This window comes from Ambystoma mexicanum, chromosome 4p (assembly GCF_040938575.1).
Source record: "Ambystoma mexicanum isolate Mex_15411 chromosome 4p, UKY_AmexF1_1, whole genome shotgun sequence".
Classification (NCBI taxonomy): Eukaryota; Metazoa; Chordata; class Amphibia; order Caudata; family Ambystomatidae; genus Ambystoma; species Ambystoma mexicanum.
Genome location: NC_090927.1, coordinates 1,147,220,583 through 1,147,292,671, shown reverse-complemented (window position 1 = coordinate 1,147,292,671; position 72,089 = coordinate 1,147,220,583).

The following is a 72,089-nucleotide window of genomic DNA, read 5'->3' as shown; positions in this document are numbered from 1 at the left end:
AATCCCGTGTAGTCGAATTTATGCACCCACCGAACCTGAAAATCTCCACTTGAAATCATATCTGGACCAATACCTGGCAAACAGTTTTATCCAAATCCCCAGCAGCCTCGCCCTATTCTTCGTACCCAAGAAGGAGGGGGACTTGAGAACATGCATCGACTACCATGCACTAAACCAGGTAACAGTTAAAAACCGTTATCCTCTACCCCTTATTCCAGAACTGCTGGACCACGTCAAGGATGCCCAGATTTACACCGAATTGAACCTCAGGGGGGGCATACCATCTCCTGCGTGTAAAGAAAGGAGACGAATGGAAGACCGCCTTTCGTACTAAGTATGGGCTGTACGAATATCAGGTGGTGCCCTTTGGGCTTTGCAACGCTCCCACCGCATTCCAGTACTTCATGAACGATGTACTACGGGAATTGATCGACTTATGTGCCCTAGTTTACATCGACAACATCTTGGTGTACTCCTCTTCTAAACATGTCCATGTCAGGCACATTCACTCCGTCCTTGCAAAACTCTGACAGCACCAGCTATACGCCAAACTTGAAAAATGCTCCTTCCATGTCACCGAAGTTGAGTTCCTTAGTTTTGTCCTCACTCCTAGAGACGTCTGGATGGATACTCACAAAATAGACAACATCCTTAGCTGGCCATCACCGTCTTCAGTCCAAGGTGTCCAAAGTATGCTCGGCTTTGCAAACTTTTATCGCAGATTCACCCCGGGTTTCTCCCAGATTGTGCACCTGATCACTTCTTTATTACGAAAAAACAACAAACTGTTCCAATGGACAGAAGAGGCAGAGAAGGCCTTTCAGGAACTCAAGAAAAGATTTACCCCAGCCCCAGTGCTACGACACCCCCCCCCAGATCTCCCAATATGTAGCGGAAACAGATGCCTCCAACATGGCAATGGGGGCTGTTCTTTCCCAAAGGGATCCCGAAACAGGGCAGTTACATCCTGTGGCCTTTTGGTTGCGAAACTTTACTACACCTGAACTTAACTATGCAATAACAGACAAGGAACTCCTAGCGATCAAGGCAGCCTTTAAGGCTTGGCGGCATTACCTCCTAGGCACCAGACATACCATCACAGTAATCACTGACCATCGCAACCTACAATACCTCAAGACGGCAAAGGCTCAATCATCCCGTCAACTCAGATGGGCTTTATTCTTCACAGAATATGATTACATAATCACGTACCGACCTGGAGTCCTGAACGGAAAAGCCGACGCCCTATCCCGCATGGGTATTGATGAGAACGCATATTCAACCCCAGACCGGTGGCCATTATTCCAGGTGACAAACTACTAGGACTTACAACAAAGTTATCTCTGGACGAACTCCAAAAGGAAATTCGGCTCCTAATGAACACCGAGGCTCTACAAGACTGGACCACTCAAGGTGAACATTACACAACAAAGCACCAACTCCTGTATTTCAGAGGGCGTTCATATCTACCGAATAAGGCACTACACGAAAAAGTCATTTCTGGTTATCACAACCCCCTGATAGAAGGACATCCAGGAATTGCCAAGACCCTAGCCAAGGTGAAAAGAAATTATTGGTGGCTGACCTGGCGAAAGGACATTATGCAGTTTATTCTGTCATGTGGCATTTGTGCACAGAATAAATCCCCGAAACAAAGACCTGCGGGCCTTCTTCAACCCCTGGAAATTCCATCTGCACCATGGCACACACTCTCCCTCGATTTCATCACAGATCTGCCTCCCTGTCAAGGGTTCAACACTATCCTAGTGGTTGTTGACCTATTCTCTAAAATGGCCCATTTCATTCCGCTTAAGGGTCTACCAAACGCATCCAGTCTGGCAAAGGTGTTTTTAGAGCAAATTGTACGATTACATGGTTTCCCCTCCGTCTTGATTTCTGACCGAGGGAGTCATTTTGTGTCTAACTTCTGGCGGAAGAGTTGTGCAATTGCCCAAATCAATATTCGTCTGTCCACTAGTCACCATCCCCAAACTGATGGCCAAAGGGAGCGGATGAATCAGACACTAGAGCAATACCTACGGTGCATGTTACATCAAGTGGAAGAAAGCTGGAAGGTTGCGCTGTGGATAGCCAAATATGGCTACAAGAACTCGCTACACACCAGTACCAGACAGAGTCCATTCTATAAAGTATATGGAAGGCACCCACATACTTCCGAATTAGATACCCCCATGGCCTTGGAAATGTCTGTGGTGAAGACTTTACATACGACCATCACTCAAGTCTTCAAAAAGGCAGCAAAACACTTGATCTAAGCCAAAGAAAGACAGAAAGGATTCTCTGATCAACACTGAAGAAAAGCATCAGACTACCAAGTCAGAGATGAAGTCTGGTTGGCGTCTCGGCACATGCCCATAAGAGGAACTCGAACATTTCGTCCCAGATATCTAGGGCCCTATACCATTAAGGCTATTATAAATCCTGTGGCAGTAAAACTAGCTTTACCACCAAATATGCAGATCCATCCCGTATTCCACGTGTCACTCTTAAAACCTGTTCAGCCTGGAACTCGGGTCAAAACACCACCAAATCTGGTACTGGCTAATGGAGAACCCGAATTTGAAGTCAAGGACATCCTAGATTTTAAACTCACCAGGTCCAAGTTATATTACTTAGTGGACTGGAAGGGATACGGCCCTCAGGACAGGACATGGGAGCCTAGAGAGCACGTCCATGTGCCATGCCTGGTAAGACGATTCATCTGAACCATCCAAACCAGGGCCGGATGGAGGAAATACCTTGAGGGGGGCCTTAGGGGGAGTGCTGTCACGATCCTTGCCCCTGACCCCCTAAGGTATACAGCCCTCTGGCAGCAGTGGGGCTAAAGCCCTTCACACCGGCCCCAAGGGCTTTAAAACTCCATCAGAAACATACGTGGAGTCAGTCCTGGCGCCTTTGGCGCCAGGCTCATTATCAGGAATAAAGCAATACCAGTTTTGGACCTTAATCCAACATGGAGGCCTATTACACATCTCAGTTCTTTGGAACCAAGCCATGCAGTCTAGTGTTTTGGGTGTGGCTGAGCCTGGAACTACTTGGCCTGGAACTACTTTACCTAGGCTATTTAAACCACACCCAAACAGAAGAACGCGCTTTGCGTTATTCTGCACTCGTGCAGCGTAATGCTCACTGTGTCCAGCTCCTGCTCATCTGCTTCTCCGGTGGCCCGATCCTGAAGCCCTAGATTCGGATTCCATTAATATCCCGGAAGAACAAGAACAACATTAGCGAGCAAGAACACTTACCTGTGAAATAACCAGCCTATAATCCATCCTGCGCTTCGCTTACCTCACCCATCTCCGGAGTTCGCCGCAATCTGCAAAGGTAAAGAAACAAGGACAGCATTAATGACAATTCTTACCTGGGCAAGCAGCGAGTCCTGGCAGCACCCTGCGCTTCTCTTACCTCGCCCATCTCCGGGTTTCACTGCAACCTGCAAGGGAAAAGGAACAAGGTCAGCATTATCAAAGCACTTACCTCGGCAAGCAGCGCTTCGATCGCTCATCACTCCGGAACATCACTGCAACCTGTACAAAGAAGAGAAGAGAACACAGGTTAGCAATTAGCACCAATAAACAGCGCAGAGTCGGAGTCACAGCCGGTCTGGACCCGACATAAGGGCACATGGACCAGTGAAGCAACTAGGTCCACGGAACGCCCGCACCAACCATGTGCCCCTGCACAGAGACGCAGGATGGAGAGTTCAACACACAAAAACCTATGGTGCGCAATAACCCCAAGGGAGGGGATTTGGACCAGAGGGAGGTGGGAGACCACCCATTACAGAACCAGTATCTTAACCCTCTATTCTCCTGTTATAGGTGCCACCGAACGTCTGGCACATAACCAAGCAGAGAGGGGACCGGGATACCGCTTAGACCTCCATCCAGTATCGTGTGGCGCCCCTGTGGATAGCAGGTGAGTGTACCAGGTGAATGCCCTAACTGACCTAGGCTTCGTTCACCGGGTCACAGACCCAACCCATATCAAAGGGAGAACCCTGGACTGGGTTGCTGACTGGAACAGCCAGATTTCCATCACCTCTAACTCCCCTTGCCCTTGGTCAGATCATATCTTATGCTTCGCCCTCCCCCTGCAAAACCAATAAACCCACAGCCACCCAACGCCTGCCATCTACCCTGGCCTGCGGAATATCTCCAAAGAATCTATCTCTTTGCTATTATCCCCCCTATACCTGGAACACCTTAACTCAACAGACCCAGAGATCCTAGCAGATATAAACTCAGGTGCCATTTATAACAAGATTCATAAACTCCTAGTTCTTGTACCAGTCAGTTTAAAATATTCCTGGTTACTCCCTCTACTAAAGAAACCCTTGCTGGACCCACAATCTGGACCCACTACCAGCCCATCATGACAGTTCCTTTCCTCCTAAAGATTCTAGACAGAGCAGCCTATAACCAAACACAGCTATACCTCGAAACAAATCACATCCCAGGGATGCGCCAATCAGATTTCGGGCCTGGTCGTGGCTCGGAATAAGCGCTACTAGATCTGAAATGCCAACTCGATGCATTTAGAGATGAGGGCAAACCAGTGCTCCTCCTCCTTATTGATCTATAAACCGCTTTTGACCTGGTGGATCACAAAAGACTCTGCCACCATCTCACAGCCTCAGCCAACTTCTCGCAGGAAGCTGCATCTTGGATTGCATCCTTCCTAGCAGACCGGTCCATGAGAGTCTTCTCAGACATTGGCAGCACTCCACCCATACCCATCACCTGTGGAGTCCCCCAAGGATCATGAATTTCCCTGTCATTTCATAACATTTTCACCAAACCCCTATTCGACCTTTTGGGCACCATCGGCATAGTCTACACCAACCATGTCGACAACACCCAAATTCTCCTTCCCCTGTCAGGCTCCCACTACGAAGCTTCCCTTACCATCAACAAAATCTACTCCACAATCCAGACATAGGTGGCCTCCAACCACCTGTTCCTAAATGATGACAACACAGAGATCCTAATAGTCGGTTCCCTCACCACACTCAAGAAACTCAGCGCCCAATTCTCCTCCTTCACCATTGATGGAATACAAATACCCATCTCCCCAACTGTAAAAACTCTAGGGGTCTACCTGAATGACACCCTTTCTCTTAGCAAACAAGTGAATGCAATTGCCTCCACATCGGCCTACACGGCTAAACTTATCCACGCAGTCAGGCACTTCCTCTCACCTATCAGCTGCCTGACCATCACCCGAGCAATCATTGGTGCAAGACTGGATTATTGTAATGTCCTCTTTGCACGAATATCCAAACAAAACCTGAACAAATTACAGATAATCCAGAACAATGCTCTCTGAGCAGTCCTGAACATTCCAAATAGAGACAACATCTCTGCTGCGAGGAAGAAATTTCAGTGGCTACCACTAAGGGAAAAGATCATCTACAAATCTTTGTCCATCACCCGAAAATGCCTATCCAACTCAGCCCCCCAATATCTGTCCCAGAACATCTTGCGAGCCAAGAACTCCAGACCAGCAAGATCCATGCATGCTCATCGCCTGGCCCTACCTAGCGTAAAAAGTGCAAGAGGAGAGGGATCCAGCTTCCCCACAGTGACAGCGAACCACTGGAATTCCCTTCTGTCTGACCTAAGGGCTGAAACCTCCTATTGGCCCTTCTGAAAATCGCTAAAAACGTGGCTATTTGCCTAAAGGATGAAAAGAGAGAGGAGGGCACCACTTGTAAATTTAGTCTTTAAGTGATTGCATAAAATGATGAAAAAATACAGATGTGTATTTTAAAATATTTTCGCCTGGAGTTGCCAGTCCATAAACGGTCCTGTAGCACTATGACCTATTCAAACACATAATCTTCAAGAAACAAAGTGACTCCACTTTGTTAGGAAAGGCGCTTCACAGTTAGCCCCAATTAGGTTGCTAATACTTAGTCTACCAGAATATATCAGAATGTTAATCAAAAGAAATTCAGAAAGTCGTAGGTTTCATAGCAGGAAATGTTTAATGCACATTCTTGAAGTGTCTACTAGTAAAGTTTGTCTTCGTAAATCACACAATGAGTGTTCATCTAAGATTGCCCATAATACTCTGGTGCCAATGCATTTCGGATAAAACCTTCATCAGGGCGTTATTATAGCAAAATATTATATCACATGACTGTTATTGTAACAACGTTCACAGAATGCATCACAATACACACATAGCAGTCATTATCAAAAATATTTACAAAAGCACATACTGATCCGTGAACCACATCCGTTTTGATAGATTGTGGAGAGAATGAAACAAAAAAGCATTCCAATTAGTTAACTGTAGTGATTGTGCATGTTCTGTCTATGTATCAGCCATAAAGGCAAGTCATACCTTAGTCATGCCAAAAAACGCTTGGATCGTAAAGTTGTGCGGTTGCACAACGGGTAGATCTACAAGAAAAGAATCATATGTAACTATGAGTCACCCTCGCGAACTTTCGAGGGTTGAGCATGTATGCCGCTGGATGTATCAGTGCTTACCGAGCAGCTTGCTGGACGTGTTTGCCGGGAGAGCTGCTTCTAACGCGCTCGCGGTGGAATTACTTGCGTTTTAAATGTTACCATGGAGACCGTGCGAGGCGTCCTGGTCCGTCTGGAGCACGTACGCCTCGTGCCCCACCCCTGGGCGCAAGCCCTGGGGCGGGGATGTCTCCATGGTGACTGACACTTGGAGGATGCCTACGCGTAAATTGAATCTCATGCCTGCGGGGACAATGCTAGTTCCAAATGAATCGCGTATGGAAATAGTTCTGTATGCATGTTCCGAAAGAATCGCGTATGGGAAACGTTCTGAATGGTGCACTGTGGTATCTATTCTGTATACCTAACAACGATCGCGTTATTATTTATACTGGGTCCGGTGGGAACCAATGGATGAGAGTTCCTGGGGTTTACACGGATGTGTATATGCTTAACTCAAATTGAGAAACGTGTAGCTATCATATTGTGTACATTAGGTCCCTAACAGACCCACGACTTATACTAAGTGTGCCACTTTAAAGCATGTTCATTAAAATACAAATTGCATCTGAAAAAGCAAAGTAGAAATTACAAAAATGCACGAATGTCATTTGTTAAACATAGGTCCGAACTGGGTCAACAAATTGATCAAAATCTGTGGAAATAAGAGCATGATGAATACAATGTGCTCCACCACTCTAACGGAGGCAACAAGGCTAAATCAAAAAGGTTAAAAATTGCAACACAATTTGAGTGAATACACAAAAGGCATGTGAAAGGGAGCCAGAGAGACAAGGAGCAGAGGGTCCACTTTATGTAATAAAAGGAGAAACAATTAAGCATCCCCACACAGGGGAGACAATTAGACTCAAGAACTTTGCTACATGTGACTCTCACAACATAATTTATGCCATAAAATGTCCATGTGGACTTTACTATGTGGGTCAGACACTCAGAGTAGCTAAGATTAGATGGAATGAACACAGATCATGCATAAGGAACCACAATCCTAACTCAGCGGTATCAAGACATTGGGATGAGAGGAAACACAACCTAGCCCAGATCTGTTTTGTAATTTTAGAAGTGGTTTTCAGAAGAGACACGCATGAGAATTTCCAAAGGAAGATGGGCCAAAGAGAAACCTTTTGGATTGACCGTCTAAGCTCCCTCACCCCAAAGGGGCTTAATGAAGAAATAAACTACATGTGCTTCCTGTAATATCATTCGGAGTAATTGAACTAATAGTTTTGGCTATATTTTGATTTTTTCATGAAGATGTGGACCCTCTGCTCCTTGTGACTTGGGGCTAACTGTGAAGCGCCTTTCCTAACAAAGTGGAGTCACTTTGTTTCTTGGAGATTATGTATTTGCCTAAAGGAACCCTAATGTATATACATCTTGTTGTTTCTTGTCATGCTTGTTTTGAGACCACATAACCAACTGACAGCTAACTTCAATGTAACTGGATTGCAACAGCACCCCATTGCCCGTGGGCTTGGGTGCTTTACAAATGTAAAAATAAATCAATAAATAACGCTTATCATGTTTGCTTTACCATTGATGCCAAGTTAAAATGCTACACATTCTGAAAAATATATACAGACTAGCACTCCTAGTACCAGTCTGTGTATACTTCTTAATGTGACATGGCATTTTTTATTTGTGATCAGGGGTAAAGCAAAAATAATAAGTGTTATTACGAGGCTAGACTAGCATACATTAGTGGTGGCAATCTCGATATACTTTCTTACTGTGACACGGCATTGTACACTGGCCGACAAGTGTAAAGCAAACATGAGTGTTATTATATGGTTATTTTGCCCTACCTTGTTGGTGTCAGTGTGCATTTACTTTCTTGCTTTTACTTTTTACTTGGCATCAAGGGTAAAGCAAATATGAGTGTAGACATGGCTAGACTTGCTTACATTGGTGGCATTTTTGTACTTAGCATCAAGAGTAAAATCAAACATAATTGTGATTGTGTGGTTGTGATGCTGGAAATGCATTGGATGGACAGGGCCTCCATGTCCTTGTCCTGTACTCCCTTATCAAGTGTGTTCTGTTTTGTTATCTGCACAGGAGTCCATGTGGGACTCCTGGCAGTGCAGCTCTTCCGCTTTTTGATTGTGGTGAACAGAGACCCTTGGGATACCCTTATGGCACCTATGGGTGGAGGTACAACCCTGTACCCCTAGTGTATGTTTTTGGGCACCTGTGCGTGGCCCACAGAGCAGGGTATGGGCTGGTGGCAGCTCCATGCTGAATTTGGCAGGTGCTCTGAGTATCCTCCATGGGATACCCAAGCCCTGCGATAGGTTTCAGTGGATTCCTGATAACAAACTAGATGGCCCTGTAGCCTCTTGGTTTCTAGTAACTGTTACCTTGCTTTACCAAAGTCCTGGGAAGCCCAGACTATGCTCCTTTCCCTGACTGGCTGTTGGGTGGAAGAACCATATATGGTATTGTGGGGAAGTCCAGGCCAGACTTGCTGGGGCCTGTGGGATGTTTTTACCCATGCATCCGCGCCCTACCACAAAAACTGTGCAGTACTGGCATGGAAAACATCATGATGGCCAGAACTCCACAGAGAGTGCAGAGGGAAAACATGAAGAATAGGCTGCCACCCATGTTTGCCTATGTTGTGAGCACAGGAGGGCACTGCCTAAAACCACCATTGGGCTACACACACAGTAGCCTGAAACTATTGGGAATGGCAATGCTGATTGCCAAAAAAGCAACTCAGAACTGTGGGGAATTCATTTTCCTAATCCCAAAAATGGTTGCATTACCAGACTCACCACTATCAGAAAGCCGGCGTTTTAAAACCACCAGACTTTTGTGTAAAACTGCACAAATGAAACAAAACCAGACCAAGGAAAGACTTGCTAAGAGGTGGAAGAATGTAAAACCATATTCTGAAATGGCTTGAAGGAAGTAATTAGTTAATGTATAGGTACAAATTGTCAGTTTGATTTGAATGTAGAAAACTGGGAACAAAAAGGGACATTTAGCTGAAACCTGGCTTAGTGAAACTGGATTCTGCCTGACAACTACCCCCGACAGGAGAAACCTGTTCAGCCACTCTTCCCAGGCCTAGCTGCATCCTGCTGCCCCTTGCCAAAAGGAGTTGTCACTTCTCTGATTAGATTAGGGGTGGAGCACCTGGGAACTGGAAGGAACAGAACAATGCAACTCCCTTGACTCAGGCAAATGTTATATTGGGGGCGTTGTAAAGTGGCTTCTTCTTAGGGGAAACTGGGAGGGGCAGTGCCTCTGCTAGCTGCTGAGCTTGGGGGAAGTGGATAAACCAGTTATTCCACCCTGTGATGTGGGAAGCCACACCCCTTTTTGACCAGGGCATAATTTTAAAAAGATAGATAACTCATAGTGCGGACTTGTCAGAATTATATAAGTAATATCATTATTTTTGTGATTTTTCTGTGAACATTTTGAGAGGCGTTAGGACCCTGTGGTGTATTCGGGGGGTTGCTAGCAGAAAATAGGGTCTCACTCCAAATGTCTGCATGTTAAAAATCTGACACTTCATCAATTAATGTCCATACTCCTTGCGCACATGTGTGTAATTTTGGGTAAATGTCCGATATTGCAAAACCAGTTAAAAAGCGCAAAATGTTGTCATTTTTGAATGCAAGCCCCCAGGAAGATCAGAGGCGGACAAGCATGGACCATAAGGAATATATAATGTGCACATGCAATTTCAACAAATTGTATATCTGGGAAGGATGTATTTGAATCAAATATAGATTTGTGGGCAAACTGACCAGGGGAGGATCCTCTGACCCATAAAGTTACTTCATCATGATGACAATCCAGAACCGGAGTCCAGTCCAAAACCTGACCAGATCCGTGGTGAGGCCTATTTCAAATTTATATTGTGAGTACCTAGCAGAACTGTGCAGAACCAACCTCTCAGTTAAAATAATCTAATCCAAACTATTTTAACCTAAGTAGAACAGCCTCCTAGAAATCGTGTCATCTGTCATTTTTAAAGCTGCACAACTGTCACCTGTCAATTCTGCAGCTGCAAGCTGTCACCTGTCATTTTGAGTTTTACTTTAAATCCGAAAATCTACCTTTATTTAATCGTCCGTATCTCTGGAACCGTTTGGGCTAGGAACGAAATTTAAGTTTCATCTGAAAGCTTATAATCTAAGCTTTCCAACGACATATACTTTTGCCGCAATCACGATTCACGCACTCGCGAATTTACCGCGATTTGCGATTTTGGCTCAATTTCTCCACTTGTCAAAATAGCAGCTCCATTCTTTCCTTTGTTAAAATCCGTTTGCAACTTGGTAATAACTCATAGAGCATTGCTAAAGTGAGCCTGAACTAATACCAACACGCATCTCCCACTCACCCTGAATCTCTAGAGGGAATTAAAATCATTGGCACATTTTCCCATCTATTGCCATCACATTTAAAAAGCATTTTTGGCCTGTGTTTCAAACTCCTACCTGTTTCCTCTAAGCTTGCTGGAGGGGAACTGAATTTCGTATTGTATTTGATTGCATTCCTGAGAACTGTGTGCTCCTCTTTCCATCTCCTTCCATTTCTTACATTGCATAGGGGAGGGGTGTGAATTGCCAGAGAAAAAGTGATTATCTTATCTTTTGCTAAAATCATATCAAGTATTTCTGTACTGCATTTTATTCCTCATTGCTTTTCCCATGAAATCATAAAAGTATTTTTGCTACTTTATCCATCCTATACTAACTCCTCATTGATTGTAAAGAAGTGTGCTAGTGCCAGATTACCCATTGTTGATCAACATCATATTCACAAGTGTAATATCCATTATCAATTTATTTATAGAAGTGTGATATATATATTGTTTAAATTTTCAAATAAACCTTTTTAATTTGCAAAACAAACCTACTTCTTGGCTCAGTGGGGTCAGGGGGATTCTCAGAGAGGGGTGTTATACAAGGGTTCATCATCCAGATTATAACTTGCCATAAAAATATATAAATAAGGGTTTCCATCAGCATCCCAGACTAGGCATTGACTTAGCTGTAGTGTTGATTGAATATCGCTTACAAGCCTTCACAGTGACTGTATGTTGTGGCTACACCCTTGGGGTGGGACCTGGGTGAATGGAGAGTGTGGCCAGTATGCATTCCATGTGATGGGTGTTTGATGTCTGTGTGTGTGACACAAAGAATGAGACACCACGGCCCGAAACTGACATGAATGGAGTGTGGTGTGCTGAAAGGCTGGGTGCTTGCCCCGATCCAAATTCCTTGTTGTGGGTGTCTGGGTGGAAGTAAATGGCCTGAATGCACTGTGAGCCTGATTGGCTGCCTACCTGCATGAATGTCCTTCTCACTGATTGGCTGATTGAGCTTGGCTCAGCAGTGTGACTGAGGGTCAGATCTATATATCTGGGGACCTCTCACTTACCAAAATTGTTCAGAAGTGTTCAGAAGCTGAAGTTGAAACTTGAAGCTGCTCATCCTGGAAGCCCAACTGGAAGGAGAAGAATTGTTGCTGCTTTCCTTCGACGAAATCCGAAAGCTGTCGAGGACTGATCCGAGCGAGGACCTGGCTAGGAGACCTCTCCCCGAGCTACGAGGGAACATCGTGCAGAAGCTGATCTTCATCGAGGCATCCTGGAAGCCAGTCCCAAAGGCTGTCGACCGGGGACAGGGTACGCTGAGAAATCTTAAAGTAAAGCACCCGGACATCGAGTCCATTGCCGTCGACTGGGGTTCGGAGCATTTTCGTAACCACTGGAAGCCAGTCGAGTCGTGCTGGCCAAAAGCGGGGACAGCTTGACGCCTGTGCTGCTCGACGTCCGGAGCTGCAACACTCCCCCTTTTGCCTAAGAACATTTAAATGAAGGGCACCTTGCCATTTTTAACCAGGAAACAAGAGTATTTTAACATGAATGGACTGGGCTTGTTAATACACTTTATTACCGGTTGCCCAGGTCGGGGGATCCTCACACAGAACTGTGTCTTAGTAGCAAGTGAACCATTCTGCCATTGTTTAACCTAACTTGTCTTCCTTCCTATGTCCTATGCTGATACACATTATTGTTTGATTTTATATATCCCTTTAGAACTGTCAGCAGTTGGTGCATTTTAAAGGAGTCAATAGTTAAGTGTGGTACCACCTAGACATTGGGCCTCATTACACGGATGGCGGTAAGGATTTTACCGGTACCGGTAAATCCTTACCGCCTTACTACGAGTACCCTTTGCGGGTTGGGGAATTTAACGCCTGCTTTTTGCGGTACCGTAATTAGCGCCTTCCCCATTTCCATTATGCCCTATGGGGCAAAAATGGGAATGGGGAAGGGCAATGGTGGAAGGGGGAATTACCGCCCCGCCAACCTTGGAATGGGGCGGTAATTCCCCTTTCCGCCAAGGTGGTGCCAGTATTTTACCGGCATGAACCATGGCGCTAATAGTGCCATGGTTCTCCGCCATCCGTGTAATGAGGTCCATTGTATATAATTGCCATAATAATTTGCCAAAGTACAAAGTGTGTTATTAATTGATGGATATATCTTGAACCTGATTTGTATATAAAGAACTGTGTTAGGACATAACATAGTTTGTGGACATTCCTTTGTGGGGAGCTTGGGGACTACAATGTACTTAAGAACCAGCCTGCATCACCTTCTGAGAGCTTAAGCCTTGGTTGCCCATCCATTCTACCAATAGTAAATCTTGGCTGGGGTGCTCTGTACTTCTACTCTGCCATATAGAGGGCAGGAGTACAGATAACCCCCCTCCAATCTTTACAGTGTTACACTAGCCTATCTTGGTATAGCCAGTTTTGTACTTTCCTTCTGTGACATGGCATTTCTTACCGGCTGGCAGTCCTTAAAAAGGGAATATTTGCATATATTTGTGCGGCCTGCATGTACACGTATGGGCATATCCAGCAAGAAAATGTTATATATACAGCAGCATATTTTGTGGGCAAAATCATCATGAAAATATATTGGAAAAGGGTCCGGTGCACTGTTGGTGACTTGTATCTATTGGGTTTTTTCATGTGTTGCCAAACAAAACATATTGCAAACTGTGTGGCTTTGTCACCAACTTTTCACAGGATGTGTTTTAAAATGCTCAATTTTAAACCATTCTTGTAAAATAACTCTCGGTGGAAAGGAGACCCCTGTTCACTTTAAATTGCCAGTTTTGGTTCGGGCTCCCTCGCTCCGCTCGGTCGCTCACATTCGGGCCATGCATTTCCACCTCTCCAGTTAAAAAATCCACCAGCTGCCAATAGCTAAAATCATAATAAGAAGGGTGGGCAATCTGGGGGATGGAATAAAGGTGAGGTGATGATTTAGGTTGGAACACTATTCTTTTTTTGTTATGACAGTAGCCGTTTTTATGTTAAGCTTTTGTCCTGCCACATTAAGGTAGGGTGACCAGACGTCCGGTTGTGCCATGAGTGTAACGGAATTCGGTGGTCTGTCTCCCTTTCTCAAGATTATCACTTCCCTCCACCCCCCTCTTCTTACCCTCATCTGATTCCTCTCTCCCCTCTCCTACTCCTCTCTTTTCCCCTTCCATTCTCCCTCGCCCTGTCCATCTCCTACTCCCCCCACCTCTTCCCTCTCCCCTTTCCACCCCCCACCTAAGTTAATTGCTCTTTGCACTGTTTAGTTGAATGATTCATGATGTAAATTTTGCTCTCATTGTTAAATGTTGTTGTTATTTTGTATTATGTTGTTCCACTGTACAGCGCCTTGGTATACAGCGCTATATAAATCAATCAATCATTGGAAACTGCAGTGGTCCCGGGTTTTTGGTAGGCAGGAATGCACAATCTCGCAGAGAAGAAATGCTGCATTTTTCAACTTAAGATACGGTAAGTTTGTGATATATTAATTATGTGTTTATTTGAACAGTAACACTTAAACGTCCTTCTCCTCCGAATAGTAATGAAGTGCAGAGCCTTGGTAGCCACTTTTAAGAGTTAGTCTTACTTTTATGTTAGTTGCCCTATTCCGTTTTTTTAACTTTTTAAATCTGGTCACCCTACATTAAGGCAAACCTTTAACCCAAGCAATGTGCCTTTGATGCTCCGAAGGGTATCTTTCTCACGTTCCCATGCATATAACTCAAGTGAATTTTGAAATCCACTCTCTCCACTCAGCACACACCTACCTAAAAGAAAGAACGCATGCAAACTATACCATTCGCATGCAAACTTTTCAATCTTATCAGGCATCACTACTGCCCGGAAACTTTGTTTTATTATCCCGGCCCTCTCCACCCTCCCCTCTGCTTCCTCGGGGACGTGTGAATGAGTTCTGCAGGGCTGGCGCTGGCACAGACAGCACGTTGCCGCCTTGCCATTACTTTCAGTTCACTCGGTCTTTCGTGGCGGCCGCACCTTTTCCCAAAAGCAGACCCCGCTGCCTTGTTTTATGGTCAGTGATTACAGGGGTGGGGCGGGGCGTGGCCCCTCGCCGCTGTCACTCCCAGCACAGCCTGCAACACTCGTACTTCCCGGTAGCAGTAAACCTTTCACAGAGCAGCCCGTCGTCTTGTTGACTGCCGCTTTTCAGAGCCATGAATAGTGTTTCTGGTGTTTTCTCAAAGTTTTTCTTCTTTACGTTTTTAAATATATCCAGTTCAAAGAAGTCGCGGTTGAAATAACATTATTTCGACTTTTCACCCAATAAAACGGAACGGTCTAAAACCCGGAACGGGCCGGAACTCTTTCACGAGTATTCCATAAAGTTGGCGTATGGGCATTTCAGAAATATGCTAGTCCATTCCATTTAATCTGGTGGGTGCCACCAAAGGTTTTAGTCTCGATCCCACTCCAGATAGAGTTGGTGTCCTGTTTCAGTCGTAATCGGAAGTGCATTGCTGGTTTACATTAATTACCCGGGGGCATTACCGAGGGGTAATGGGGCATTGGAAGGAATGTGTGGACCCAGACAATTAAAAAGCATATCAGATACGACTCGGTTTATATACACGAGGCACAGTACCTCAAAAAAATCAGGTGCTTCCTGTTTTTACTAGCTCTGGGAACCTATGACCGTCTCCCCAATCCGCATGCCAACGACTAGATTTTCTTTCTCAACCACGAACGGTTTTTCCATTTGGAATGTCATATTTTTAAATGTGTCTTCCAACTTTAGTTAACCATGCAACATGAACTCGTTTTTTTTTACCGTGTCTGTGTCCAGATACATGAACACAACATTTGTGAGAAAAACACGCTTTTCTGAAAGCTTTTTAATTTATCCTGTTTCCCACATCAATAACAAGTCTCGATTTTCATGATAGCGTACCTAGTTTTATGTCACCATTGTGTCTGCGCGCTTCCCTCGGGCATTTGCACGTAGAGCGAAATGGCACCCTGGCACAGAATTGATGCCATTTTTTAACAGACTTGTATTTTCTTTAATTTTGACACGCAGGGGAGCTCCTTCAATGACCTTCTCCTTGACCATGACCTCCCCATCCCCTTTCAGCGTTCCTGCTGTCAGATACAGCAACTGACCAGCTCTCGACGCAGCTGCTCCTACGCACATCAGCCACTGGGTTGTGCTGTAGAGTGGCACATGCTCGGCACGATGCCGCCTCACCTAAACGCACTTCCCACTCCAAGGCACCCTGTAAAGTGCAAAGGTCACCTCGTGCCAACTGCGCCCTAAGCAGCTGAACACATACAGCAGTACGCTGGAATTGTGGCTTTTTTGTGTGTTTTTTTAAATAACAAGGAGTGTAGCCACTCGAGCAGTATTTTTTGTGCAGGCTGAATCGAAATACATGCGGAAATTGCCATACGTCAGCGGTTTTCTCTCTTCAAAGGAAAACAAGTGTACAAGAAATAGTAGATTAAAATGAGTATTTTGTAGTTTCTTAAAAGGCAGCCAAATATGCACTACAGCAAATGGAGCCGGAATTCCAACACTTAAAGGATAATTAAGGTGCTCTGTTCATTCGAGTCTCAAAAGGTGATTAAAATGTATTTTCACTCACCCTTACTGGCAGTGGACGTTAATAGTTAGAACATGGATCCCATGACTTCCTCGCAGCCAACCAGAATGCAGTCTATAAATTAATCTCTGGCATATACCTCATTCCAAACATGGTATTCCGGACATTACCCAGACATTCGCCAGACAAGCAGCACAGAAATAATTGTCTTCAGCTGTCCAAAGGCAGAGCGAAGCATGTGTATTTCAATTCCACAAGCTAACAAACAATCAATGATATACAAAAAGGGTAATTTTCGAACAAATACTTATTGTAGGGGATCACTGACAACACTTATATGGTCCTGGATGCCCTGCATGCAATTTTCAATATTTGCAAGGCAGAGAGAAGAAGTAAAGCGTAAAACAAGGCGAAATTAACGCTACAGGTTACTTCTGTGTGCTCATTTTTTACTCATAGTGAAACACTTTTCTTTTTAGCTGCACAACTCCATCTTGTAATAGCCTTTTAGACCTCTGGAGGGGTTAGTCTTGCTTAGGATAATGACCCTTCACCAATTTATAGCATTCAGCTTCGCCTCAATCAATAAGTTGAGGGTGGGTCATTAACCCACGATAATGACCGCTCTTGCTCTAAAAGGCTTAAATAGCACTTTTTCTTGCCCCCTCAGTGGGGGACTTGGAGAGTATCTTAAAAAGCATGCGTTGCTTGGATACTTTTAATACATTTGCACTGATCTTTGTATGTACTATTTTTAAATTATATGCATTTCATGTTTTTCTACCATTTAATCAATTTGTGAAAAAAACGCCATGCTCTTGCCCACCTGCCCCATACCAACCAGTTCAGCTTGCAGTGTAACTGGAGGTACCCCTTGCTTGTAAAATATTTCCCCACATCAACACTCTGATGGTGGCGATTTATTTTCAAAATATAATTAAAATACAGTATTGGATTACCTAAAGCACTTATGATCTCATCGCCGTTTGCAAATTATATAATAAGCAACACATTGCCTAGGTGAATACAATCAGATACGGCCGCACCCACGGTAGTTTTCGGCGCTGCCCAGGTTTAAATTTAATAGGCAGTCCCATCTCAGCATAGTCATCAGGTTCGGCCCTGTGCTTCACTCATCTGCTTAACTTAAAGTTTAGGAGCTTTCATGATAAAATGTACGAAATAAGTAAGCAGGGTGAAAGGGCTCAGCGGCGCATTGGGCGTAATTTAGGCTCAGACAAGGGTGTTTGTCCTGTGGCCCACCAGTTTGTCCCATTCATTTGGCAGTGCCCCTTTCATTTAGATGTCATGTGACACCCCCGACCCCCTCCCCCAACATTTCAAGCAAAGTTACTTCAACGCCGAGGCGCCAGGACCACAGTTACATTGCAGTATTTTAAAGAGTAGACCATTTGCGCCACCTCGCAAATAGTTGCCTTCGATAGTAACGGCCCATGGCTTAAAAACAAATATCCAAGTCCCATATAACTAAAATGAGGGTCAATCCAGCAACCTATACTTACCACCTTCAAAATGTCTCTAATTTTGAAAGTGACAGTGTTGAATTGGAAAGGGCAAATACAACTCTTATCGCTTCCGTTTGATAGCCCGCCCCCTCTTTCCTCCCAAAGTAACGAGGGCATCGTGAGGTGATTGGGTCACAAAAGACATCCGCATCCTGTTTCGTAAGAGCTCCTGCAGAACGGAAGGAAGGCTCCATCTGTACATGTGTAGCTCGGCTGCTACCCACGGCAGCCCTGGACTGGGCCCTACCTTGTTCAGACTGTCTGTTCCTCTCATATTTGTAAGAATACCCCTGCCTTTTGAAGGCTGCCGCTCTTTTTGAAGATGCATTTTTTACACTGTTTCCACCTGCACCACCCTTGAAACATTGGGCCTCATTACGAGTCCGGCGGTAACCGCAGCGGTAAAACCGCCTGGTTACCGCCGGACTCATATTACCATTCCGCCTCCGTGATTCCCGGAATTACCGGGGCATTACAACCCCGGTTACCCGGGAATCACGGAGACGGAATGGTGTTAATCCCCATTGCCATTGAGTCCGGACTCAATGGGAATGGGGATCATGGAAACACCGGCAGCATCTCGTAATGCTGCCGGTGTTTCCTCGTCTGCCTGGAGGCGGGCGGTGTTAAACCTGCCAGGTCAGACCTGGCGGGAACATCACCTCCCGCCTGCAGGAGTTGTGATCGCCCGGCATGGAAACAACGGTGGCGGCGGGTTTACTGCCACCGTTGTTTAGATACCGGGCGATTTGTAATGAGGCTCATTGTGTCCTGGATCCATAAGAGTCTTTTGGAGATTACAAAAATAGCCCCTCTCCCATCATCCTGTCCCTCCTAAGCATTCCCTTCGTCATGTACCTCAGAGTGGACTCATGCCACTCTGTGAACTGTGAGGCACTCACACTCATGGTGTTGGCACCTCACTACATGAAGATACTTGTATCTGTGGCCTGGTGCACACTTGCAGTGTGTGCTGAACCCCTCTAGGCCGATTCAACCCATCATAATAATAAGTGAGCTGTCCACTGCACACAGCCTTTGCTGTGGGACTAAAGGCACCTGCATATGTCGTTTGTGCTCAGAGGCAGGCTGAAGCTAGGAAGGTGGGCAGGGGGCAATTGCACCCCAGGCTGGCTGGGCTGTTGCTCCCAGGGCCAGAGGTGCAATATCTAAAAACAAACCAAAAAAGATAAACTCCTTCTGAATCTAGCCTGCCTCAAAAGAACCGAGTACTTCACAGCCTGCTCAGCTTCTATGTAGATGGGATGTGACACTCCTCTTTATTTCTGCAGTGTTACAGATGTGGGACTCCACAGTGAGTACGTGAGAGGAAGAAGAGCCTATCCTGCAGGCGCATGGTCATACAGACCTGCAGCAATGTACGTATTGAAATACCAGAGTGACCCTGGCTGGTAATGTTGGCGCAGCTGCGCCCAGTACTCCATTATCTGTTACAATCCTCAGCAGTTTACCATGACTTTTACATGCCAAGGAAGTAAGGTTCCATATCTTATTAGAGTACATCCTCAGGTTCATTCTGTAAGAATGCTTCTTCTCTGCATTTTGGTGAATGTCTTGATCACTGGCGAGTCCATTAAAACAAAAGTTTAAAAGCACCCTTAATAACACCCCTGGATGTTATTATATGGAGCTTATAGAAATGGCTGTTTGCTTGTTAGTTGTACTTTTGGGCATAGTTGAAAAACACCCACAGAAAGATATAACATACAGAAAAACTATTAGTAGATCACAACTAGTTCCAACTAGTTTCGGCTTTCTACATTGAAAGCATTCTTCAGGCTTTAAACAATTGGCACTATATAATGTTTTGCATGATGGAAGGGGATTTGTGCAGGTATATAAAAAAAAAATATTTTTGTACAATAAATTGGGGTTTTAAAAGAATAACTTGCGTTAGAAAAAAGTATGGTACGACGAGTGGATTGGCAATTTATGTTTACTGTCCTAGAGAAAATGGGGTTTGGTTCCCAGTTTAGATCTTGGGTAAAATTGCTCTATTGCAGGCACCTGCTGATGTCAACACCAATGGGCAAAGATCAAAATCATTTGAATTAAGACGTGGTACTAGACAAGACTACTCCTCGTTCGTAATTGACAGCAAGGTAGCCAATCAGGTAAAGACTCTTGGCGTCTACCTTGACTCCACCCTCTCCTTCTCCAAACAGGTGAAGGCCATGGCCTCTGCCACAGCCTACACCTGTCAGCTCATCAGAACAGGCAAACCATTTCTTTCAGATGACAATTGCATCATCCTGGCCAGAGCCCTTATTCTATCCAGGCTTCATTATTGTAATGCCCTGTACATCGGCGCCAATAAAGGTACCATCCATGGGATTCAAATCCTACAAAACAATGCCTTACGAGCAGCACTTGGCGTGTCCAAAAGAGCTCACCTATCATTGATAAGGTGCCAAAACCACTGGCTCTCTACCCAAAACAAAATGTATCTAAAAGTGGCCTCCCTTACTCATAAAGCATTAAACAATGCATCCCCCAGCTATCTCACCAACGGATTCCAGAGAACAATCTCCAAAAGACCCTCGAGATCAATCAATACTTACAGCCTTACCATACCGAGATACAAGCTGTCCAAGGCCGGGGATAATAGCTTCACTGTCAGGGCACCACACATCTGGAACGCCCTTCCACTCCACATAAGAGTAGAACAGCCCCACCTTAAATTCAGATCTAATTATATAGACTGGCTAAAGTCTGTGGATACCTAGATCTACACAAATGTATACCCGCTGCACCTGCTTGTATGTACATATGCATCCTCATTTCCACCATGTTTTGCTCTTTTGTTACCTATCTACCTGACCCCTTGCTGACATGTATATAATCCTTTTTACTGTGTAACCTGCAATTTTCTTTGACCTAATATCAACTTGTATGAATAGAGTCCAATTGGTATTATACTCTGTATCCATGTGGCTATGGAACCAATCTGTATTATATTCTGTAACCATGTAACTATGTAACATGTAACCTAAGCCTTGCATATACTTTATTGTTGCGCCCTGATGCCCTTGGGTCTGGCACGCAATATAAATGAATAAACAAACAAACATCCTTTAAAATTCTTGGTTCCTATAGGTCAATGCTGGTGGTTTCGAGAAAAGTTGTATTATTTCCACACCCGTATGACATATTGGCTATTTTCTTATTATACTATTGATTGAATTGAAATTGGTCCAAATTTGGCTAAAATAAATATTCTTGATTGCGATTCAGTCTATTTTGTTTTCAGAAGAAGTCTCCTATTTTGCAATGATGCATTTGCAAATTTGTCTTTGCATTGTAATACTTTTAACTTGGATCTAAATGTTTCTTCTTCCACAAATTCCTGTGTGACTGTACATATAATTTTATATCTGGAGAACTGTGAGTATGCTAAACTTTGTATTATCGATTTTGGGTGATACGAATTTCCATGTGCTACTCTTTCACTTTTTTTGCATGTGAACCTCACTGGAATCTTTTATTGTGATTCTGGTTGAAACTAGTCAACCTTATACAAAACATTAAAACAGACACAGCTAAGAATCACAAATACAACAACACAAAAAAATATGCTAAAATGCAAAAAAAACCCGAAATATTCACATTTCATTAAATTTCCTAATATTTCAACGCATTATTACTTCCTCTCCATCAAGTTACACAACAATACAGAAAGTTCACTTACTACATAACAAACATTCACTATCTTTAACTGATCATTTCTACCTTCTTGGGGAAATAGCAAAATCCTTACCTGTGCAAATAGGCAAACAACAATAATTTCATTAACATCCAGTCAGAGTTCCTCCTGTGCAAAACATGCAATAAGTCAAAGTGCAAATTGGCTGAAATTCTTAGAAATAGAGTTAGGGAGGTTTCACAATTCCTGCTAAGACCAACAGTTTTAATGCTTCTATAGTTGGCAGCGTTTCCTCCCCGCTAGACAACCTGAGAAATAACACGCCATTATTGACAAAATCTGGTTTCCTCAAAAATCTTTTGACTAGATCCAGCCTCTGCACATGTAACGCCTCTCCTTCAACCATAATATGCTCTCGGGTCTGCGAGGTATTAGTACACTTAAAACATTGGACAATTTCCCAGACCCTCCAACGTTTCCCCACCAGACCCAACCTTCTTGATTTCTCCAGTTAGTAACAGAATTAATCGCAGTCTGAGGAATTCTTCTCGCTAGTATGGATTGGGAAATCTTCTCAAATAGGGTGGTAAATAGCCCAGTGGTTTAGGACAACTCAAGATAGACCTATACAATTTATATGTACGGATTTCGTCCATTGTTTTACACCAATCCATTTCCCTCAACTTATTCTTAACCAATGCTGGGCTGGAAACCAACAGATCACCATTTGTGGTACACTCACTCAAAATGAACTCCGCTGCTTTTCCAAAGGCAACCAGTGGTGCACACTTACCCCTCTCCAAGGCCATTCCCAGATCAATATACAAACTATTCAACGGGGGATTTAGTATAAGCCTGTAATGGTTTAGCATTTTCCGCCTAAAAATAAAGGCCAGAGAATTCAGACCCAGCTCTAAGAGAAGTGCAGCAATTGGTAGACAATTTGGCAAAGTCAAGGCTTTCCTCCAAATGATAGCCTCAATGTTATGCCAATCAATCCCCTGATAGACACACGCTATTTCAGTACCATACATAAGTGCTGGTACCACCTTCAAATTATAGAACTTCAAGACAGGAAAAAGTGCAAATTTGTAGTATTTTACACAAATCTTTCCCATCTGGGCAGCCAGTTGTTCATCTTTGGATCTTATTCTACCCAAAACAACTCCCTTATTAGAGCCAGAATCTACTGAAAAACCCAGATAGATAAGTCTCGGTTTTTGGATCACCTTTTCACTGCACATTGACCAAGAGAAGCCCAAACTTATTTTGCTGTTCTTACGGAATCTTAGTACTTTTGTTTTAGCACAATTGATTTCGAGTTCATTTAGCTTAGAGTATGTTTCTACTGGCCTGGCCAGTTTCTGTAACCTGATTTGTGTACTGTCCAACAGGATGACATCATCTGCGTAGGTCAGGTGGGATACCCTTAAGTCTCTGAGCTTAGGTGCCACAAAACTCGCTACACCCAACCATTCCCCAAAATCTGCGAAAAACAAGTTGAACAGACAGGGAGAATAGTACACATTCTTGTCTCAACTGCCTACGAGCACAGAATTCTTTCGATAAGGACCCCTGTCTGTTCAATCTGATCTGTAAAACCGCCCCCTTATGCAGATGTATCAGTGTTGACAGAAGAGGGTGCGGAATTCCCTAGGCATGCAATTTAGCCCAAAGGTGTGAATGGTTTACTGAACCAAACTCCATTGAAAAATCCATTGCCATAAGAAATACCTGCCTTGTAGACTCCTCCCAAGCACATTCTTGTATGCAGGATACCATGAAGCCATTTAAAGAGGTAGAAATGCCCTTTCTGAAACCTATTTAAAATGTCATTAGGTGGCCAGTTTAAAGGCCCAATCCTCCAATTCCTGCAAGACTAGACTGGCAAATATTTTACTTTCCGAGTCCAGCATCGATATTTGTCAATAGTTTGACGGATTGTTCCTGTCGCCTTTCTTGAATATAGGAATGATCACAGATTGCTTCCATGAGCTTGGGGTCCCTTTATTTGCCAGCACCGATTGAAATAAGAAAAACAAAATCACAGCCCATAACCCAGTGTTGAGCTTTAGGGAAACATTAGAGGGGCCATTCTGGCCTGCCGCCCTTGAATTGGAAGACTTTCTAATAGCTTCCTAATTTTCTGCTACCCCAATGTTCAAACTCCATAGAGTATTAATGGGAGGGTCCTGGTCAGTAAATGCTGGGTCCCTATACATGTATTCAAAATGGTCCCCCCAAACTACTTCTGAGGTTGGATTATCTAATCTATCATCCCAAAACTGTACCGAGTTGTTGATCATCCCCCAAACATTTGTAGAATCATTGCTAAGGACGATTTGCAAAATCTTCTTACCTTCTAAGTAAGACCAGTAGTAACGGTGGGGGATTTGTACCAATTTTTAAATCCTTGTTTCAGTGTTTTCCCCCACCCAATCAAGGATTCTTTACATGTGGACATTTTGCTAGCCCAACATATTTCGTCTGCAGGATTTCTTTCCGCTCCTGAACCAAACAATCAAATTGATGGGAAACTGCCACCTTGGTATGACTCCTCACTTTCCTTACTTCAGCAAATCTATTAAGCAAAAGATCCCACCTTCAAGATTTCAATTTTTTCAGATAAGGAAGTTGTGCTTAACAGGTGGCCAAAATAATCTATACATTTATGTACCCTAAAAGTCCTTTCATCAATCGATTACCTACACTTGATAGAATTAAATTTGTTAAACTAGGCTTGAGAACGAATTGAATTGTAAAATCAAACATTGCTATTAGGAGGTATTGGCCACTTAGCACAGTCGGGGGAATTCTATTAGTCAAAACAATGTAGTCAATACACGAAATACTGAATTCATTTTTCCATGTGGCTTTGGGTGGAATATCTCCTTTGACATTCCCATTAACCATCTTGAGGCCCCACTTATCAAAGAAAGCGGCCCCCCCTATTCCATCCATTCACCCACACAGGTTTAGATGCCTATTTGCTTCAAACTCACAATACACTGCGTTCAAGTCACCCCCCATCAACACGTGCACTCCACCTTGGTCAAAAAGAAAGTCTTCAAGAATCTCAGACAATTTGTTCAGGAAACAGGGTTGTTTAACAAACTTCAGGTTATTGTAAACATTAAACATTAACCAGTAGCAATGGTGCCTCACCCAAGATGTTCATCAATTTTACTATAATGGCCAGAGTACCATATGTATCATACGAGAACAACTTTGATTCAACCATCAGTGCATTCGTTACAGCCGTGATCAATCGCTCTGATGGTCTACCCCCCATTTTCTTCATGGCCAGTTGTGCACAACCATACTAATAGCACATCATAGCAGTGAACGGAGGATAGCACAGGGGCAACACGCTGGTCTTGGAAGCAAGACCACACGGAGCAACAGAGGTACAAATCCCAGATCCGTGCTTAGAACTGAACTCGGGTATGGTATTAGGCGCAGTATAACAAATTTATTCAATTAATAAATCAGCAGTCAACAGGAGAATATATTTTGCAAAGCTGGTAAAACTCCTGGAATTCCAACTGACGACTGAGAGCGGCTGCCCGACTACCTCTCGTGCTAGAGTCCCGTCCCTCTTCCGCTCATCGGGTTCCCACCACCAGGCAGAGAGGACAGAAGCCATGCCCAGGAATTTCCAGTCACCCTAGTTTGCACAGCTGGTTTCCCTATTTGTTCCAAGGTAGGGCTAGCAATTCCGGTTAGATCACAGCTAAAGGTTGAGCCAATCCTTGCATATACTCCCTCCCAAAATGAGCGGTGTCCTCTTCCTCTCTCACTACCTTGTGATCTTCCAAGGGATATAGATCGTAACCAAGGTGACAAACAGAGTCTACTTCCGCAATTACCAATTTCTCCACCAATTTAGATTTCATAGCCATTTGCACTGTACCCATTTGTCTAATATCTGGAAAAAATATTCTCTCAATATCTTTTGAACTGATCAGTCGGAGTTGTGGAATTTCATGATGTAACCTCAGAAAGTTAGAACGGGTGAGAGAAACTTCCTCTTGAATGGCAAACAGCTGCTCCAATAACAACACTTTCCCCTTGGCACAACCAGGTAGGATAGACCAATTTCCTTTATTGAACCTCCTTATGGTGGTCAGTTCCCCCTCAGGATTTTTCAAGGGATACATTGCTCTTGGGGAACCCCTACATCTTCAACCCTCAGCCTGAGAGTTGAACTCCTTCCACTCAAAGGTACCCCACAGTCTGTCTGAATGAAGCCAATTCCCCAGGGGTAGCGAGGGGAGCTCAAGGTGTTCGTTTGCATCAATATATATGGCCGGAGGGTCTTTGGGGGCCCTTTCCAGGTGCAGGGACAAAGTACTGTAAAACACCCTCTTCACTTTACCCTGATCACCACGTAAATCTGTTGCTGAAACACCATCATCGACCAAGCTCACCCCCGGCCTCAGACTAGAACCTCCTTGTAAAGCGGATGGTAACAGTAATTCCATTCTCTGCCCCTGCTGCACCATACAGAAAGAAATGAAAATGTGGAGTTTAGTGAAAAGCATGATGAAAACATTTATGCAGGCATTTTACACATCCTTTGATTTGCTTTCCATTGTCCTCTGAAAGTGTTTGCTTCCTCAAAAAATTCATAAGATTCGGGGTACTTCACAGTCACTCAAAGTCTCAAGGGTATTCTCTCTGAGCTTCTTCTTGCTGGTCTTTGTCGGTGCGTGATACATAACAACCCAAGGTTATGTTGGAGTTCCTGCAGATGTTGCTGTGTCTTCCCCATGAGCTGTAAGTAGTAGCAGATCTCCTCTTCGGCTTTTAGACAGAGCCAATCAGGGTTTGCCTTTCACAGTTTTCACAGGTGAGTTTTAGAGGGCTCAGTCACCTCCCAGGGACCTGATCTCCCCCTTCACCCGCTCTATACTCCTGTTCTGTTCCTGCTCCTCCTTGATGTCACATCCCATGCTTGTTCCTCTACCCAACAAAGGTTTGATCCTATCAGATTGGGGTTTCACCCCTACCACTTGCCTTTGACCAGTGTGCTTTACTAGCCTCATACCATTTTCCTCCTTCCTGCCTCCTCCAGATGGCTCGGCCAATGTCCTTCTAATGTTCCCAAGTGACCTCCTCTGAATTTTGCCAGCCAACCTCCTCCTGGGCTTTCCATGCAACCTCCTCCTGCTCTCTCCAAGCAACCACCTTCTGATGTTTCTAACCAACCTCCTCTTGATATTTCCAACCAGCTTTCACCTGCTTTCACCAACCTCCTTGTGATCTTTCCAAGCCTTGTATATTCTCTCCCCTGCTTGCCTCCAACCTCCTCCTCTCCCCATTGATCAACCAAACCCTTTCCTGATGCTCTAAATCAAACGCCTGCTACCTAATCCTAGTAAAAAAAACCACACAGACTGACAGAGATTATGAGTTAATAAAACCCTATGCCACTTCCCCTAGAATTGGGCTTCCTGTGAGGCTCTGCACCTGTGGATGTGAATAGGTGAGGGGCTGTGATTGGCTGTGCCTCATTGCTTCACATGCGTGTGCTTAGGGACTTTGCGGCTGCACCAAGGCCTTAAACGGCTGACCCACCATCTTGGCTTTTACTTCTCTCCTCATCACAGCCCGAGCTCCATATGGCATCCTTTTGGTGTAGGAAAACTTGGACGTGGGCTCTATTGCTTCCCAGGTACAGGGAGGTAAGCAAAATAAGGGTGTTTTTGAATTTGGTACAATTTACCTGCTTGCACTTTCGGACTTCACGCTGCTGGGAAATTAAACCGATGTCAATTTGTAAGGTAGAATCACTGCGCTTGTGCCATAGAAAAATTAAGTCTGCCTCTGATGTCCATGCAGGCTTGCCGGGCAAGTGCTGTGGGAATCTCTGGTGTGTCTCTATGTCCACAAGGGCTCTCTTTCTGAGTTCCATAAGAAAATCTGGTGTGCCTTAGAAATCTGCACAGGCTTGCCGTTCGAGCGAGATAATGTAATGGGCATCTGATGTCTGAGTGGACACGCAGAGCGAGTGGCATAGGACAATATAGTGTACCTCTATTGTCTGAGATTGTGTTCCCTACCAGCGCCACAGGAATTGAATTACTTCAGTACATATTTTAGTTTGCTTGCAGAGTTCGGTGGCCTTAAAGAGCCAGTTCTTACAAAGTCCTCTGTCCCAGGAATACATAAGATACTGCTCTTTGGAAATTGGGAGATCTTTGTATTGCTGTTGTCATATTGTTTCAGGTTTCCAGGATAACCAACTGTCTCCTTTCAAGTCACAGTGTCTTTAGAGGGCATCATGTGATGTCCCTCACATTACGGTGACCAGAGGATTCCCCAGACCAGCCCTCTACCCATCATCTACTAACTTGCGGAGGTATCATGCCCCCTTGATCATCCTACTAGATGTCTGCAGAACCAGGCAGGGGATTTTGTCACATACCTCGCCCTCTTCTTTCAGGCACCCCTGTGGTCCTGCCATGGAGTGTCTACTTAAACAATCCACATTAGCCTGTAGCTTGGCCTCTCTATAGACAACAGAAAAATAGTAGGACTGAAGAGTCAGGATCCATCTTATGCCTCTGGGCTTCTAGACAGCAAAGTAAGTGGAGTATGGTCTCTGACCATTGTGAATTGGCATCATGTCATGTAGTACCTGAGCGCCTCTGTGTCGCACCTACTGGACCAGTTCATTGTTGGTGTCATTCTTTCAAAGGAGAGAGAGCTTTACTGATAAAAAGGATTGGCTATTCTATGCCACGAGGGTGTGCTGTCCTTATCCCCATTCAGGAAGCATCCATTTACAGGATAAACAGGTAATTCAGATTGGGCATTATTAAAAGGTAGGATGATCAAGAGAGTTCTTTAACGCACTGAAGGACCCTTTTGGTACTTCTGGTCCATTGGCTGTGATTACATTTGGATTGTTTCTGCTTATCAGTCAGAGGGGCCATGACGGGCCACAATTGGGAATGAAGCAGAAGCGAGAAATTCCTTCTTTGACTTGGGAGTCATAAATTTCTTGATGTTTTCCACATTTGCCTCTTAAGGTTGAACCATGCCTTTTCTGACTTCAAAGCCTATCTACCTGACTGGGGCAGTGCAAAGAGACATTTGTTTGGATTGGCCTTAAATTCTGCCTTTAAGAGACTTTGAGCAAGCAGAAATAGGTGTCTCATGTACTCTATACTACAATGTGTTAGGAGAAAACCCCCAGGTAAGCATGAGGCTACTAGGAGTTTGCAGACTCTGAACTCATGGAAGGCCTAACTCCTTCCTCTCCCAAAAGGAACACAGGCCCAGATTGACAACAAGTTCAATCTGCGGTTTATTACAGCCAAAACCAACAGGGATTATTAGAAGGGCAAACAAAATTGTGGACATCTTGGTGAGCTCTTGCTCGCAGGCTAGTTTTGATGCAACATTGAGTCATGAGAGCGTCATAATCTGGGTCCTTCTCCAGCAAACCTATCAATCACCCAGATTGGGCGCTGAGTGATAATCCACCTATGGCAGGCTTTATAGCTGTTAGATTATTGTCTCTCGCATGTCAGATGGCTGACCTGTTTCATCCCCAAAAATGCTACTTCTACAATGTTGCAGTGTGAAGGTCTAATGATTGGCTCTCGCCCCTTGCTACCCACCCCTAGGGTCCTGTACTGTGATTGGTAAAAGCTGTTGCCCCCAGGCCTGGGACTCAAGTCGGTTTTCAGCTTGGAGTATACCTTCTCAAGGTAATAAGAACAACTATGTGTCTGCGTTGTAACGTGTGTGCACCACCAACTTGTTGCAACTTCTGTCTGGCTCGTGAGACTGTCCCTCTTTCCCAGTTGCTAGTTTTGGTTCAACACCTGCTCGGTCAGCCATGTGTCCAGAGTCTGTGGATTGGAGCTCTGCAGCTCGGAGTTACTCTGATTTATTTACATTTATTTTACCGGTGTAACTGCAGTTCAGGGAACAGAATGTCACTTGAATCTGGTGGCCTTCGCAGCAGGCCCTGAGCCACAGTTTGGTCCTCTTTGCGGCTTGACCCCGTGTATCTCAGCTCCAGCCGCGGGTCTGAGTTCTGTTGTGATTTTCCTAGACCATAACAGTCTTTTATATTGCCCTATTCTGAAGAATCCATAGGCTAGTTGCTTATGCCTCTGTCAGGTCCCTCAGGTGCTCCTGCAGTTCCATAGGGTTATTTGTGTGAGAGAATCTGCAAGCTTGTACACAGGAACTCTTGCTTCTTGTGGTTCTCTATGCGGCTGCGGTCAAGGTAATTGAAAAATAATAGACATGCAAAGAGTGTGTGTATGTCTCGTCCTCTAACTTATAGAACTGTGTGCATGTGTTCTTTGTGTATTTGGGAGCATGAGGTTGTCCTGATGTGCATATGGCACGTGTGCTTCATGTCTGACGCTGCTGTGTCGTGGTGCCTCTAACAGCGTTGTACATGGCTTCTTGGCACTTTAGTCGAGACTGTCAATGGAGGTATCTTTCGTAGCGTCTCATGGCTCCTCATCCACCTTGGGCAATGTTTTCACTGCTCCTGGGTTGTAGAGTTGTCTGACTGGATACCTCTTGAGGTACTTGTCCATGATAGGGGCAGTGGGAATCGATCTGAACCGGTACGATCGATCGTGGTTCCTTCTCTTCGTCTTCCAACTTGTGTGTTTGTTGGGAGAGGAAGCCGGGGTAGATTTTGACTCTTCAGTCCCCCTTTTGGTCAACCTGTTGACCACATCACAAAAGAACCACTCATCCTCTTTAAGCCGCCATATCTTCGTTACCCGTCCGAGGTGTCCATAATAGTTCGCGTGACTGTAAAAGGACCAATACATGTAATCGCATGCTCCCTCAGGGTTACACGAAACCCACTTCGCTTCGTACTTCCTTGGGTCACAGGGATTGTCCACCTTCATCCCTGCCAGAAAAAGGCTGCATGTCATTATTCTCTTCCTTAGTCTGTCTCTTTCTTGCACAATGTCATCTATTGCTCCTCCTATGTTGACTTGCATGAAATTGTGCATTCCTATTGCTTCTTCTACTGTCTTCTTGCATCTTGCAATGCAGATCTTGATCCCGCACAGGGATGCTGCCCCCACTGCCAGTGCTCCTACTATCACCTTCAGTCCGTCAGCCAGCCATGATGGCATCCATGATCACAGATACACTAGCCAGCTCTTGTCCTTTCCTGTTCCACGTGCCTCATCCTCCATTCTTGAATGTATTTGTGCCAATTGTGCCACTGCATCTGAGAGAGTTCCATTGTCTTCATCATAAGCAGGTGTGAATGAGAAACTTGAACTCCCTATGTTTGCGCAAACTCCTCCTTCTATTGCTGTGAGGAGATCCAGAACATACCTATTCTGGAGTGCCACCAACCTTATAGCTCTGAGCTCTTCCTTTATGATGTTGAATCCATTCACTGTCGAGTGTATGGTTACCATCAACTCCCAACTAGTAATTTGTAGCCATTTGGCATTTGCATATGTCTGTGCTTCCGTTATCAGTGATGTGAACAAGATCTGGGTCCTGCTTAACAGTCTGTGCTCTGCTGGTACTTCGTCCAAGGCAGTTTCTGATTTGCCTGAGAAGTAATTCCTCCCTCTCTTCACTCTGCTCAGTCCTCTTTGCACATTAGTCTTTTCTACATGGGCCGGTGGAGTTCCCTCTAACAACCTTTTCTTCCTTTTGTTGTTGTCCATTTTTGGAAAGTCGTCGAGCTTCACATCTTTCTTGGGTACCAACAATGAAGGCATTTTGATGTGTACTAGGGAGCATACCCCTCCCTTATTCAGTGGCAATTTCTCATATGCTTTAGACCTGCATGCCCAATAATGATCCATCAGTACAGCTGTTCCTGCTCCCATTGCCAGAATAGTTTCAACCGCCTAGCATCCCACGTTTTCACCAACCTCCTCATCACCACTGTGTTGGTAACACAGTGCCGGGGTCTTCAAGGGGATTATTGGCATGGGTCCAGCTTCGTTCTCTACCCACGTTACCAGCTTTGCACTCCTGTCCCATTCCTTCAAACACTTGTCATTTTCCTCTTGCATCTTGCTCACTGGTGCATTGGCTAAGGTCCGTGCCTTGCTTCCCACCACTCCATCTTCCAAGCCTTCTTTAGTGTATACACCTCCATAAATCAATATCCGTGGTCTCTCCCAGCAGCCGGGCTCTCCTCCTATCTCCTTTGTGCTTGTCCAGGGTCATGGTAATTCTTTCAGCACCACAGTCTTTGTTTCCCCCTTTTCCGGCCCATCAGTTATGTACTGCAACCCTTCATCGAGCTGCCAGTAATTGTTCATCATGTCTAATGTCTTGATGTAGCTATCTTCATATGGGAACGTTCCCTTTGACATCCATCTTAAGGTCACTGTCTTACCCGGGAACCGGCCTCGCGTCTGGCACATCGCGAGGTACATCACGCACTGTGCTTTTGCCGTGGGTATTTCAGTTGTAAAGAACGTACAAGACTCACTCATGCATAGGGGATTAAAGAGCAGACATAACAGCTCTCCCCGGTGGTGTCCCTGCCGACTGTGGACATGTGTTTATACCACATGTTGTTAGTTACTCGTACTGTGTCTGTGAGATAAATGTCAACTCCCTTCATGTCTGCATCAACACTGCACTTACCTCTCCTTACCTTATCAGCAGTGTCTCCCCTTCCATCTGACATGGCAGTTCCTCCTGCCTGGGTCGGTAGAATGTAAGTAGGAGACACAGCGTTAGCATGCATTTCAAAATATAGCTGCCAAACTATAATGACCAATACTCCAGTGGGAATCAATAAACACATGAGGGTTGAAGCAAAGTTTATTTTCTCCAACATGACCACTTAAGCTGCTTAGTGCATGCAGCTGATGCGACGATAAACTTGCCTGCCTGAAAATCGCAAGAAAGGCATTATTGTATTAATAGTTGTTAGTACTATCAAGCTTCGTGGATTAAATAGTAGCCAATGATGAATGCGAAAACCTCTTCCCAAACTTTTCATATCAGGGAGTCTCTAAGGGAGGGCAGAACCGGGAAGGCCCTCTGTTCGAGTTTCGGGTATGCTTGGGCTAGGTACTCTGTGAACACAAGGAAATATACTTCAGGGGATAGGGCTCTGAATTGTCTTGGTCTTCTTACAGAGTGCACAAATTGGTTCGAAAACGTTTCAGGGTAGTCAGTAAGAGGCAACATCAGGGGATTGCCTTACACCGTTCTAACATCATCCGTAACAACCTGTATGCGCGAGAGAAAGAGAGGACAATCACAGTGTTTCAGCTGTTAGGGCACACGGATAGTACAGTTGCAAATTCATACCCTTCGTGTGTGAGAGAAAAGAAAACAAGCAATGTGTTTCAGCTGTCAATTTGCACAAGTATATTGGTTGCTATGTTAGCTACTTGGGAACGTTGGACCATGGGGTGGCCAGGTTTCCCTAATTTAGGAGGATCTGCGCTTGCTTATGGTCCGTCGAGATCCGTGGCATTGGCCCTGTCGATCACTGCTGCTCTGCTGCTGGGCGAGGCCACTGCTTAACAGGGCTTGATGTCCTGGAGATGGTTCCAAATGTCTTTCCCTTCAAGTCGGACTGCTCTGTCCATGACAGGCTCCACTAGGTGAGGTCCAGTAAACCTAGGCGCGTTCCAGCGGCTTACAAAGTTTTTTAGGAGAAAACCACTTACACTAAATGCTTGGTTGCAATCTCTGATTCTGTGTCATTGGAATTCACTTGTTCTTTGTCTTCAGGCCTGCCCTGGGTCCGCTGTATCTGGCGAGAAATAACAGAAGCGCCAGAAACCAAGGAATTGATATATTCGCACATTTCTTGACCCAATACATCAGCACTACTTTCACAATCCTTCAATGCTCTAGTGGGAGAAGCCAGTGGGAGATGAATGCACCGTCCTGTCACCACCTCTTGGGGCTTTAAATGGTGGTCGGACCCTGGCTTGTTGCACAACTCAAATAATGCCAAAGGTAGGCAATAAAGCCAGTTCCTCTTGGTGCTCTGCTGAGTTTTGACAATGCACTCCTTTAGGAGGCCATTGAGGCATTCACACATCTCATTTGCTTGCGGGTGGTAATTACAGGCAAATTAGTGTTTTATTACTAGCAAGGTAGGGATGTGCTGAAACATTTAATTGGCGAAGTGAGGGCCATTGTCAGACCGCAGGACCTCACAGATGCCCCATCTTGAGAATACCTCTCGGACCAAGAACTTTGATGCTCTCAGAGCATCAGCATGTGAACAGGGCCCAGCTTCTATCCACCTGAAGAATGGGCAGACAAACACTATCATGTAGCGGTATACTTGGCACGTAATCTACATAGAGATGCAGGAATGGTCCTTCGGGTCTTGGTATGGCTCCTCTCACAACTCTCAGGGTGTGACCAGCTGTGAACTGCTGGCAAGTCAAGCAGCTGCTAATGAAATGTGCAACATGTTCGTTCAAATTTGGACAGAACCATGATTCTCCAATACGTGCGGCAATTACCTCTTCCCTGTGTGTGTTTGCTAATGCATTTGTGCTAGTGCTGTAAGCAAGAGTGCTAATGACATGACCACTTTCCCTATGTTGTTTTGTCCCCAGAGGGCATCCGTTGGAGACATGGAGCAACCTCGTTTCACCCATAACTCTCTCTCCTCCTGTGGTGCAGCTCCCTGCAATTCCTTAATTTGTCTCTCCGGTATGTTATTGTAACCCTTCCTCATCACCATGTCCCTCACTCCCCCCGGGGAGTTGGGTCTCTCCTTCCGTTCCCACAGTTCCCCCAAGTATGCTGCACACTTGGTCTCATAGTGCGCTGCCTCATTTCCTCTTGAGATTGCATTTTCTGCCTTTGTATTTGCCTGGCATTTCACCAATGATAACTTCTTTTGGTATGCAATCACGTCTATCAGTTTGCCTAGCAAGAGCGCGTGCTGTACTGGGGTCCCATCCGCCCTTCTTTACCCTCTCCTGAGTCATCACGCCAATCCTGGATGTACTGTTGATGTGATGTAATCACTGTCGGAATAAATCATCACACGTTTCTCTACGCTGTGCTCTAGCGCCAATATGAGATCCACTAGCTCTGCTGCCTGTGCGGAGGTAATGAGATGGTAATTGTGCACTTGCAACCACCTCACTCGTCCAGTCCTCCTTCAGTCTTACTTCAGCAGTTCCTGTCCTCCTAATGCCATCAGTTTGATCAATAGTTGATGACCCGTCAATGTACAGCACATCTCGTCCCTCAAGTGCATCTACCTCCACCTTGCGTGTCTTACTGAATTGCTAAATATTCCTTGTGCAGTCGTGGGCCCAGTCTCCTATTTGAAGGACGTCTGCTAAGAATGCTGCTGGGTTTACTGTCTTGCAATGCACTATCTTCAGTCTCCCATTTAACAGTATGACCTCGTACCCTGATGATCTCTGTGTGGTCAGTGTGCTCTTTGGCTTATGCAGTATCGCTGATGCTCTTTCCACTGCAAAGGCAGCAGCTGCCAAGGATTGTTCGCATGGATAATGTCCTCTCATCACTAGGTCAAGGTATGCGCTATAGTACGCAATTGGCTTGTGGCCCATGCTTGTTTTCTGAGTCAGCACTGCTTTCATCACTACACCATCAGGGTGGGAGAACAGGAAAAAATCCCTCTTGTTGTCGGGGGTCCCTAGCACTGGTGCAGTACAAATGGCCAGCTTCAACTCTTCGAATGCTTCAGTCATCTCTGTGGTCCAGTGTAGTGTCTTTGTTCCCCTTTGGGCTTCCTTAATTGCAGTCAGGAGTGGTCTGGTGTATGTTCTGTAGTCAAAAACCCATGCCCTGCAGTAGTTGCACAACCCCAGGAACCGTTGCATTTCCCTCACTGTTTTTGGCTGTGGTGTAGCAAATATTGTTGTGGCTCTCTTTGGGGCAAGGTGTCTGCCGTCTGTGGAGATCATCTGTCCATTGTGTATCACTTCTTTCTGGCAATATTGCAGCTTGGCCTTGTCCACCTTGTACAAATTGTCAACTAGTACTGCCAACATGTGTACTGATCTTCCCTACACATGTCATCTGTCTCACTGCAAATCAAAATATCATCAACATACTGTAGGACTGTGCTTTCTATCTCTATGTTGCTTAGGTCCATCCGTATTCCTCTGTTAAATATCAAAAGTGACTTGCAATACCCCTGTGGCAACCAAGTATGTTTCCACTTCTGGTTGTGGTACATAAAATGGGTGAGATCTTGTGAGTCTGGGTGCAGTGGTAGGGAGAAAAAGGTGTTCTTTAGATCGATGACTGTGAAGTAAGTGGCTTTGGCCGGAATGCCACACAAAATGGTAGCTGGAATTGCTGCTACCAGATACTCTGCCTCTACAATGTAGTTAAGGGGTCTTAAATCCTGCATGAAACACCACAACCCCCCATTTGCCTTGCTCCCAGGGTACACTGCCGTGTTACATGGAGACTCTGATGGCACCAGGATGCACCTCTTAATGAGGGCACTGATTGTTTCATAAATGCCCTCATCTGATTCCTTGGTTAGCGGATGCTGTTTTCTTCTGGGTAAAATTGCTTCTGGTTTCAATTTGATATTCACATCCCCTATGCATTTGATGCACCCTACATCATATAGACTGGTGGTCCATAACCTGTCTGGTATCCTGGCCATATCCTCCTCAAAGAATGAGGGTGGTGCCTCCAGTGCCAGCACCATCCACTGTGGTACCTCTCTGTAATGAATCTGTAGCCAGAATGTGACACTCATTTCCAACTTCATTTCCATCTCCAGCCTCTCTTCCCTAAAGAGTTCCTCATCTGTCACTGTGGTGAGTCTGCACCCTTCTGCAATGGCAATTATTGCTCTCCACAACCTCCAAGTGTCATCTGTTGCATGCACTGCAATCCAATCCTCCCTTGCCAATACTGCCTCGATCTCTATGGACACTATCGTTCCCTCTGGTTCATCCAATGGTGTCTCTGGTCTGAGTAGGGACTCACTTGGTATTCGCCACACCTTACCTGCGATGCATGGCATCCATGCAATGGCAATGTATGTCCCTTATTGAAACATCCCAGGGTCCATTGGCACTCCCCTCTGTACTGTGCACCCGCCTGAACAATCTGCCTTGCATTCATCATGCGTATGCCTGGTGTGGAGCATATTATGTATTTATCTGTGAATGAGATTGTAATGTTTAGTCTGCTCATGATGTCACATCCCAATATGGTCACATGTCGGGAATTACTCTGATTTATTCACATTTATTATACCAGTGTTACTGCGGTTCAGGGAATTGAATGTCACCTGAATCTGGTGGCCTTGGCGGCAGGCCCTGTCCCACACTTCAGTCCTCTGTGCGGCCTGAGCCCGTGTATCCCAGCTCCAGCCGAGGGTCTGAGTTCTGTTGTGATTTTCCTGGGCCATAACAGTCTTCTATATGGTGTTATTCTAAAGCATCCATAGGTTCGTTTTTCATGGCTCTGTCAGGTCCCTCAGGTGCTCCTGCAGTTCCGTAGGGTTATTTGCATGAGAGCATCTGCAACCTTGTACACAGGATCTCTTGCTTCTTGCGGTTCTCTATGCGGCTGCGGTCAAGCTAATGGAAAAATAATAAACATGCAAAGAGTGTGTGTGTATGTCTCGTCCTCTAACTTATAGAACTGTGCACGTGTTCTTCGTGTATTTGGGTGCTTGTGGGTGTCCCAATGTACGAATGGCACATGTGCTTCATGCCTGAGTCCGCTATATCGTGGTGCCTCTAATGGCGTTGTACATGGCTTCTTGGCGCTTTAGTCGAGACTGTCAATGGAGGTGTCTTTCGTAGCATCTTGCAGCTCCTTATCGACCTTGGGCAATGTTTTCACTGCTCCTGGGTTGCAGAGTTGGCTGAGTGGATACCACTCGATGTACTTGTCCATAATAGGGGCAGTGGGAATCAGTCTGAACAGGTACAATTGATCATGGTTCCTTCTGTTCTTCTTCCGACTTGTGTGTTTGGTGGGAGGGGAAGCAGGGGTAGATTTTCGACCTAACCTCTTCAAATATCATCGAGGTAGGCTCTCACGAAAGCTTGCTGAAGTATTTGGTCAATTACCAATTGAAAGTTACGTAGCCCAAAAAATAAGACTGCCCATAGGTGTAATGAAGGCCATTTTCTCTCGATCGTCTGGGCCAAGTGAATCTGCCAGTGCCCCTTTGTTAATTCAAGGGTGGAGATATATTTTGCCTATCCAATCTCTCCTTGATCATCATTTTGGCATGGGATAGCCATAAACCATGCCATTTCATTTACTTTCCAGAAATCCATGCAGAACTGCCAACTCCCATCAGGCGTAGACACAAGGATAGTCTGGGATGATAGGTGGCTTTATGAAGACTTAATGTCATTTCGGTCCAGCAGCTTCAGGTGGTCGTAATCTGACTGACTTCTCTGGAGGGGTATCAATACATTGTACAAAATTGTGGCTTAGTCGGGCCAATGTACAAATAGGTTAGTGAAATTCTGTAGGTCCATCTTTAGGTCTTGAGTGTGCCTCTAATTGGAACTTTTGTGGAACCCATTTGAGATTCTGTTTGTTTACTCATTTTGGATTTGTGGGGGGCTTTTCACCTTCTGGCCATTATAAGTATTGCTTTATTCCATTTGAGTTATGAAATTATGCAGCATTTTATGGTTGATATATTGATCAGTTACTTTCTGATGTCTTGCCTCAATTTACAAATATGTATTTGGGTGATATTTTGATTGAACAATTTCAACTACAGGCGTAACAGTGTCCTGTATGAGTGTTATTGGACTCTCTGTATAAGAAACCAGTTATCGGCAAAGTACAAAAAGTATATGTTTAAGAAGGGAATTGAAAAACAAATGGGAATTGTACTATGTTCTGTGAAGAATCAGAGATGATTCTCCCCAGAAACCTGGTCTGGGACCCTACTCATGTGGTCAGGGAAAGGCAGACTCTTCCTGATCCTGACCCTGGGCGTTGTCAGCGGGAGGTTCACATGGGGGGCAAACAGACCTGGAAGACTGGGATAACCCCCTCTTTAATTTCACGTGTAATCCCACACTATTGATGGCTGTAGAATGAAACTACAAGTCCCAGAATCCTAGAGGAACTGAGACGAGGAAGAGGGCTGAGGATGCATGCAGTTGTCAAAGTCAGGCAATTATGCCTAGTATCCATTGCAGTATTCAGGCAATTGAGGCTAATAGCTCATACCTGGAAATTATCACTGAACTTGGGAGGCATTAAAGCCCCCCCCCATGGAGAGAAAGGAGGAAGGAGTGGCAGGAGCTGGAATGTTGGCTGGAGTGCAGGCTGTGGCAGTGGAAGCAGAACGAAGACACAAGGCTCGCAAACCAAGCAGAAGTGGGAGAACAAGATGGACACCGGAATGAAGAGACAGCAGATTTTACCTGTCTGTTCTGAGAGTGTCCTGTGCTCCCAAACTCTGAAGTGCAGAGGCTGTGCAGCAGTAGACGTGCTGGAGAAACAGTGTTCCCCACGTGAGCCTGATTGCTGTGGTTGCTGAGCTGTTGGCGTATCAAACGCTGAGGCAAGAAGTCATTGCCAAGTCTAGGGTTTCAGGAGTAGAAGAAACTCCAAAGACGTACAGCCGAACCGGAGACACCTGTTCAGGAGAAGGGTGTGGGTCCACAGTGAGCCAGTAGCAGTAAAAGTTGTAGTAACATTCAGGAAAGCAGTGCGACCCACACAGAAAACGATTCAGAAGTTGGTGAGTGAAGCACAGCATTGTAAGAATTGCTCGAGTCTTGCCGGTAACAGTAACCAGCTCCTTTGTCACTCACATTGGATTTTTATAGAGTAGAAGTGGACTGCTGTTTTAACGATTCTTTACACAATGGAAATGTAACACACACGTATTGAGGGAAAGGCTTCTTGCTCGCATTGGAAGCTAACACTGTTACATCCCATTGTTCCTTTAATTAAAGACTATTAATGTTCAAGGAGTGGTCACATGTCCCTATTTAAAAAAAGGCAAGGCTGCGAAGACCATTGCAGCACACTTAACAGTGATCATTTCAAAGGTACAATCTTTGCTTCTATGGGAATCCAATTTCACAACCAGCCTGAAAGATTGAAAATTACATCAAAGGGTGGTTGCGTGTGCTTAATTGTCTGAACTGTATACTTTGTATACAAGTGATATACCTTTCATTCACAAGAGTAGAAAGACTGAAGAAGAGAACAAGCATTGCCTAATACCAAGAGGTACCCATATTCATTGTGAAGCTGAACCTTTCTCAGAGTCTAAAACAATCCAGCAATAATGTCACATTATTAACAGTTCACTGGCATAAATCAACAAGTATACAACTTTTACCTGAGGATAAGAAAGTGGCACCAAGGCTTCAGGGTAATTGTTGGGCTGAAAGCTGGCAGAAAGGTGAAGGTAAAGTTGGGGAAGACTAAGACTATGGAGGTCAGAGAGAAGCGAGTCTTGAAGGGAAACACAGGTTTCCATTGTTGACAGTAAGACAAAAGAGGCTGAGAAGCTGCCCCTTTGAAGAAAACAGTTTGACGGAAGAGTGCCTAGCCTACCTAAAGAGGTTGAAGTATTGTTAAATCTATCTTGTCAAAGTCTGTCTAAAAGTCATTGAAGTTGTGGCAGTAGTCCAAAGTATTGAAACGCCTGAGGTACATTTGGTTGTCAGTAGATGATATATTAGTGTTGTTGAAACCAAGGTGAGCTACTGTGGGACAAAGGTGACTGTTCTCATGGTAGAATAAGAAGAAATATAGTTGTTTGAAGTAGAAACTGTTGAAACCCTGATTCAAGGAATCCTACCTGTTAATCAAAAACTGTGTACCATTAACAGTGTGAATATTGCATTTTCATTTGAACTGTGGCGTATGTTCCTGTGGGGTTGACAAAGCATCGTGACCAGGACTACCATTGGGGCTAATTTGCTTGAAGTGAAAACGAGGAAACGAGGAAAACCTCACCCAAAAGAAGGAGATTTGTTGCTAGTGGAACATTTGTTGAAAGGAGGAGATTGATTACCATTGGGACATTTGTTGATGAACATGTGCTTTAACTCTACATCTTTAAAGACAGAGTTAAGACATTTCCGTTCCAAGGTTGAACATTTTGATGAAGTGACTTTAAATCCTGGGGAAGGGAAATCACCCATGACTTCAGAAGGTAATTTAGGAAATGTACATATTGTTTATGTTACGTTGAATTGCCATACCTTTTATTTATGTGTTCGTTGTTTAGTGTGAGGACTACTTATCCTGTGTTAGAGTGTGTTCCCTTAGCTTTTAGAATAGACAGGGCATTCCTCAAAAAAGTATGGAAAATTCGGCTTTTTTGATAAATTTTCTTTTAAACTAAAAAGGTATAGTTTGAAAGATATTCAAACAGCTGTGCCCCTCGCATTACTGACCACTCACAGTTCTTTGTGATTATTAATTGATTCCTAGAAGTTGCTGTGAGTGTTGGGGTGGCCACCTGCATTGCCTGTTAAAAACACCCAGTATTTCAGAGTTTTGATAGAAGGTTTGTTCATAACTACATTCTGTATGCTTTCGGGACTAATTGTCTTTTGCATATGGAGAACTTGGCTAATGATTTAATTGAGAGGAGCAAGCTAACTAGGCCTTCTAACCACTTTAGCAGGCCTTTTTTCTGGTGCAGTTTTGCTTCATACAAATAGTTATGGGAAGATCATTTATTTAAACGGATGCTTCTCACAAGACAATTGGAGCTGTTTTTTAAAAGGTTTAAAGTGACAATAAGGCAGAGCCTCAAATGTTTTTCTTGTATGGATTCTTACCTCTTCTGAGGCAAACTATTTTGTTCTAGACAGAATTAGTTATTGACGTTAAAAGTGACCTTTTCAGAATAGTGACATTAGTTATTGGGGACACATTTTTAATTTAAGTTTCAAGCCCGTAATAGGAATTTACAGATATTACTTCTGCTGCTTAATTTCTGTTTGTGAGGCTGCTGTTCGCTCCAGAGGATTTCCATTCCCACAACGAGAAGTGGTTACTGCCACGCTAATGTGCCCTTTGACTCGCACAACTTTGCTCCATTACCTGGAGAGGAGAGCTGAAGCGGCACTTACTTCTGCTGCCTAATTGCTGTTTCGAAGGCAGCTGTTCACTCCAGAGGACTATCATTCCCACAAGAAGAAGCAGTGACTGCCAGGCCAACATGCCCTCTAAAGTGCCTCACTTTGCTACATTTCCTGGAGTGGAGAGCTTAAGCAGTGCTTACCTGTGCTGCCTAATTGCTATTTCTGAGGCTGCTGTTCGCTCCAGAAGAGTTCTATTCCCGCAAGGAGAAGCAGTGACTGCTGGGCTAATGTGCCCTTTGAACCGCCCCACTTTCCTACATTACTTGGAGCGTAGGGTTTCAGCGACAATTGGCGACATAGCGTCCGAAGAAGTGGTCTCTTGCTCTGCAACCATGACTAATGAACCTGGAAATCAGCTTACTACCTTGGCAATCGATATTGGCAACAAGAGTAAGATTAAAATATCTAAAGCTACTGATCATTGCCTTTGGCTACCTGCGTCTTTGTTCCTGGTTGTTTTTCACTATTCTGGCATCTTATGTCGCTGTCATCAGTCAGATCCGTTTAGTTAGGACCTCTCGGATACCTGTGACTGTCCGCGTCCCGATCTCCAGTCTTCAGGGTCCTCGGTACAGGACCAGCATCTCTCTCTCTCTCTGTTCCACCTGGGAATGAGTCTGTCTTCCCTTTTTACCACCAGACTTGCCTTTGGACAGCTGCACCGCATGTGTTGGTTCCGCAGTGGGCTTTCACCACCTTGCTTCATCTTCCTCATCACATTGATGTTTTGCATCAGGCTTGGGTTATTCTCCCTCTTCCTAGTCCCAGTCTTATTAAGGATGTCCTCTGCTAAACAATAACCAATAATGGTGCAGGGAATCCGAGGGACTTTAGTGGGGGGGTTGAGAAGGTGGTGACACCAAAGGGGTGAATGAATACTGCGCTCTCCCAGGGCCATTGTCACCAATCCCATGAAGGGTTTCCTCTCCCATGAAATCCACCGGCTAAGTACCACCCCCAGAGCGATTATCGGGTAGCGGCCTCACCTCTCTGGCCTCATGGAAAGGGGCCTCACCCATCGAAAGATGTGACAATAGCCTGGGATTCGTCACATATCTCAACCAATATTGTGGAGCAGTTTCCTTCAACATTGGCCTCTCTGGACTGTAAAATGACAAGTTACAAAGTAGCACTATTGGATTCCTCCACTTAACTAAACCAAACGAACATTAACCACATCACATCATTAACCACAAGGACGTTATGTTGCTTTCAGATCCCAGTGCTCTTAATACTTTTGTACCTACACGGCTCACTGCTGCCTTCTAAAAACAACACTAACAACACAATGGTCACTTCTGTTCCCCCTCACGTCATCAACATTTTTCTAACTTTCCCATTGTTAGATGGCTGTTGCTCGAGGAGACTTATGGTGTTGGTCACTACTTGTGATTCTATACTGTTGCGATGCTCTGGATCAATTTGCTAGATGGACGTTCACCGTAACAAATTGAGCCTACTCAACAAGTCTGTTGGCCTCACCCTTGTTGCCCTTACATAAGTCTACTGGGCCAAGAGACCAAATTTCGGAAGGAAGTCAATTTAAAAACTGGTACTGACCATTTTAGCCTCCCTCTGCTCTGTTGAGATTAAACGTATGACGCTGGCGAAACAAAAGGAAATGGTGCAATAATCTAGTGCACAAACAAGGCACTGTTGGTTGTCTTCCCACCACTTTAATTGACCTCACCAATACTGAAATAGGTTGCACAGTTAGTACATCAGCGATGGCTCCCAATAACAAAACGAAGGGCAAAAACTCCATGAGAAAACGGAAAGACTTACGATCAAGGAAAGGGCAAACACCAAGGCGCTAGTCTGTGGAAAATCTACTAAGGCAGGTGCCACAAACGCTATGGTCTAGCCATAAGTATTTTACACAGTTTCTCCCAGTGCTTACTCCGGCCTCTATACCTGCACTTGAAGGGGGCTACTAGTATCAATAATGAAGACTTCTGACTCCTCCATTTGGAATCAATTGTGCCATTATACACTGGGGAAGAAGCCTTTGGCCTAAGTCAGTTAACTCTAACCTGGCCATACCAGCTATTCCTGCGAATTCCACCAGTCTCAATCGTCATTTTACCTATCACAAAAGGATTAATGCAGTTAATACTAAGGGCAGAAACATTATGCCTTTTTCCAATAGTTTGGGCCACTGTACATCTAATCTTAGCGACATTCACAATACCACGAAACACAGGTTATCGTAAATGTCATGATCCTATGAGATTGGGCCAGGCTATAGCCAAAGATGGCTTTAATCACAAATTAGCTCTTCTCTATCACAAACGGGTAATCAGAATGCAAACTATTTTTGATCGGAATGGTGAATGTAATCTTAATCACGCTTCAATTCTTTTCCTCTTCACCAAATGTTACATCTGCATATAATCACCACCAAGGATATTGAGATAGTGGAACTTCTGAAAGAAACTATGCATATCTCCTCCACAGTCTACTTTCACAGTGAGTTTACCCTGGACTTCGTTTATAGTTTCGAAGCAGCATTTGCTAAATTTTAATACATCTGCACACTGGAACAAGTGCCTAAACCTGCAAGCAATATTCTGACTGTCCATGCTCCCTTTAACACTGGTCTCTCTTCAGTAAATCTTCACAGTTACAAACACAGCAATGGCATTATTCAATCTAATTCAAGACCAATTCTGGATAACGTGGCTCCACTTCAGATCATAACTAGTAGAGCTGGGAGCAGGCATGTTCAGTTTGATAAGGACAATAATGCTACAAATACGCATGAAGAACAAAGTTGGACATGGTTGTTATCTTTCTGTCTGACGATTACCGGTTACGTCTTTAACCAGGTTAACGTGATCTCATGGAATATGCGGGGTCACAGCCATCTCCTTGGTGAGGAAGGTTTATTGGCAGGCATCTGTAACATTAGCATTGTGTATCTCCAGGAAACTCAGCTTATCGAAGAATTACAATTGGATGGCAGATGTACCATCCAACAACCTGCTAAAAAGGGCATCAATGGTCGACCAATGGGTGGTCTGCTGGTTAGCGTCAAAAGTTGTTATAAGTTAACTGATCTAAATGTACCAGGCATTTCGTTATTAGCTGGTATCGTCACCTGCTCCACCCCTGATGATCCCTGCCGGTCTCTACTAATTATGAACGTTTATGATCCTCCTGGTTGCGCTCCTAATCATCAGCTTATGAGGCAGGTTTGCTAATTGCTTGAGATGCAACTACTTGGATGGGATGACTGTATTGTGGTAGATGATTTTAATTCTAAAATCACTGCAAATCTGGTGTCTAATGATGGTCTACCTTCTCTCTTCCTTAAACAAACTAATTATAACAAAAGGAGATTTGAGTGGACGAAAGTTATGGGTCTATATGGGCTTGGTGTGTTGAATGGACGTTACAAGGGCAACTTGCCTGGCAATTATGCCAGACACTCAAATAAAAGCGGAAGGGCCATAGACTACAATTTCACGAACCATTCACTATTCAGTCCTGGAACAAATGTATCTGTTATCATCTTCGAACAAAGCAATCACTTTCTGCTATTTGCATTACTTGGAGCGAAAGGGCCTGCATTACATCATTATGGAATTGGTGCTGTTTGCATTAACCACGGTCGCAACAGAACCAGCTGGAACACCAGTAATTTAACAAGAATTAATGCTAACCTAAAGAATATAATGGCTAAGTCTGTTGGACTGGACTGGTGTATTTCTTTAATTTCACTTATTAGCAGTGACTATGGGAATACCAATGATGGCTACCATTTTACTTACGAAAGCTTCAGATGATAATGTGGTTATGAATTGTGACCTGCAACAAAACATTGGGTGCTTTGTAAGGAGTAGGGCAACATTGAATCCAGCATCAGGCAATGATCTTGCCTTGAATAGTTGCAAACAGGATTACTACAACAAGTTATTTTGCTGGAAATGAACATAGGCACAGATATGACTGAAACAACTGAGATGCAAAACGCCATCTTAGAAATGACAGTCGCTGGATTTGCCAGCATTTAAATGACAGTCGTGATTGCTGCAGAGCCATCAAACAATCTAAAGCTCACTACCGACAATGGCTAAGAGCACATTGCAGGATGAGAATTGCTCAACAATGGAATACATTCATTCCCGTGACTAGGGAAAATGATAGCTGTGGGTTCTGCAAACTTGTTAACACCAAGCCTTCTGAAGAACCCTTATTGGGACGAGCTATTAAAGCAGACTGGGAGGCATATATTGGGAGTATTATCGTGTGGTCAAGTGCTGCACCACTAAACATACCTGACATCACTGACAGTTGGTTGTATACTGGAGGGGAAGTGACTGTAATTGGCATTATCAATTTACTTGAACATTCGAGGGCTCCTGTACCAGATGGCTGGTGCAACGCCTTAATCAAACTTAATCCTTTCTGGTGGGGCAGACTACTGCATCTCCTCCTTTTGATCATCAGTATTAGTGTCAAACTCCCTTCCTCTTGGCTGAATAGCATTATTTTTCCGGGTCACAAGAAGGGCTCGCAAGCAAATCCCCAAAAACGATTGCATTTTGGCACTCATTGATCCTCCTGTCAAATCTTTTCACAAATAATGCTTGGAGAACTCAGCGATTGGTCCCACAATGAGAACATTATAATAATGAACCAAACAGGTTTTCGCAAGGATTCTGGCACCTTCACCAATTTATTGGCACTCATTTCTACCATGGAATATTTATGGTGGGTATTGAAACAAAGTTTATATATGGCTTTTATTGATTTAAGCACCGCCTTTGATACTGTACAGTGTGAGATCCTTTGCTCAAAACTATATAATTGGGGTTTTCCCCCAAACGTATTAAGGATGACCATGCTACTGCATAGCCATACTAGTGCCAAATTCAGAACATTGACTACTGGCGTGGCTACCGATACCTTATCCACATTTGTTGGTTTAAACCAGGGGTGCATTCTTGCCCCTACTTTATTCAATGTATATTTGGCAGATTTACCCCATGCTTTTACTGAAAATCGAATCCTTGGGTATGAATCGGTTACAGTGGCTTGGCTTTCCAAACGATCTCGTACTGCTTGACTACACGGTTTAAGGCCTTCAAACTCAACTTGATGGTCAGCGGTATTTGCTAAAAACAATTGGCTGATCATTAATACCAGCAACACTAAAGTTATGATATTCAATCCCTGCACTAATGGTAATCAGAACAGCTTCAGGTAGGAACTGGAGCTCAATTTCCCAATATCGTAACTTCCTATTATTACCTAGGGATTAGCTGACTTGGGTTCCTCAGCTGGAAGCAATTTAGAGGAAATCTCGACAGCAACTCAGAGCAGTTCTTCAGTTTGCCAGTGAACACATTGGGTTTTCCATTGACTCCAGTCTACAGGTATATATAAAGCTAAAATTAGATCATTGCTAATATGTGGTTCTGAACTCAGAAAAATCTGGAAAAATCTATCTAAATAAAAAAAGATCAAGGGGACGTGCTTGAAAGCAATTACCAAATGTACTAGACACACATTGATAGAATACTTTCTTGCAGAATGTGGGCTCCCTAGCATAGGTGGTGCTGTCTCTGTGAGGAGCAATCTACTCTACTGGAAGTTGATAAGTATCCCCAAAAATACACTGCTTGAATATCATACCGTCAGCTGCTTATATTTCTGCTAGTGGACTGGGAAAAACCTGCCTTAAGTTATCAATGAGCGATGGTCACAAGTTTAGTACTCATATGCCCATCCCTTAGATAGCTCCTATCCTTGCTTTAAGCAAGACATCAAACAAGTCTGCTATGCTATTGATCTGGGGCAGACCAGAGTGGGACTGGCTATTAAGTCACATAGTGGTGAATATATACTTCAGCTCTATAAATGGGATGTCACCCTTCGTTATTTACTTGATTATCCTAACAATCGGATTGTTACTGTCTACTTGCGGCGGAAGTTTAATCAGGTCAGTTAGCTTGAAGTTCTAGGGACTAGGTTGGGTCTGGACAAACAACACAGACTATATGGGCTTTGTGGATCCATGACATTAGAAATCACAAAACCCCATCGGCTCTATTGTGAAAGTGTAACCAATATAAGAATGAGGACAATTAGGTCCATAGGAATATGGGACTTCAATCCTGAAAATATTGAAAGCATTTGGGAACTGCTCTTTGGGGGCAATGACGAGTTGTCTATTGTTTGCAAAAAATGTGGATTACCCTCAGAGGTCTAAGGTATTATAACATTTTAATTCTATTATATTATTGTTTTTGTGTTGTACATTGTTTGATATTGTGTTATATTTTTAGTTTGTATTTCTTGTATTGAAAGCCTTATTGGCTGATGAATACTAAATTAAAAAAAAGATATTAAAGCAGGAGCAATTTTGGAATAGTCAATTAACATGTTCGTAAGATCTTTTTATCAAGTATGATTATAATTTGTGCAAGTGCTTTGGGAAAGTGCTGTTGTGGCTGTGTGGCTCCAGGAATCTAACTACATCTGCACTACGACAATGGTACGATTTGACGATCATAAGCATTTCTGTGCTTAAGCACTTAACAGTCTGATCAACAGACTTCAACTGTATACTGAAAAGATCTGTTTTTATTTTTCTTAGGTGTTTTTTTGGTGAAATAACCTACTCAGGATCAAGTCCCACCACCCTACTCAGAAGCCCATATAGCCAGAGCACACACACATTTGCGTGCACGCTTTTGTGTAAGTGCTTTGGGAAAGTGCTGTTGTGGCTGTTGGGCCTGGTGGCGGGTGGCCAATCTAATATCCGTGAAAATGTCACCACACTTAGTTATCGTTGTGTATTCACTTCTTTATAACGGAAGCTGTGCTGAACGTTGCAGTTCCACTTACGGGACATTCTTACACTGGTAAGATATTTGCAAGCAAACTTGTAACGTGATTACATTTGTTTCACTGACTCCTCTAGTTTTAATCTATGAGTCGATGTAACGAGGTAACTTTATACAACCTAAAAACCAACATGCCATCTAAAATGGAAATACTAAAACTGGCTGAGTGCCTAAAGCGAACGCCAATAAAAGCGCCAGAAACTACAAATTCCATAAAACTTGGCGCTTTAACTACATGTGCACGTGCTCATTCGGCCTCTTCTGACATTCGGCGGTTTTATGGAGCAGATCCAGCAAAGCCGTTAAAAAAAAAGTGCCATTCCGACCTCGAACTAGGTCTGTCTAGGAAAAGAAAGGAACATTCCAGACCACGTGATGCCTCAACAAAGTAAAGATTTGTTTGCTCATTAGCAAGAACTTGTAGCTCAGAGCATCAGTGATACAACTATGGACCGACTGACGAACAAAATAAACCAGGAACAACAAATGGACGAGTCAGCACCATCTACTAAAGACACGCTCCCAATCAAAGATGATCTTGTCATAATTAACTCTCCCCAAAAGGGAGGTGCATGCAAATTGACTGTGCCGGCTGTTTGTGCGACTGCCAATGGCACTGTTAATGAAGATACGATAAATAAGTTTGAGCAATGTCAAATGTCAACTTCTCCACAACCGCGTGTACTTGCGTTGCCCATGAGTCCATGCCGTAATGTAAAACAGCTTTCAGCGTTGTCACAATCCCCTATAATGTTTGAAACATCTAATAATAATTCTTCTCCTCTATCCATTTCTTTTACTAACCCCTCACCGTCTAAACAGCTCATGATGCAAAGTCCCCAAAATCCCTCGCATCGTGAATCCTATTCTAATTCAGTGCTTCAACCAACGAGGGTAGCGATGAATTTTGCGCTTTCATCACTGTTGAAACTCTATAAGGTTATGGGTAACAAAATGAACACCCAAACAGGCATCCTAGATAAAATAATGCAATTGCAGCAGGACAATTTGTCCGAAACCAGAAAACATTTGTTACTGTCTACTAATAATAACTCAGGTCCAAATGACTCTGAGAACATGAGACCCGGGAAAGAAATCATGATCCGTTCTGAAAATTATGTTATCATTGTTAAGGTGAATGGCGAGGTGACCAACCTCACAAATGTAGCAAAAATTAACAAAACAAATCTATATAACAAAGAATGCCAGATTGCACAAGCATCAAATAAAAACAAAGCCATACCCAGTGAACTGATGCAACCTTTTGAAATTAATGAGAGGTGCTTGAGAAAACTAAATCTGAATTTTAAAAAAACAATAAACCAAAAACTAATTATGACATTTTTTCTAAACCTATCAGCGAAACCGGACCCAAGATTAATGCACTGGAACAAAAAAAAGAGCAAAAATCTAAAGTCAAAAGTAATGCATAACCAAGTGTCATCTAAACAATTTATAAAGAATTTAACTAAACCAAAATCCCGACTTTCTGATGCCAGCCAAGCAATTGCAAAGAAATACACATCTATAGCAAAGTTGAATAAAGCCAAGAAGCCAAAACAACTCGATAACATAAACCCTCAAAAAGCAAAGGAGCCTTTGGATGATTTCATAGAGGAATTTGAATGTCAAAACATAAAATCATTGGCCAATGGGGATGGAATGGGTAAAGGACCAGTGATAAAAAATGATGTGAATATGATAGATCAAGAATTTAAGATCTTAGAACAAAGAAGGGAAGAAATAGCTAAATCAGTGTCCCTATATTTTAAAAGTGAACACTCTTTGCAAAAGAACAAGATGAGGCAATCATGACCATTAGAATCTCATAAGAATCATTCTGACAAAAGACTAGTTGAATTTTCCAAGGAAGGAGGACCGACCTTGCAGAATCTCAATCGTAACTCTCCTCCTGTATCCAGTCGGGAACTTAAAATGGTCACTAAAGATCCTAAATCAAATTTACAATTTCATAATTTGGGGTTACAATGCAGGGATAAACCATTCCCGGCATATGATCTTAATAGGACAGACATACTAATCATTTTTAGCGACATCCCTAGTCTAAATGATCTGACAACTGCGGACACTAACTAGACTTGGACTTATTAGCCGCCAGGCTATGGATACGATCGAGAATAGTGCTAAATACAATATGGTTGGCAAGACATTCGTTATATGACTTGGGCTTTATGCTCACGTATGAACCATCTATGATGAGAGAAGGGGAGGGAGAGAATGAAAACAGGCAAATAACTGCAACTACTTCAATGCAAAGACCCTTAGATATAAAATTGGTATGCATGCAGAGACCATCATATGACAGACAGGAATTCAAATACAGTGCAAACCTACACAAGACAATCCAAAATTGACCTGAGGTGAAGAGCTAGCAATACCGGGTACACAAATCACAATGTCTACAGCTTGTGAGCTGGAACACCCGAGGTCATCGACATCTATTGAATTTGTTAGCACATGAATTAGATCAATTTGATATAATAGCGCTGCAAGGAACCTGAATGACCCAAACACCAATATACCAGCCAAAATTAAAGATAGGGGTAGACCGATGGCAGGTTTTCTAGTAGCTACCAAAATTTCAACAGGTTGCAAACTAGAGCTATGGGTTGAACCCAACGATTGTATACAATTGGTCAGAATATCATTCAAAACAAAAGTGATCGCTCTAGTAAATATTTACCGGAACTAAGCGAGTATCTCAGCAGACACATTTTTCAAAGACCTCATAGCGACACTTGACATCATCACATTAGACCCGTCAACAACAGCTACCATTTTAGTTGGCGATCTAAGCATACATTGCATGGATGACAAAAGTGACAAATTAATAACAGAGCAATGGATATCACTAATGTCAGAAAGACAACTTGTAATGCTAAATGGGGCATTCAAAGACGATATCCCATTAAATCCCACAAGGAATTATTGACTATATATATACTGACAGGGACATGGTTGCAATTACGCCCCTGGCCTGACTGTTTTGGGTGGCCAAAACTGCTTGCGACTATCGACCAAGCGCTTAACAAACTTTGATGATTGCCTAACATCTAGACCAGAGCTGCCGATGGTCATCGTTAACATGGAGGGCTATTATGTGGCCTCTCTCCGATTATTTAAAGAAACTGTTCTGCCCACATGCAAAACAAGCATATCCATATATATGATCAAGCAGATGGGCCGGAAAAAATCAAATATCGCGGAGCGATCAGATTAGCTAAAAAATCTTCCTGTAAAAGATAGATTGGCTACGCTAAAACATCTTAAAACCTGTCACAATACGGGCAAAAAGCATGTAAGGTTTATTTATATCAGCAGGATGATGAGACAATGTTACAATATATTGCCTCTAAGAACTTGGGGGAGATATGGCAACTGCTAAATCGTGCCACCTATAATACTAAGGCCCCTCTGCAGATTAATGCAGTTGCAGAAGAAGATTGGGTGGAGTATTTCTCCAAACTGTACGCTGCTTCTGATCAAGAAGCAGTAGAAATAAACTTCCCATTGACCAGAAAATGACACTAGATTTCAATTGGGAAGGCATTTATATCTCTAAATTAAGCTCTTCAAGAGCCCCTGGGCCTGATAGCCTGACTAACTGCCATCTGAAAACAAACCCAGAGCTATGGGCAGAGATTTGGTACAAAATCTTTTCTGAAGTAATACAAACTGCGACTATTCCACCTTCCTGGCAAAAATCAACTATAATCCCCATCTTTAAAAAGGGCAATAGACAGGAAGCTTCCAACTACCGCCCTATTGGATTATTAGATGCTCCCGGCAAATTGTTTGCTCCAATCATTCTCAGAGACATTAATTTGTGGTTGGATAGATATAATCTAAGAGACCCGCAACAGACGGGCTTTGTGGCTGGCCTTGGAACAGCAATTAATCTACCTGTAATAACTGCCATCAAAAGACAAATAAACCATACGAAGCAACCGATATACATGGCCTATATAGATTTTAAATCTGCTTTCGATTCCATATTGAGAACTAAATTAATAGACAAGCTAATAGATGCTGGATACACTCTCCTTACCTTGATCTCCCAACTACATACGAGAACCACTATACAAATTACGTTGTCATTAGAAGGAGAATGATCTGTCCCTATAACTACTTGTCATGGTCTCAAGCAAGGGTGCATACTGGCCTCGACACTCTTTAATTTTTTGATAGCTGACATGAGATACATCTTTAGCTCGATAGTGTCGGATCCACCAAGACTAGGCAGTTCATCGGTTGTATGGTTATTCTATGCGGACAATCTCATTTTGCTCTCTAAGACACCTATCGACCTTCAAAACATGCTTACGGCCCTGGGTGACTATGCTAATCAAAATCACCTAGAGATCAATATGAATAAGATAAAGTGCCTACAGTGCAAAACATTAAAATCAAAAAGTAAGAAAGCTCGGAAATGGGTTCTGAATGGGAAAACACTTGAAAATGTCAAACATTACAAATATCTAAGGGTAAATTTTAATAATCACTCCTCCGATCCGCCCTACTTGGATGACCTGAAAGCCAAAATTAGAACGGCCACGTCACAGGTGCAACTAATCAAAGCAAAATATGGCAGATTTTCATGTTCAGCAATAATCACCTATCATATGCAAAAGGTGGTGCCTACCATTTTATACGGATCAGAAACCAAACCACACAGACCAGAATCCTCGTGGAACAAGCAAGAGGGGGCCTATTGGAAAGCAGTCTGTAATGCGTGTACGAAGATCTGAGCTAAAATAACATTGCGCCGGGACGGCAGCTCTCTTGGGGATTCACCTCCCATCATTGTAATAAAGCCTGTTTTTCCTAAGCTTTGCGAGATCAGCAGAGTAGACATGCAGCTTGGTAGCGAAGGAAAAGCAAGGTCACCTAAATTTTGTTCCAAAATGAACTTACTATGGAGAATAGTTATGGTATTGTCTGCTGAAGGACAAACTGACTGAAAAGGGAGTCGGAGCCCAATGCAGGTGCATAGATGAGGGGTCCTGGGAATGAATGAAAGGAGAGGAAAGCTGGGTTTTTCCACTTGTGGCTGTTTATTTCCACCCTTTGCCACCTTTACTTATGATCTGCTCTTTGGCCGAGGACAGCCATAACTGAAAGGGTGTTGTAAGCCGAAAGGGCAGTCAGAACTTGGATTCCCGGGTGATGTAGTCTCACTGGTTGGGAGGACTCCCCGCTCCAGACCCCATTATTGCATGTGATCTTTTTACCTACCTTCTCTGGGACTAAGCAGTGTCATAGTGACCAAGGTGAAGGTGTCTTCTGCAGCAGCAATGACAGTGACGATGTTTCTTTTCTATGTTCTAGTATAACTAACTATGAGTCTCATTATGAGCTTGGAGGTAGCCATGCCCTTAATAAGGGCATGGCTGCCTCCAAACTCGGGTCCGGGTTCCCTGAATGGGGAAATACAGGGCCATTCTGACCTTGGAGGGCCCGGTATTTCCCCATTCAGGGAAACCGAGCCCGGACCATCCCCATTCCCATTTGAGCCCCCATAGGGCTCAATGGGAATGGGGAGCATGCTAACAACAGGCCTGTTAATGACAGGCCTGTTATTAGCATGCTGGGCACCGTTCATAACGGTGCCAGCGCATCCACGAGTTGTGCTCGTGGGTGCCGCCCTTCCCGCCTGGTTGGACCTGGCAGGCAGAGCGAGACCTGTGAGCACAACTCATAGTATGGCGGTACGTGAGCAACGGTGCCAGTAGCCATACTTATAATGAGGTCCTGTGTGTATTTATTGACAAAGCATATTATGTGCGCCAAGATAAAGAGCATTGTAGAGTGAGCAATTTACCAACACAGCTTTGAGCATTGAGAATAATTGTGAGAGGGTGAAAATTATTTAGAAACGTAACATTGATGGTAGAATATGGGGAGCTGGAGGAAGATTTTTCGGAGTATAGACACAGGAACTCTGATAAGGTCTAGCTCCCTTACAATATATTGAATGTAAATTGCACGCAGTAGACCCCAAATGTTAGCGCCTAGCTGCTCTGGGGGCCCTTGCATGCAATTCTTACTATTTACAAGGCAGAGGGGAAAAGGAAAGAGTATAAAGCAAGGCACACTCACTTTTGCTCTTTCATTTTCCTATCTGTCTTGTGAAAAAGTAAAGTCTGCATGAACAGTAGGCTTTGCAGACAGGGTTTACGAATGAATTTGTATGGAAACCAGCTGGTCTTTAGCAGGTGCTAATCCACGGCAGATTCCATAGGAATCAATTTATTTCACGCCTGCATTAAAAAGGCACGAACCAAAACGTACCGACGAGATGGAGGAGGAATGGGCGAGAGGAGATCTTATCTCTGCCTGTGCCCTTCTTTCGGCTTGTCGCTGCTTGAAAACGGGTGGGAGCATAGCATTAAATGGAGGTGCAAAAACAATATGCCTTGCTTTTACACCTTGGAGTAAGACAGCACCCATTTTAAAATCAGGGTGTTGGAGTGATACGGTTAGGAACCACTTGGAACACCTCTGGACGTGAGGCACCCATGACAGAAGGGAAAAGCCAAACCTGTTGCATGCACTCGACGTTGCCATATGAGCCTAGCACACCACCATAAACACCATAGAGCAGGGGTCTCCAACCTTTACGTTGGCAAGAGCTACTTGGGTTATGATGTCCATGAGTATATATCAGAATGTAGGAAACTAATAAGGACATTCAATGTGAAGGCTGACACTGCTTGCTATCCACTAGTGCTCGGTAATTTGGTGTGCAGCTTGAAACAGCACAACACTCAGATGCTGACAGATGGGATCAAAGTTTTGATTTCAGGAAGTTCATCTGAGAAGGACATATTTGCAGAGCCAGACAATCGTAGTGGAGTTACCCTACTTGCCATAGTGTTTGCGACGAACTGCACACCTGATATGGCAGACATAAATTCAGGACAGTTTTTAAAATCGTTTAACAACAGGCTGTCACTAGGGTTGCTGCATCCTACACAATTGCACCATTTGCAAAAGTGCATTTGTTTTTCATCAAATAATTAGCAACTTGGAAGGATGACTCTGTAACAGAATGTGCACTGCAGCATTTAGTTTGCAAGCTTTTTAGGATCGTAGACAGCTTCCCTTGGGAACATTATTTTCATAGTGTGTGTATTATTGCAAAATGCCTATCAGGTTATGCTTTTTTCCCACCGTAAATTAGGCACCGTAGATTAAAGATGCACATTTTCTTTTTATGCTGGAAGAAAAAAAATGGTTTCCCACTCTGGATGGAAATGGGCATCTTTTGCCTTTTTGTTGGAGGGTGCATCCAAATCCGTCTTCAGGATTTCAACAAGGGTAGTTTGGGTCTTTTTGAAGAGTATTTCAGTCAATGTCTCAACATATACCACATTTTGTTTTGTCAAAATAAAATCCTCTGCTAGTTGCATATGCCCAATTCATGCAATTTGCTCACATGTTAAGTCAGAGAATTCAGCCAAGGTGGCAGGGGAAGAGGCCCCAGGATTTCAGACACCAAAATAAACTCACAGTGCGCATTTTGGTGTCTGATGCAAAGAGCAACTGGGAAACCCCAGGAGAGCTACTAATAGCTCACGATCTACTGGTTGGAGACCCTGGCCATAGAGATTACGCTGACAGTGTGTACGAAGTGCAGGAATGGGAGCAGTTAGCGAAGCACATTAATGATAAATGTGGTAGTGGAATGTCATCGTGAAAGAACATATTACGAAATGGACGCAAAAGAAAACGGAATTGGGAGTCTAATGGGTGCATGTAAAAAGTGACAACTAACAAGACAAGAATATATCACCAAGGAATGCTCACAAGCTTGAGGATGAGCAAGAGGCCATTGTTCACTTGGACAAGGAGATGGATCGGTGGAAGAAAGTGGCAGTCCAGCTCCTAAATCACTGGCCCTGCGAGCCTCAGGCCAGTCCTATGGGCTCTGACACTTTCCCGGTGCATGAACGTATGTGCTCGTATTCAGTGCATCACAGTGCATGAACACACGTTCATATTCACCGCAAAAACCTCCTCCAGACCACACGAGGGCAGGGGGATTTAGGACCTCCTTCAGAATGGAAAGGTAGTGTCTGCTCTTCCAAAGCACCAAAAACATTCCTCTTTACCTAACCATACTTAGTCAAACTTGAACTGTAGAAGTATCTAGCCTCCTAAAATGCCCACCACATCGGCCTTACCCTGTTTTGTTAATATCTGCTTTTTCTATTGTTATTTCCAGTTATGCTAAGTTTGTGTATCATGTAATAGGTTTGCAAGAGCACTTTGCTGCCCACGGGCTTAGGCGCTTAACAAATGCAAATAAATAAAATAAATAAATAAATGATGCCTTTCACAGATTCCTGAAACAGTTGCATGACTGTGATAAAATAGTAAACAGGGCTCCCATGCAACAGCAAGAAGCTACTGAGTTACTGATTATTGCGCTGAACCCAGAAAATAAATATCACAGGCGCAAGTCAGAGGGGGCTGAAGTAGGGGGCTGAAGTCCATCTGCAACTTGCGCCAAGTTGTTCATAACACCTGATAGATGAGAGTGTATTGTAGGGAAAAATAGAAAATGTTGATTGATTAATTTAGGTGGATTCTATCTAAGTGTCCAAGGAAAATGGGAATTACCCCGTGAATTCCGTGTCTAGCTGGAAAACGTGGGCTTTGGAGGACAGGCACGTGGACGCTCAGGAAAGAAAGCTTCAAATATATGTTACATTAACAGAGGACGTGATGGAACATAGGAGTGCAACCAATGATCGAGAGAAGGCAGTAGGTGAAAATGAGGGAGGATCAACAAGTCATTTATCAAGAGCGAATACATTCTGGCGAAGCAGCATGGACATTATACCTATGATTGAGCTGTGAGAGGATGGAGGGTGATGGTGGGTGCGGGAGGAGAATGGCAGACAGAGTTAAGGAAGATTTCTGAATCGGGAAATGGGCAAGGGCAGATGGCGCACGATAGTAATGGCAGTTTGAACGCAGGGGAATATTCAAACGGAGGAAATAACTTCTCCAATCAAAGATGTGGATGGCAAAAGCCGACATAACAGAAGGAATGGAGGATCACATTTGTGGAAAGTTTGTTGATGGCAAAGTAGGTTCTTTCAGGAAACCTGAAACAATTACAAGTTTGCCGGTCTGGTAATAAAGTGCCGGTAATAACGTTTACCAGCCCTTTTATTGGACCGGCAAACTACAAGTTTCCCAGTCGGGATCGAGGATTTACCTCTAGCTAAATGATGGAGGTAAATCGGACCCCTACCATTAAAAAACTGGCGTTATTACCACCACAGTAATACCATTGCCTGTAGTAGCAGCAAAATCTCCCCATGGAGTGCTATGGGACTTCATGGAATGGGGATTTACCATTTAAACCGGTACTTGTAATCTGCCGGTAATACCAGCAGACAAGTGCCGTTAACAGTATCCCGGCAGTATTATCGCCGGGATACCAGCAAACTCATAAGAACCATAAAAGACATTCCTTTCAAGAGAACCTGATGGTGCAGTTCAAGAACGGGTATAGAATGTGAAGAAAGTGCTGAGGACTTGAAGAGGAAAAGGAAAGCAGCAACATATTTGGTGTCTATCATCATAGTAGCATACATTGCTACTTTAGTGGTTATAGTGAAGGAGGGTGACACATTCTACATGCCAGCCGATTAGGACAGATTCAAACCAACTAACCACATCCTCAAAAACACCTTCGAATTGGGCACTCTTAAAAAGGCAAAGAATATATGTGTCTGTGCTGCAGTGCTCTTTACTGTAGACATTCATCCAAACATTGAACCGATAAGGAACATACACCAGCAGGGTGTTCAGGCACCTCGATGTAAAGCTGTTTCCGTTACACATCAGTGCAGGCCTGGTCAGAAAATCGACTAGTGTGTCTGATTATAGGCTGGGTGTTGTAGTTTCGAATGGTTGCCATTTACTAATCGACATGGTAAATGCTGCGTTGTGGTAGATTTCTATTGGAACACTAGGACTCCCTTAAAATAGTGTCTGCATTAAAGATTTAGCACAAATCAGCTGCACAGACACAGTACAGTAAGGCATGCCCCTTAATACAACCTCTGATTGGTGAGTTTATTTCTGCAATAGGCAAACTTGATGTTGATCAGTGAACACAGTAGTGCAACTAAGCTTTACACAAGACCTAACATCAGTGAACTCCTGTGTGGGCTGATTTCTATGGTTTGAGGCTTGGTCTGTCAAGCACACTACACTGAATTATATTGTGTTCTACACCTAGGTTTATCCAGGCAAAAGCATATTGCATTGTTCTTTATTGTGTTCTGCATTTAGTTGTACCAGACAAGCATGTGTTGCATTGTTCTATACTGTGTTCTGCATCTAAGTGCTCCAAAGTGGAAACCGCATTGATCTATACTACTATATTCTACATCTGGGTGTTCCCAGGGTAAACTAAATTGCAGTGTATTATCCTATGCCCCACATCTTGGTGTTCTCACGGTAAAGCACACTGTATTGCACTATCTGGTGTTCTGCAGTTAGCTGTTCCCATGGTAACACATGCATACTAATGTGTTCTACATCCATGTCTTCCCAAGGTAATGTGCATTGCACTGTACTGTTATGATGTACATTTAGTTGTTCGCGACAAAGCGTATTACTTTGTTCTATATTGTGTTCATCTTCTAGGTTCCCCAGACAACAGCATATTGCCTTGTTGTATCCATTATGCTCTGAATCTAGCTGTCCCAGACAAAAGCATACAGCAACTAGGTGTTCCCAGGGTAAAGCATGCTCCAATATAATATTTCATTGTGCATTGAGGTTCCCAGACAAAAGCATATTGCATCGTTCTCCACTGAGACTCCATCTAAGTGTTCTCAGGGTACAGCGCGCTGAAGTGTATTATATTCTACCCTGGATTTAGGTGTTCCCAGGATAAAGAACACACCACTGGCCTGCACCCACCTGTTCGCAGGTTAAGTGTATTGAACTGTTGGACACAAGAATACAGTCTCTTTGTTATGGTTTAGCAATACCCTTACAATTTCAAGGTAAAAGTGATCCCAAACCTAGCATCACCACCAGCTCACAATCAGTAAAATCATACTCTGAAATGGATCAAGAAGGGAATTAATGTCACCTGGCGGAGTGCTCATACGTTAGACCGCTTCCAACCATCCATGAACGGTCCACCGTCACAACACCCAGCAACTGTCACTCACACTCCTCTTGAGGGAAAGTTCACAAACCAGACACAAAGCCCTTTATGCCTTTAGGTTTACTTTTCCACCTACCAACATGCCCCATGCTCATCATGAACCTTACATGGAGAAAGCGGACAGGGAAGTGACCACAATAGGACAAGTAACAGAACCCAGGAAACCCCTAATGACTAGCCCCAAATGTAACCAACTCTTAAAAACAGCATTGGAACGTCAGTTTTGGAAACATGGCTTCTAGTTGATATCAATGCCACAAATGTTCAAGCTTGCATGTCCTTTAGAAGAACCCTTGACTTAAACACGTAATTTCCTTACCAAAGACCGACCACCAACCACAATCTATCAGGAAACCGACCAAATAAAGGGCCCATCTGGTAGCCTATTGGGCCTGTTTATCAGGGAAGCTTCAGCCTTGCTGCACTCCACACAGTCTCACAACCAATCAACCAGCCATACGTAATACCCAAACCTGATACACAGCCAGAAGCTAGGACCGAATCAAGGCAGCCAATGACACCAACACAGGACCCAGAATCAGGTGGCAAGATAAAAGGCAGCCAGACCAATGCCCACACTGTCTCTGAACACAGAATGGAGATTCATCACATTCTTGGTGAATAAGGGACTGAATTACCCTTCATAATGGAAACATGGTTATCGGATGAGTACAAAGACATAGGGCCTCATTACGAGTCCGGCGGTAACCTGCCGCTTTTTCCAGCTCGGTTACCGCCGGACTCGAATTACCATTCCGCCTCTGTGATTCCCGGAATTACCGGGGCATTACAACCCCAGTGACCCGCGAATTCCGGAGGCGTAATTTGGTAAATCTCCATTCCCATTGCGTCCCATAGGACTCAATGGGAATGGGGACCATAGAAACACCGGCACCATCTCGTGATGGTGCCGGTGTTTCCACGTCCGCCTGCAGGCGGGCGGTGTTAAACCCGCCAGGTCAGACCTGGCGGGAATGACACCTCCGCCTGCAGGACTCTGAATCACCCAGTATGGAAATAATGGTGGCGGCGGGTTTACCGCCACAGTTATTTCCATACCGGGTGACTCGTAATGAGGCCCAGAGTGTACAAATCTATCCCCAATAACTTTAAACTCATCCAATACACCCAGATTGGCAAAGAGGAGGAGGTATTACAATGGCAGACCATTAACCCCACAAAAGTTCTACTTCACACCACAAGTACCTCACGGGTCAGTGAAGGATTCCTTCAGTCCTGGAAAAGTTTAAGCCAATCCCCCAAGAACCGGGTCAATTAATACCCGAAGAAAACCTAGAAACACTACAGACATCATGGAAAAATGACAGCAGCAAGATGGTTAACATTCATCCTAAGAGTGCTAAAAACAGAAACTGTATACTATAAAAAACATGGAAGAGACTCTATAACCAACAGGACAAAGTAGCCTACCAAAGACAGAACCTTCATTAGACAGCAGAAAACATAGAAGCAAAAAGAAATTACTACTTCAAACATGTCCAGAAGGCTCATTATCCAGAGAACGAACTTTACTAAATCATTAATGAGATGAAAACCCCAAAGCCTGCAGCACAAAAACGACCCCACACAGACACTGTGCAAGGAGGAGGGAATGCTTCGGAGCAAATTGAATGATATGTTACAATGATCTAGTGGCGTGCATTAAACAGAATGATATATTATGTTACAATGTTCTAGTGGCGTGCATTAAACAGAATGATATATTATGTTACAATGTTCTAGTGGTGTGCATCAAACAACACAACTTTTTTTGCGTGAATCACTTGAATAGCATCATCACATGACAAGACCTACACTTTGATGGATGATGGAGAATAGGGGTGTTTTAAGGCTCTTCTTTGAAAGGGGGAGATTATACATTTCTAGAGCTAAATGGGCTATGTATTCGAGAGTCTGTGGGCCAAAATTGGAAAATGTTATGTCTCCATAGCTCTCTTTTCTGAATCTGGGACTGACCACTAATGATGCATCAGAGGGCCGCAAGAATCGGGAAGGGATATTCTGTACTGTCATTTTGTGTTTTAGCAACTAAGCGCTGTGACCGTGCTAGTCATGATGTACTAGTAATGAGGCCCTTTACAGTAAGCTCATTTCACAGAAGAGAGGCCTCATACTGCTTCAGAAGCCCCCAAAGATGATATAGCATGCTTAAAGCCTTCTTTCTGTGTGAAACCAAACTCTGCTGTGCAAAGAATACTAACACAAAAATCTCTGCAAGATATATGCGAAAAGAAGTAGGTTGGTTCTGGAACAGAACAAATCTGACCATGAGGGGAGATTGTTTTTTGCTATGCTCGCAGGATTGTGCGAAAGTGGGTTATCACCATATGTACAGCCCAAATAAATCTGACAGGTCACTTTGGGACCCAGGAGAGATTGAGTTCCCAGCCACATAAATACCTGGAGTAGATTATATTTGCCCGCTTTTCACCTGAATGGCTAAGGCCTCCAAATATGTAGAGGAAATCCTAAAACGAGGAGACCGTCCATTAAATCAATGATGAACTGGATCTATCAGATCTATTTAGGCATCACGATAATCTAATGAGAGAGTGCACTTTCTTTCAGATAAATATAGGCAATCATCTATGACTGATTAGTTTCTTCTGGACCAAGGGCTAATGTAGAGTAAAGAATACATCTAAGTCCTTCTCAGATCCTGCATCTGAGACAAAACCAGGCAAAACCAGATAAGTAAGAATAGTGGCTCCAAGTTGGAGTGCTTGTGCGGCCAACCAATCAGCTGCTTCACCCAGTAATCACGCAGCGCCACGTCTACTGCCTAGAAGGCGACAGAAAGTGGATAGCTGCAGGTGAGGGAAGATGAGCAAGCCTGTTCAATCAAGACATTGTGGAAGTAAGTGAAGTGAGTAAATAGCTGAATGGAGTGATGAAGATGATTTCCAGCCTGACGACTCATCCATGGCATCACCTCCAGCAAGGAGTGATGTCCCACAGTGATATCACTTGCATATCTCACCTATGGAGGAATTCGACATTGTCAGTCAGCCATCCAGTCAGTTACCTTGCTAGGATCTCTGGTTGGAAAACCTGGAAATGTATTTCATCCATTCGTCCAAGAGAATGATGATGCCGCCAAAAAGTCTACTTTCCTATCCACAGCAAATAAGGCTGTTCACATTTTCAAAACACTACACTTTACAATTACACCTAAGAGGCAGTGACAGAGGCTCTAGCAGCATCTCTTAATCCACTAATGCATGCTGACTTGGAACATTTCAATCATAGGAAAGCCTACCAGATCGAAGGGGATTGCCTAAATACGCTCCACTCCCAGCCGAACCATTAAATATTTATGTGTACTGTGGCGGGTCAGAAGAATGACACAGACTAGGATCTTCCATTTGTATGGTATTCTTTATTAAAGTAAAGAGAAGAAAATGCCTAACTTTCCCTAATCTATGGATTTTCCCAGTCTAACCAAAACTACTAAGGTTCTTGTCAGTTTCTTAGTAAGTCCAAAATGAAGATCTGTCCACTGTCCAAAACTAATCTAACCTGACCCTACCACTATAAAAACCAACTAAGGCACCGGAGAATGACTCCCTTCTCCTGTGGGCTGATTTCTCATCCAGTTCAGTTTAATATAGTAATCATAGGTACTTATAGTGACTACTTTTATCAAGTCAAGTAGTTCAGAGATTTGGCTCTTGAAGTGTCCACTAGGGTCCTTTATACTCTGGTTCCCTCTCTCCGTTTTATTCTTCTCTCCCATGCTCTTGTTTGATTTTATTCCTCTTTTCCTTGGGACAATTTTGCTTTGCCTATATTAATCAAACTTGTGAATTCCTCTTTATTTAATGTCCAGTGTTCTTCTTGACTAGGATTAATGAGAATGTTCAAATAACAACTTTCCTTTGTTCAATTAGAATCTGTCTTTTGGTGTTGTCTGTGACAAGTAGGAATGTTCCAATTATAACTCGCACATTTCTGAAGCAGTTTACTCAATTTAGTCTTTCTGGCAGTAATAGGAGGGTTCTAGTAGTGATTCACACTCTTCTCCAATATTTGGTTTGTACTGGGACGAGTATGAGTGTTCCAGTAATGATTCTCAGTCTTCTCCATTACTCTGCCTTTACTGGGACGAGTTTACATGTTCCAATAATGATTCTCGCTCTTTTCCCCTACTTGGTCTTTACTGGGATGAGTATCCCATGCTTTCGATACACTTTACTGTCATGGAGACTGTTCTGGCACATTTCATTTACTATCACAGACATGTTTGATACATTGGTGGTCATTCTTATGTTCCCAAAATGCACTCTGTTTGTACGCAAAGCAGCCAGCGTCCTATATTCAACATTCAGTTCGGACCTGACACATACCACTGACAATATACCACCCTCCCGCCACCCCCCAACCACACACAGGAGGTAGGTGGGCGAAACGGAGAGAGTTCCTACAGTAAAGTGTGTCCATTTCCTGCACTGGGAGTGAGCCACTTGTTTAACACTACTTTTTAAAACAAATTAGTGTTTTGCTTCATAAATAATCTTAAACGTTCGTCTGGTTTTGCATATCTTTTCCATAACGTTTTATATTTCAATTTCCTTTTTTCTGTCCTCGCTTTTATTCGCGCTCTACAGCTTGGATGGCAAGGCTTTTTAAATGATTAATGATGTTTTCAATTATTTGCTTCACAAAATGATGTCTGATTTGAAAATGCAAACGAGAGCCAGCATAAAGGCGAATGCTCCTTGAATTCTGATATTTCTTTCATGTAAACATTCAGGAATCAGACCAAAACAGCAGGTGGCCGGCTCCATCCCGAATTGCATATGCTCTCACGCTTGTTCAGACTCACCAAGCTACACTCCTCCAGTGTAAAAGGCATGCATTTTTAAAGACATTGTCGGAGTCAGGGAAATATTGCCAAGTGTTTATTTTCGATTAAAAAACCAAAAAGATCTATATTATAATCTCTGATGTATCAGTGTACCCTTTGGATGTTTGCTGCCAAAATACCATTTACAAGGGTACCTAGAAAATGCCTTTAAAAAGTCATATCATTGCCTGCAATTGATTAACATTTGTAATTCATGGACATGGCAGTCACTTAACAAAACGTTACAAATACAAAATGGCGTGGGATGATAAGATGTTACCATAAGAGGAAGCACACAAACAGATGTATGGGGTTGTTTACCAGCCATTATGATGAGGATTGGTGAGGAATGCCCCCTAGAGTCCTAACTGAGACCAGAGCTGGCTGCCACACCTCCATCCCATTTCCTCTGGGCTGGATTGATGCAGGTCGAGCCGGAATGCCACCCACAGAGGCGTAGCCAGGATTGTCTAACACGTGGGGCCTGAAGCTAATGTAGTTGGGCCCACTGCAGTGACATTAACATTTGTAAATACCCACACAGCACTGCTGAGTGGGCATTTACAGATTTTGGGTGGGCCTTGCCCGCTTAGGCCCTACCCTCTCTACGCCTCTGCACCCTCTGCCACCGCAAGAAATCTCTAGGTAATTGCTTGATGGGTATCGTGGAGCAGAAAAGGTATTAACAAGCATTAGCTAGAGAAGATATCGGGATTACAACCTCACAGAGATATTGCTCCTTCGTAGTCACAAGTAAATGACAGTGGCTGTGCCTGATTTTTTAATATCCATCTTTTCACAAGACGGTAGCCTCTCCTAACTTACCCAAAGAGATCACTAACCCCCTGTTGCATTAGGTTTACCATGAAATGACCGAATAAAAAAAATCGAAAGTAGAAATGACAAATATTTTTTCTTTTTTTCTAATAATGTGGGGAGCCCCCCAAACTCCCCCTACCTCATCCACCTTGCTTAACTAATACCCCTGCCCCAGCCCACACCTATATTTTAATAAAAACCACCCACAATTTCGAAAGAAATTGGTTAAAACATTCACTAATTTTTTCCTTGTTTTTTTGTATTCGATCATTTATACGGTTGCGTTGCATTACATGTGGACGCACCTTTAATCCAATAAGAATAGCCAGCGAAAACAAATTCTTGTGAAACTTTAGGTAGGTTCCCGTAATCCATCCAACAAATAGTCCCTCCAAAACAATCAACTCAACCTCTGCTTTCCCTTGACTATCAATTTTCAACAGAAGTGTTACTGCCACATCCGAAGAAACCCTGCTTCCAACCCCACATCTAAAGCAGTGGGGATCTGTATCTCAGCAACAATGACGTTAGTGCACCCCATTTTTACAGGATAAGCCCCACTGAGGGTCTTACCCAGTATTCATTTAAAACAGGAATTCATGGAAATTCTATGTGAGTGTTTACAGCTCCTCCATCAGTGAAACCATGTCCTATATTGCACTCATATTGTATCTTGAAAGCTCTTCTACAATCTGCAGTGCACTATGTAGTGAAGATAGCGTCTTACCATACCCTGTAGCATTCCCTGTATTTATCAACAAATGGCCAGCATTAACTCAAGGTCTTATGAATTCTGTCTAGTGGCAGCACACTGCTCGAGTTCCCAACCATGCGGTGTCCAGTCATAATGTCGAAACAATAATGTCGAATTACAAAAATGTCGAATCCAAAAAGTCGAAAACAAAAATGTCGAATTTTTATTTTTTTTATTTATATATTTTTTTTGGGCTCCGGGGGTAAAAAAAAGGGGTAAAACATAAAAAAAAAATTAAAAAAGGGGGTTGGGGGGAACCCCCCCATTTCGAAAAAAAACAACCAAAAAAAAAAAATTCGACATTTTTGTTTTCGACTTTTTGTTTTCGACTTTTTGTTTTTGACTTTTTGACTTTCAACATTATTGGATTCGACTTTTTGACTATAAACCCAACCATGCGCCCGGTAAAGATCGCACTGGACAGAACTCTACCCTGAGGATACATATTGCTCCGTCGAACAATATCGAACCCTCCCCCACTCTCCCCTGTCTTCTTAATATCAACGGGACTGGTAGAGCATAGCACTCTTATTCACTCTTATTTCCATCTAGTCAATCTCAATAGAAAGTACTCACTGGCCCCCAGGATTTTGAGGAGCCAAGACCAGTCAAATGAGGTGCATTTCACAAGATACAGTTTACATTCCGCAATAAGTTTACAGGACAGTAGTGAAAAGTCTAATGAAAACGGGCAGACCCCCAACCTCTTTCATTCTCAGTATGTAGGAGGGTACATGCTGGTCCACCCAAGTATTATTCAAACTCTGCTTGTGGTACCAGAATGTATAGCTGCATATTAGGAGGCATGTTCCCATGGTTGTGTGACCATGCCAGAGACTTCCAACATGTACCCATTTCCGAAGAGCACCAGACATGCCTGACCAGAAGTGAACGCCATCGAATATAAAAGCTGTGAGCCTACCATGCCGGTACATTTTGAAAATGATGAAGAATCTAACAATATTGATTTTCCTTAAAAAAGAGACAGGGAACCTGGTCCACCTTGACATCATCTAGTGTGATTCAACACAGCATCGCTCATGATTAGGAATTGGGAGCAGTTTGGTGTCTCTGTGGAACCAAGCGGCAGATAACGCTGCTCGATGTAGAGTAGCAAAGCATCATCTGCCTGTAGGAAAGTGATTGATCTGTGCCCAACGCCCAGCCGGTGGGCCGTTCTCCAGTGGCGTGGCCAGACTCTTTTGACTGGGGTAATGCAAGTGACTTATGCAGGGGTGGCATGAAGTACGTGAGCACACACACATAACGATCATAGTTTCGGATAATGGGGTGGCACCTGGGGTGGCCCATCAGATTCCAGGGGCAGCACGTGCCAACTCAGGCCACTACCTGGACACGCCACTGCCGTTCTCTAATCAGCACCACCAGGAGTTCCATACGTATCGCCAAAAGCTGAGGTAAATCGGCATCCATGGCTAATACCTTTCCGCAGTACAAAATCACTAGAGCACAGCAGATTAGTTTGCACCATGGCCCTCTGCTTCCTGTATATCCATTGCATGCGGTTCAAAAACATAGCTGGTAAATTACATATTCTCATACCTATGATTAAAATCTTTCAAGACACAGAGTCGAAGGCACTCCGACCACTCACACAGACTGGCTACCTTGGGACATTATACAGGAAGTGGACCGCTGACCTCTGTGGAATAAAGCGTGATTGGTGTGAATGTGCAAACTCCAGGGGTGCAATGGGAACCAACAGAGGCCCTGGAAATCATTTTCAACGTAGCCACATATTACACATTTTTATCAAGCCCAATGCTTTTCCTATGAGAACATTTAGAAATAAAATAGGTTATCACACAAAAGAGGCCCAGGGTGCAGAGGCCAACCAGGAAATCTCCAGAGGTCCCTACAGGCCAGTATGGCCCTAGTAAATGTATACATTACCCTCGCAACTCTAATTGGAAAAATGTTTGCACCAGTTTCAAATAAATATTAATAATAATAGGGGCCTCTAGGAGGAACATTTAGAATTACATTTACCCAGCTCTAGGGGTAGCGTTAATTATAGATGTCTTCTATGACAATAAGAGAAGCCGTGTTCTCATCCTACCACCCACACCTTGAGGCAGCAAAGAAGTCAAAATCGCTAAAAGATCTGTTGTAAAATTCCGAGTTCATTTGGTCTGATGCCAGCGCTTTACCAGTTGACAGCCCTTCAATGGCTTTAAAAAGATACAAGATGTAATGACGTAGCTGGTGCCCATCACCTCCCCCCACCCTCTACTCAGAGAAAGAAATCCTTTGTTTCTGAAGTCCAAGTGCATTCGCCGAGACTTCAGAAATAAATAATTCCTTTTGTGGACGAGATCGGGGTGACTCTCCGCCTCCATCTCGCGCTGCAAAAGAAATTATCTCTTTTGCGGCAGGAGATGGAGGCGCTTGAGCTCTCCAGCAGACTCGCTGAGTTCTCAACATTTTCCTACATTATTTGATTGGCCAGATTTTTCCTGTGATATGATATCTGTGAACCCAGCTATTTCGAGACATATATTATCCACTGAGAAGTACAGAATTGCCCTGCATTAGAAGTCCATTGGCCCTTTTATTGGACGCTTGTATGTCTTTTTAGCTGAAATGTATCTTGAATATCTAGTTTGGTTTCTCTGCAACCTAAATTGCGAGCACACAGCACCAGCGATAGCTTACTTAATTATACTGCTGCAGTAATATGGACAGTTTTGGCTTTGTGTAGGCATGTAGCCATCATTGGTAGCGGCTGAAAACGGGTGCGAGTACCTGGGCATATAATAACGGGGCCTGGCAAATGCCTAATGCTTGTATACTCACCAAAACTCTTGGCTTTGCCAAGGCTTGTTTTTTAACTGGATTTCGGTGAAGGACATGCATAGTGCATATAAATCAAGTGGCTGAAGGCAGAGCTAGACCTTTTTATTACACCCATAGCGCTTTTACAGCTCCAATTAAGTCATTGGAAGTTTTATGGTGCAGGAAAAGTGCTGGTAAAACTGCTGGTAATTCTGCGGCCAGCACTTTTAACGCACTGCAAAATTACAGATTTGCCAGTGGGAGTCACTGATTTACCTCCAGCTAATAGCTGGAGGTAAATCAGTCCTCCCACCTGTAGAAAACTGCTAGTATTACCAGCATCGGTAATACCAGTAATCTCCTTCATGGAGTACTATAGGACTCCATGGAATGGGGATTTACCGCCCTTGCTGCCGCCTGTAATATCCTGGAAATTCTGGGATATCAGGTGGTGAAAATTGTAGCCCGAATAACATGTGGAAACTAGAGGGTAATTTAACGACCCAAAAGGAACAGTCCCCCTAAAATCTAACGAGAATACAAAAACCAAAATATTCCTTTAGGTCCTGTATTGTAGAACCCTGTGTAGTTTAGTGTCTTAACTAGTGTCCGTCATTGTAACATCTAGTAGTGTACAGCCGTTTATCAAGAAGCGTGCTGACACCTGTACTCGATACAGTTCTATTACAGACAGCAATCCAATTCTACTTTTTTTTTATCAATAAAAAAGAGAGTTTATTCCAACATTTCATTTGTGCAGTTCACAGTTTTGTAGAACATTTGTGTTATTAAACAGCTAGTAGATAAAGTAGTAGTGTATACAAAAAACGGTAGTTTCCAATTAGCTCTCCACTTGATCTTCTAATTACAATTAAAAAGTTATTTTACATCCTCTAATGACCTTATTCACTCATTCACTTCCTATAGATCCCGACATGTTTCGCTCCTTCTCATTCTCATTCAAAATAGTTATTATGGGAGTTTCTTCAGGGGAACACTACATACAATAACCACATTGCTATTACAGGTCTACCACAATTACACTGTTAAAAAATCAATCTTCTGCTATATCGTGATTTCTGCCACTCCAGTTGACATCTTGAGTTCCAAATTAATGTTGCGTGGTCATGCCTGTCTGTATCCACCACCTGCCACGGGGTCCATCCGGAACACCCTGGTTATGGGGTTCTGCCACCTTTGAGTTAGAATAGAAGAGCTCTCTATGCGGCCCTCCATCGGTACAGATGACTGTTTCCACCACGGTTGACAGTCTCTGTGTGTAGTTCCAGTGGAGTTCATAGCCTCCCCGCTAGTGCCTCTCATCGAGCAAACAGCTTGTGATAAAGTATGGTGCCAGTCTATTTCGGGAGGCATCTTCGTCAGGTCCCCCACGTGTGTCAATCCTTCGGTGTATGCTGGGGAAAATTGTAGGTCAGTTTGCCGGTATCCCACCGGATTTACTAGTGGGATACCGGCAAACCTATAATAAGGCCCATTAACTCTCAGAAGACTGCTTTGAAAAAACACTTGGAGGCACTTTGAGCACAAGGTTTGATTGTAAGGCTTCGTAGAGTTAGCGCAAAGATATCTCAGAAGGATGCGTTTTGGATGGGGAGAGGCAGGAAGTGGGTGGGAATGACCATAGGGATTACCATGGCCATGGGCAGGCATTGAGTGCGCAAATATTCAAACAACACCTACCACCTTTTCCTCCCTCCTCATATGCCATTTCTCCATAGCTGTAGTCTAATGGAATAGTTTCGATTTAGGGATGGCACTTTAGTGCCACCTAATAGCTCAAACTAAAAATACAAAGGTTCTTAGGGAAACACTTTTCACCTATCATAAATAAGCTTGAACAACAGTGATTCAATAAATATAATGTACTTGCAGGTCAAATAACGCTGCACATTAATATATGACCTTAAATAGACCCAACAGCTGGGAATATATAAATTAAAAGTATTGACTGCCAAAATGGGTATGTTGAGGAGCAGGCAGACGCTATCGTGCCAGATCCCAGCCCCTCACCGCCGCCATACTGCAACAGTCAGAGGAAAGCAATAGATTGGACCCCCTGTATTGCTCCTATACCGCATCGAGTGTATGGGAGATGTTATGCACTCAGAGAGCCATACAGAATGTACCCTTGCACTGAAAGTGTGGAAGGATGTCGCATGGAAGAATGTTACATGTAAGAATGCCGTCTCCCAAGATGTTAGAATGCATCAATGAATATCATGGATGTACGTTAAAATGAAATCTGATGAGGGAAAAGTGATGTCATATGGAATGTATGCTGCAAAGATGTGAAAATACGAAGTAACAATGGGCCTCATTACGACCCAGGCGGTAAGTTACCGCCTGGGCCGTGACTTTACCACCATGGCGTAAACTACGTTTACGCCATGGTGGTTGGCGGACTTACCGCCCCATTCCGACCTAGGCGGGGCGGTAAGTCCCCAATCCCCATTTACCCTTCCCCATTCCCATTTTTGCCCCATAGGGCATAATGGGAGTGGGGAAGGCGTTAATTACGCCACCGTAAATTACGGTGGCGTAATTAACTCCATGGTCCCTTAGCGCCATGGATTTTAACACCTGCTAAAAGCAGGTGTTAAAAGCACCATGGCGCTAGGGGACCTCGTAATTGGCGGTAAGGGGTCGGCGCAGCTAACGCTGGCGTTAACCCCTTACCGCCAGGGTCGTAATGAGGCCCAGTGAAACTAAAGCACTAAGAGTAACTTGTATCTAAAGCTAAAGTAATCATGGATCCAAAGAAGATAAAGTTGCAGGATCCAATCCACTGTTGTTTTGTCCACTATAATCAGTACTATATGTATTTAGAGGTAGTTCAAGGTGTGCCCTACAGACAAGGGGTAGCCAATGATGCATTAATCCTTATATATATTCTATAAGTAGAGACGTTCCCTTCACCAATCCCTTCCTTTAATAGGTTTTGTATTTTGCCACGTAGAATGACATCATAGATGACGCATATTGGGGTATAAGACCTCCATGTAATGAAGCTTCTGTTTGAGAGCCCATGCATCGGTCCAAGGTCTGCCAGTTGACCCTGCT